Source organism: Musca vetustissima, unplaced genomic scaffold (genome assembly GCF_032173495.1).
Source record: "Musca vetustissima isolate MV318-11 ecotype Yass unplaced genomic scaffold, APGP_CSIRO_Mvet_v1 utg34302, whole genome shotgun sequence".
Taxonomy (NCBI): domain Eukaryota; kingdom Metazoa; phylum Arthropoda; class Insecta; order Diptera; family Muscidae; genus Musca; species Musca vetustissima.
In genome coordinates this window covers 59,428-131,516 of record NW_026873278.1, presented here as the reverse complement: position 1 = coordinate 131,516, position 72,089 = coordinate 59,428, and the positions used below count along the sequence as shown (strand labels likewise).

Here is a 72,089-nt window from a genome sequence, read left to right as displayed (position 1 = left end):
CCTTTAAAAACATGAAATGATCTCTTCACTCCATAAAATCATTTAAAAAAATATAAAATTTTATTTTTTTGTTTATGGTGACATCCGACAATTTGATGTTGTCATCAAATTTGAATTACCCAACATTGTCATCGTCATCATCATCGGCGGCGGCAGCAACATTATGTTGCAATACCACAACAGAATTGGGCCATCAACAGAACTTGCCACTCTGATGTCCATTTGGTGAGAATGCAAAAAAAAGGGGGAAAAATATGTTTTCCTCCGTGGCCAAATGTGGTGGCATGAAGGCTTAATATCATTATCATCACTAGCAGCAGCAGTAGCAGCTGGGCATTGATGGCTTGATATACTCCTCAATTCACACACACACACTCTCGCACACATCATTCACACACAACTCACTCATTTGACGTTTGTCATGAATGACTTCAATTATTGACTGTAAACAAAATATTTCAGTTTTCAGCAAATTTTGTTAAAATTTTTCCATTCGATTTTTATTTGGCCCTGACAGGGCTCATTGGGGGGTATTACATACCACATCGGGGCAAAAAGTGGCAATATTGTTGCAAAAACACGTAGTCAGACACACACATACACTCACTCACACACACACACTTGGGGAATATGGTCTCATATACAGCTAACTCATCACAATTCAATTACGGCTCCATTGTATCGGAATTGGCGTAGGGTAATAAACCAACTGAACAGACAGACAACAGCTCAGTGTCGACATCAGAGTGATGTTGCAAGGCCACACACATAAGAACAGACACACACATCCCCACCAATCAGCCATCGAACCAGCCAGTCAGCCAACAATCTATCGATGACAGCAACAGTCATCTGTGACCACCACCAGCACCACTGGGCGCACAAGGTTACCAATCAGCCATCCAGCCAGTGAGCCAGCCAGCCAGCCAATGTTGTTGCAACATGCGGTGTTAATGAAATAACAATTAATTTATGATAGTTTGTTTGTGTTGTTGTAATTTTTTAACACAATTTTGGGACATAAATTATACAACAATAATAATATTCTGAAATTTGAAATTCAATCTAGAGATTGGAGGGAAATAAATGTTTGGTATTGCAAAAATTTAATGATGACTGGAATTTTAACTGAGATAATGAAATATTTGTTGCAACATAATTAAATGGCGCCCAACATAAGGGGGAATTAATTACAAATATTTTATAAGGGTTACCACAAGGCGGGGATTTTTTAAGAACTAATTTCTAATCTCGACTAGCTTAGTCGATCTAGACATGTGTGTCCGTCCGTCCGTCTGCCCACTATAATTTGTAAACACGATACAGGCCATAGTTATGGACCAATCTTCACGAAATTTTGCATGTAGGATGGGTTCTGGCCCTATTGTTTTTGCGAAAGATCGCTTAATATTTAGGGGATGAAATGGACCAAAAACTTTATTTTTGTCGGTTTTTCTGGTCGCTCCAAAGGCCGCAATTATGACCCAAACACCTTGACTTTTGTGTGAAAAATTACAATATTTGTATTCTATATATGCCCCAATATTTGCACCTGAAGGTCCTAGACCCGAGAAGTTGATAGTATGTTCATATATTATTTAGTAACCCATTACCACACTAGAGGGCGGAAATATAGCGCAGAAAGGTTCAAGTTATGCTCACCGACAACGCCTATAATTTTCGGTGATGATCATAATTTTGGGATGTAGTAGACCGAAAACTTATTTTTTAGTGTTTTTTCGAGTCGACCTATAGGCCAAAAATGAAAGCCGAACATCACAACACAACCCACGGCGAAGGGAATCTGGACAAGTGATTAGACGGGCTGTACTGAATATTTGTAATATTTGTTGACCTCTAGTCGGTCAAGAAGCAAATATCGCGAAATATTGCCCAAGCTCAGAATATAGAACCACAGAAAGTTATAGTATCGTGGAATTTGTGTAGGGTATCATATGGTCGGCCCCGTCCCACTATACTGCTCCGCTCACTGGTTTAAGCTACACTTAGACTTGGATTTTTTAAAAAAAATATTTTTTGAAGTCACAATAAGGCGAGGATTTTTTTAAAAAAAATTTTTTGAAGGACCAAAAAGGCGAGGATTTTTTAAAAAAATATTTTTTGAAGTAACAACTTTTGTAGCTCCTTGAAAAATATTTTTAAAAAATCCAAGCCCACAGAAGGTATCTAAAAAATGCATAAATTCAGGGCGGTTCTCGGTAGCTGCCTTATTTGTATACCCTTAATTTTTCGCATTTTTGAATGGGAAGAAATTCGAATGGGATTAAATATGGCACAGCTCATTTATATGGCCCAAGGACGAACCCTATTGAAATTGGGAAAAATCGGTTCATATATATATATATAGCTCCCATATATATTTTCGTCCGATTTAAGGTAAATAGTGCACCAACGTCCCTTTTTATCCTTCGATTTGCACGAAATTTGGCATAGCGCACTAAATTAAGTCTAGAACGATGTGTGTTAAATTTTGCGAAAATCGGTTCAGATTTAGATATAGCTCCCATATATATTTTCGTCCGATTTTAGGTAAATGGCGCACTAAAGTCCCTGCAAATCGTTTGATTTGCACGAAATTTGGCATAACGTACTTAGACTAGAACGATCTGTGCTAAATTTTGTGAAAATCGGTTCAGATTTAGATATAGCTCCCATATATATTTTCGTCCGATTTTAGAAAAATGTTGCACCAAAGTCCCTATATATCTTTCGATTTTCACGAAATTTGGCATAGCTTACTGAATTATGTCTAGAATGATGTGTGCCGAGTTTCGCGAAAATCAGTTCAGATTTATATATAGCTCCCATATATATTTTCGTCCGGTTTAAGGTAAATGGTGCACCAAAGTCCCTACAAATCTTTCGATTTGCACGAAATTTGGCATGGCATACTGAATTTAGTATAGAAAGATGTGTGTTAAATTTTGTGAAAATCGATTCAGATTTAGATGTAGCTGCCATATATATTTTCATCCGATTTTAGGAAAATGGTGCACCAAAGACCCCATATATCCTTCGATTTGCACGAAATTTGGCATAGCGTTTTGAATAAAGTCTAGAACGATGTGTGTAAAATTTCGTAGAAATCGGCTCAGATTGAGATATAGCTCCCATATATATTTTCGTCCGATTTTAGGTAAATGGTGCACCAAAGTCCCTGCAAATCGTTTGATTTGCAAGAATTTTGGCATAGCTTACTGAATTATGTCTATAATGATGTGTGCTGAGTTTCGTGAAAATCGGTGCAGATTTAGATATAGCTCCCATATATAGCATAGCCCGATTTTAGGTAAATGGTGCACCAAAGTCCCCATATATCCTTCAATTTGCACGAAATTTGGCATTGCGTACTGAATGAAGCCTAGAACGATGTGTGTTATGTTTCGTGAATATCGGTTCAGATTTAGATATAGCTCCCATATACATTTTCGTCCGATTTTAGGTAAATGGTGCACCAAAGTCCCTATATATATATCTCGATTTGCACGAAAATTGGCAAAGCGTTTTGAATAAAGTCTAGAACGATGTGTGTCAAATTTCGTAGAAATCGGCTCAGATTGAAATGTAGCTTCCATATATATTTTCGTCCGATTTTAGGTAAATATTGCACCAACGTCATATTGTCGGCCCAGTCCGACTTAACTTAAAGTTTTGTTTTAAAAAAAGTGTCATTAATTAATGTGTACAACAACAGCAACAACATTGTCAGTCCCATGCTGTTACCCATATTTATTTTATTGTTGTTGTTGTTTATTATTCCTTTGCGGGGGGAACAAAAGAAGCTACTACCTTTGTCCTCTTTTTTATCTATCCTCCCGATGCAATGGAGAATAAAAAACCCGAACGAAAGCGTCATGAATTCTGGTGGCGGGTGCTGCATTCTGCTGCTTTGTGTCTGTCATAGAGGAGTTTTTTTGTTGTTGATGTTTTGTTTTTTACAACAAAACCAAAAAAAAAAAAACAAAAAACAACGAAAATCATGCTTAACAATTGAAATGGCATTTTCCTTTTATTTGGCTCCTTAGTGGCAGTATAAATAAGCAGCTAGCAAATGAGCTTTGGAACACAACAAGGGCACCAGCAACAACTGCAGACTCCTCCCACCTCCCCCCCCCCCCTCCTTATCCAGTCATTGTTTGTTTGTCTTTTTTTGTTTTGTTCTATAAAGAAAGTTTTCCAGAGATTGGATTTGACTGCAGTAGTCGTGGTAACCAGATGTGCTCTGGAATGCTGATGAAAGTTAAAAAAGGCATCCTCCCGCACCCTTCCTTTAGGGTGGGGGGGCTTGATTAAATTCAAAACTAAAACTAAACACCAACGTTGACGTGATGAATTATTGTTTGACGTTCATCGTGGTGGCGCCCAACTAAATGAATGCATACATAAATGAATGAATGCGGAATAAATAAACGAGGAGCAGCAGGATGAGGTGGAGGAGGGGGTAGCTGCATGAATAACTAACTACTAAAGGAACGCTATGCTGCTGAGGCTGCTGCAAAATATTATAAATAAATAAAGGCATTAAGTCCTTGAGAGAAGTGAATTTAATTGTTTGGATGAAACAGATGAAGGAACAACAAAAAATGTGGAAGCTAGGGCTATTGTCGGTCGGATAATGTTATGGGAAAAGCGACTTCTTTGAATGGGAAAACAATTGGCCATTGTTAAGCTTGGCTGGGGGGAAAAATGAGAGTAAAATCCTTAGCTAACAGGGCAAAGTTTTCAAAAGGATATCACCATCACATAGAGATATATGTGGGACAATAAACAAAAATATACTTTAATAAAAAGTAAAGCATACTTTTTGGGGTTAAAGATTAAAAACGAAGGACAAAGGATTTTTTAAAAAATATTTTTGGAAGTTACCATAAAGCGTGGTTTAAAAAAAAAATATTGTTTGAAATTACCCTTAGGCGTGGAGATTTTGACAAATATTTTCTCCATTTCCTAAAAAAAATTAAACCCTTTAAAAAAATATAACCTTTAAATAAATCCCACCACCTTGAAGTCATAAAAAACCAGTAAGGAAAGTAGTAAAGTCGGACTGGGCCGACACTATATGATACCCTTCACCACTTTGGGTATATTGTACATATGCATCCTTACAGTATCTTGAAGAGTTTTATGTGAGTTCCTGCCAATAGGCCTACCTCACAGTGGCTGAGCCACAGGTGGAAAAGCGCCCACCAGCGCTCCAGAACCGAAGTACTGTACCAATTGGAGAGCATGCAGAAGGCACACTCTCCCCCTTGGTGAGGGGCGAAACCACAACCCCCGCGATGCTCCCCAGGGGGCCACACCAACTGTCAGGCTGGATCTACCGATCCAGGGGCACCTGACACCCGCGGTACGGAAAACCTCCGCTCAGGCTCGAGACCGAAGCCTCTTCCAGTTTGACGCACGTCCGGGCTGGTATCCCAAAACAACAATATGCAACGACGACAACCGCAGGTGGCAAAGAAAAAACCTGGCCACAAGCAGTGACAAATACACAACACAAACAATTAACATGCTGTCCTCACGGACTGCACCAAGGGCCCCAACGGACCGCGGCATCGGACATCACAACACAAACAATGAACAAAACTGCCCTCACGGACAGCCTACACTACATCCACAGGACTAGTGAAGCACACGAAGTGGACACCACGAACCACCCACGATGCACATACAACCGCAGGCAGACCATACACCACCTACAACTGCCAACAGCCGCCGATCACCGCACCAAGACCAGCACCGCCACCCGGTGCACCTACCCACCACCACCCGGTGCAACCAAACCACCCAACTGCAAGGGGGCTATGTACGAGGACCACCTCCACTAAGTACTGTCCTTCTCCTAAATGCTTCACGAGCAAAACTACTTAAACAACTAAAGGTCCGATCGTCTTCAAGTGCCCTACTGAAATCCCACCCCGCCGCTCCATTCGATATACCCATACTTGCTAAATCTCTAATGTCATCATAGTAACAGCATTCCGTCAGTATATGCTTCCAGTCCTCGGTCATCCCGCACCCACATAAATCCGTCTGGGCAAGGCCTCTTTTATGGAGAAAAGCATTAAGAGAGCCATTCCCCGTCAGTAAGAAACCAGTACTTAAGCCGAAGCGAAAGTCTGGCCGGTCCACTACGAACGTTGCGTCACGAATAAATTCGTACGTCACCCTCCCTTTGTCACTGTTCGTCCACCTAGTCCTCCATCTATCAACAACACAGTCCCGAAGGATAGTGCTGTACCGCCTACTCTCCCCATCCACCAAATCAGAAGGCCTGAGCCAATCATCCTCATCCAACTGCAAACCACGCTTAAGCTTATACAAAATAGCCCTACATCTCACTTCAAGATCAAGCGGCGCGGCGCCAAGCAGCACTTGCAACGCCTCTGTTGAAACAGTGCGACACACTGGCAAGCACGCTAACATGACGACCCGCTGACACGAAAGGAGCTTTCTCTGCCCGAAGACAGAGGAGGCAGTTCTGTACCATATAGGTGCACCATAAGTTGCGCAAGCAACAAAAAGCCCACCATATATGATACGTACAGAGCGCCTACTCAAGCCCCATCCTTACAATTGGATGTCAATGTTCCCTCGAAGGAATATACTCATGCCTTTCCCGAAACTTACCGCTTATAATTCTACACTCAATTCAGTACGCTGTGCCAAATTTCGTGCAAATCGAAGATATATAGTGACTTTGGTGCACAATTTACATAAAATCGGACGAAAATATATATATGGCAACTATATCGAAATCTGAACCGATTTTCTCGAAACTTAGCACACATCATTCTAGACTCAATTCAGTATGCTATGCCAAATTTCGTGCAAATCGAAGTATATAAAGGGACTTTGGTGCACTATTTACCTTAAATCGGACGAAAATATATATGGGAGCTATATCGAAATCTGTACCGAGTATCTCGAAACTTAACACACATCACTTTAGACTTAATTTAGTACGCTAAGCCAAATTTCGTGCAAATCGGAAGATATATAGGGACTGTGGTGCACCATTTACCTTAAATCGGATGAAATTTCAATAGGGTTCGTCGTTAGGCCAAATAAGTGACTTGTGCCAAATTTCATCCAATTCGAATCAAAAATGCGACCAGTAGTTTGTTAACAATTTAACATGGACAGACAGACGGACGGACATGCATAACTCGATTTAAAAAAGCGATTCTCAAAAAAAAAGCATATTCTCAAAAGGTAACCATGTGTCTATTTCGTTTCCTTTTACCCTGTACCACCGAGTGGTGAAGGGTATAAAAAATCTATATTTTTTTTCCACGCCATCATCATTATTTTGTGAGATTGACTATAAAAAGAATTTCTTGATCCATAATCCGATACTCAAACACACACACACATCTATACTCACATAGCAACATATTTTCCTTTTATGTTAGCTTCGACACTCCTTGAGGAATGTGTTACAGGATAACAAGGTAAAAATCTATAGATTTGAAATGCTGGCAATGACAATGGATTGCTGAATGGCTGACAGGACTGCATGGCTCCTGATGCTGCCATGATTGTTGGAGTGCATCGAAGTAAAAGAAAAAAAAATCATGGACAACATTCTTCGTGTCAGAATGTTTTGAGATGTGCCACGCACACACACTCACCTATATTCCTAGATAATCAGGGTGGTGCACACTCCACCTGTCATAAATCTTGAAGCGGAATATTGAACTTGTATCATCTATCGCAGGTGGCAGTAAAGAGGGTTAAAGATTTTTTTCAGGTTGAAAAAAAAATTCTAAGACATCCTCGCATCTTTAAAAATTTTAAAGGACATTCAACAATTTTTAGAGGACATTTTCATGATATGTTCTGCACCCATGTTTTACAACTTATTACAATACTGAGGTCGTATTAAAATCATTATCATAATTCGAAGCTGAGGTTAGGCCTTAAAAGTTCATTTTTTTGCAGTGGATTCACCTTGAAAGCCCTACCATACCATCCGCCTCCTTTTCAGGAGAATAGAATCCCAAGAGAACAACAGCGACGTGAAGGAAAATTCCGCACAGCATAGCCTGCCATTGTTCTGTCCTTTTCCACCACACAATGGATGCAACTATGCATGTATCCTTCCTGGTCGTTACTGCAATTCTAGGTTTTTGGTTTGGTTTGGCATTGTTGAAATGTTTTGTGTCAGTCGTAGCGTCCGAACCTGCCGCACACGTTACTGAGAATTCTGTCGTCGTTTTTTTCTGCTGCTGCCATTGACAATGGTATTTGGAGCAAAAATCTACAATCCGAGAATATTTCTATGTGGCCCTACTTTTCCGTTACTTTCTTCTTTTCATTACTGAAATGGATTTCTTGTGTTCCACACACACCCCCATCGAGGGTACCACCATCAGCGCAGCAGGTGAGGGTTTGGCCATAGCAATGCATTTTTGTCATATCTTTCCCTTCAGGTTTACACATGGTTGACATCATTTACTATACTTTGTTGTTGTTGTTGTTTCGGAATCATAGCTAAATATTGTATAGAGCAGAGAGAGAGAGAGAGATATGAATTATTACATAGCTGAGGCATGTAAGAGGCCAAATTGCGGGAACCAGCCTGGACATGAAGGACTCAGAAAAGTGGAAAATATTGTGTTGGCATTTTTTCTTTGCTCTGCACACTTTGCAATTATGGGACAAATTTTATGATTGATATATGAATTTTTAAAGAATTAAATAAATAAGGATTCACACCAGGCGTATATTTTCAAAAAATATTTTTTGAAAAAATCCACGCCTATGGATAGCTTCAAAAAATATATTTTTTTTAATTCCAGGCGTAATGGTAATTTCAAATTGATCATGTTGTGATAGACGTAAGGCATTCATCCAGTGTATTAGACGTTCGATCGAGGAGCGAATATCGATTCGGACCATTACCGTGTGGCAGCCAAGGTTCGTACCCGTCTCAATGTAGCAGCAAAGGTGCGATCTAATATAACACGGAAACTCGACGTCGAAAAGCTGCAAACACAACAGGTAGCCGAGGCCTATTCCGCTCAACTTACCCATCAACATTTTGAAATACTTTTGGTATCAAATAGTAGCGGCGAAGAGGATACCCCAGAACCAATAATAGATGACGATAAAGAGTGTATGCCACCTAGACAAGATGAGGTCAGAATTGCAATCAATCGGCTGAAGAATAATAAAGCAGCAGGTGCCGATGGGTTACAAGCCGAACTATTAAAGACTGGTGAACAGATGCTGGTAAGGAGCATGCACCAGCTGATTAGTACAATTTGGCTAGAAGAATGCATGCCCAATGATTGGAACCTCAGCATCCTGTGTCCCGTGCAAAAAAAATCAGACAAGCGTTATGTGTCAACTATAGAGGAATAAGCCACCTTTGAACAAATTAAGAAGGAGTCTGCCAAAGTGGGTCTGGCAATAAACGGCGAGAAGACAAAGCTGATGGTATCAACGCGCAAGACGTCCAGATATAGATATAGCCATAGATAGATTTAGATATAGCTCCCATATATATTTTTGTTCGATTTCAGGTAAATGGTGTACCAAATTAACTATATGTCTTTCGATTTGCACGAAAGTTGGCGCAGTGTACGGAATTGAGCCTAGAATAATGTGTGCTAAGTTTCGTGAAAATCGATTCAGATTTAGATATAGCTCCCATATATACTTTCGCCCGATTTCAGGTAAATGGTGTACCAAAGTCCCTATATATCTTTCGATGTGCACGAAATTTGGCACAGCGTAATGAATAAGGTCTAGAACGATGTATGTTAAATTTCGTGAAAATCGGTTCAGATTTAGATATAGCTCTCATATATATTTTCGTCCGATGTTATGTAAAAATGTTTCAACAAAGTAACTATATATCTTTCGATTTGCACGAAATTTGGCACAGCGTACGGAATTGAGCCTGGAACGATGTGTGTTAAGTTTCGTGAAAATCGGTTGAGATTTAGATATAGCTCCCATATATAGCTTCGCCCGATTTTAGGTAAATGGTGCACCAATGTGCCTATATATCCCTCGATTTGCACGAATTTTGGTATAGCGTACTGAATAAAGTCTAGAATGACTTGTGCTGAGTTTCGCGAAAATTCGTTCAGATTTAGATATAGCTCCCATATATAATTTCGCCCGATTTCAGGTAAATGGTGTACCAAGTCCCTATATATCTTTCGATTTGCACGAAATTTGGCACAGCCTAATAAATTAGGTCTAGAATGATGTGTGTTAAGTTTCTTGAAAATCGGTTCAGATTTAGATATAGCTCCCATATATATTTTCGTCCGATTTCAGGTAAATGGTGTACCAAAGTCCCTATATATCTTTCGATTTACACGAAGTTTGGCACAGGGTACTTAATTAGGTCGAACATGATGTGTGCTAAATTTCGTGAAAATCGGTTCAGATTTAGATATAGCTCCCATATATATTTTCGCCCGATTTCAGGTAAATGGTCTACCAAAGTCCCTATATATATTTCGATTTGCACGAAATTTGGCATAGCGTGCTGAATAAAGTCTGGAATGATGTGTGCCAAGTTTCGTGAAAATCGGTTCAGATTTAGATATAGCTCTCATATATATTTTCGTCCGATTTTATGTAAATGGTGCACCAAAGTCCCTATATATTTTTCGATTTGCACGAAATTTTGCATGGGGTACTGAATTAGGTCCAGAATGATGTGCGCCAAGTTTCAAGTTTAGATATAGCTCCCATATATATTTTCGTCCGATTTTACGTAAATAATGCACTAAAGTCCCCAAAAATAATCCGATTTGCAATACATTTGGCATGGCGTAATAAATTATGCCAGGAATGATGTGTGCTAAGTTTCGTGAAAATCGGTTCGGATTTATATATAGCTCCCATATATATTTTCGTCCGATTTAATGTAAATGGTGCACTAAAGTCCCTATATATGTTACGATTTGCACGAAATTTGGCATAGGGCACTGAAAAAGGTCGAGAATGATGTGTGCTAAGTTCCGTGAAAATCGGTTCAGATTTAATTAAAGCTCCCATATATATTTTCGTCCTATTTAATATAAATTGTACTGAAATTAGTATTCCTTCGAAAAGGCGACGTCTGTTAGGATACATATGTAGAATATACCCAAAAGTGGTGAAGGGTATAATATAGTCGGCCCAGTCCGTCTTTACTACTTTCCTTGCTGTTTTTTTATTTATGTATGTAGCATATCTTAAGGCTCATAATTTTTATTTTTTTTTATTTCTTTTAATTTGTTTGTAATGATTTTCAAAACATATTTGCAATTTCAAAAAAAAAAAAATTAATGACAATGATAAGCAGAAGGTTTCTACGGTAACGCTACTTCGCCGTTTTTATGACTTCAACATTTGTTTTTAATTAAAAATGTGAGTGTGTGAGTGTCGGTATGTGCATATCAGCTCATAACCATTAACATAGTTTTTCTTTGCCGTTGTCACAAAGAGGGTGTCATATTTTTAAAGACCTCCCCCTCTTTCTCCACCTCCCTTGATGTTGTTTTAATCTTCTGAGTCGTGTTGGAGGTAGTCTACCCATAAACAATAACCCATAATTTTTGTGGGGGCTCCAGAGCTTAGAATTGTCCTCGACGAAAACCTCTGCAAATGTTTGGCTATCCAATAGATTTTTGTTGCATGGCTTGGCTTGGCTTGGCTTAAGAGTTAATTTTGAGAATGGGAAAAAATAGTTTCAAAATGTTTTTGTTTGGCTACGTTTCCTAGCCAATTGCCAAATGTTTGGCCATAAACCACTTATGTTATGCCTTCCCTTCCCCCACCACCTACCGCATATTTTCTCAAAACTTTTTAAAGTTTATTGCCAATTTCGCTTTTGTTTTCAAGAGAGTACGTTTTTTTCTCCCATAGCTGTGTGGTGGCACCAAAGGAACAAAAAGGAAGTCCCCGTCTCTATTATTGCCTTAAGCCATCTGATGGCATAGAATCCCAATTTTCGTTGAAATGTTTTCATGCAACAAAAAAACTGAAAATCAACTGTGCATTAAAAACTTTTCCTTTTTTCGCTTCCTACCTCTCCTCCTTGATGAGTTTCAGATGCACTTTTCCGCTTAATTAATTCAACAGAACTCAGAACATACATTGTTCGGTAATCACTTGAGTGGATGTGTGTGTGTGCGTAATATTTTTTTTTTGCCGAGGTTCCTTTTACTCCTTTGTGAGGTTCCTTTTGCCACAAGCCAAGCCGAAGCTCTGGCATATATCCTCCTCCACTACCACACAAAAAAACTATCTTTATTTTCTCAAGTGTTAACTAAGGCAAATTAGATTTGAAAAAGTTTTCAAAACGTAGAGGAAAATTTACTGGGTAACCACTTTCCTCCAGTATTTTTTTCTTGGCTACATTTTTCCTTTTCCCCTCTTCTTCTCCTATCCAATTATTCTTAGCAGAATCCCATTAAAGTCAACCTCATAAATTAACATAATCATTATTATTATTATTATCCTGACATCATGACAAAAACAACAACAATTGTTTTGTATCCAATTTGTCAAAAATGTATTGCATACCTTGAGGCTGATGGCCATTATTTTCATGTAATTCTTCTTCTCAATTTTTTTATGTTTTATTAAACTGACCTTAATGATGCCAGCCATATACCTTCAATCTGTCCTGCTATACTTCTCTTCGTTTATTCAGCACCAATATTTGTCGTCGTATTACCAAACAGCTAGGCCATTATTCAATTAGTATGGTCGTTGGTGCATACATTTAGGCGCCCATTATAAACTTTTTCTCTAGACAATACGTTTTTTTGTTTTTATTTAATTTTTTTTTCGTCTCTAAGGAAGGAGGCTGAACGCCAAGCAAATCAATGGCCCATAAAATAAATCAAAGTCTTAGAAATAAATTCAATTGTTGCCTCGGACAGATGGGACATTTAAAAAACCAGTAAGGAAAGTAGTAAAGTTGGACGGAGCCGACTTCACCACTTTGGGCATATTCAACACATGAATCCTAACATAGGTCGAATTTTTAAAGGACTTAACGCACGTCATTCTAAACCTAATTCAGTACCCTATGTCAAATTTCGTGTAAATCGAAAGATATTTAGGGACTTTGGTACCCCATTTACCCTAAATCGGACGAAACTATATATGGGAGCTATATCTAAATCTAAACCGTTTTTCACGAAACTTAGCACACATCATTCTGGACCTAATTCAGTACCCCATGCCAAATTTCGTGCAAATCGAAAAATATATAGGGAAAGTCCCTATATATTTTTCGTTGCGCCAATTACATAAAATCGGACGAAACTATATATGGGAGCTATATCTATATCTGAACCGATTTTCACGAAAATTAGCACACATCATTATCGACCTCTTTCAGTGCCCTATGCCAAATTTCGTGCAAATCGAAGGATATATAGGGACTTTGGTGCTTCATTTACCTTAAATCGGACGAAAATATATATGGGAGCTATATCTTAATCTGACCCGATTTTTTCGAAACTTGACGAACATTATTCAATACTCAATTCAGTACCCCATGCCAAATTTCATGTAAATCGAAAGACATATACGGACTTTGGTGCCCCATTTACCTTAAATCGGACGAAAATATATATGGGAGCTATATCTTAATCTGACCCGATTTTTTCGAAACTTGACGCACACTATTCAATACTCAATTCAGTACCCTATGCCAAATTTCGTGCAAATCGAAAGATATATAGGGACTTTGGTGCCCCATTTACCTTAAATCGGACGAATATATATATATATATATGGGAGCTATATCTAAATCTGAACCGATTTTTCCCAATTTCAATAGGGTTCGTCCTTGGGCCAAATAAGTGACCTGTGCCAAATTTCATCCAAATCGTATCATAAATGCGACCTATACCTTGTTCACAGACATTCATGGACGGACAAACGGACGGACGGACATGCGTAAATCGACTCAGAAAGTGATTCTATGCATATTCTCAAAAGGAACCATGTGTCTATCTCGTTTCCTTTTGCCTGTTACAAACATATGCACAAAGACATAATACCCTGTACCACAGTGTGGTGAAGGGTATAAAAACTACTAAAAACACGTCGACACATTCCACCTATTCATCGACTATAAAGTCGCATTCGACTCGAGCTCTATCCGTTCAGAGGTGTTTGAAGTCATGTCTGCGTTCGGCATTACTTGCAAAATTAATTCGGATATGCAGTATAACTTTAACAGGCACAAGATCAGCAGTTAAAGTCGGAAAGGACCTCTCGAAGCCCTTCAATACCGAACGAGGATTCAGACAAGGTGATAGTTTGTCGTGTGAACTTTTTAATATCCTGCTGGAAAAGGTCATACGAGAGGCAAAAGTGAACCGAAATGGCACTCTGTACACCAAACAACACATGCTACTCGCCTACGCCGATGACATCGACATAATGGGTCGAAAACTGAGAGCGGTAACAGCCACATTTGAATAAATTGAGAAGGAGTCTGCCAAAGTAAACGTCGAGAACACCAAGCTGATGGTATCAACGCGCAATACGTCCAATAGACTAGGCCCAACTGTGGAACTTGAGAACTACAGCTTCGAGGTAGTCAAAGATTTTATATACCTTGGTACCGCCATAAATAAAACGAATGACATCAGATTGGAAAATTTGAAGAAGGATTGTGTTGGCCAACAGATGCTACTACGGTCTGAGCAAACAACTCAAAAGTAAGGCCACCTCCCGCCAGACCAAACTCACACTCTACAAGACGCTGATACTACCCGCCGTGATGTTATATGAATCTGAAGCATGGGTACTTGCGCAGGCAGTTGAGGCAGCTCTTGTGGTGTTTGAGAGAAAAATTCTCCGAAAGATCTATGGACCTGCGATCTGCGTTGACGGTGAATATCGCCGTCGAATGAACCATGAGCTGTACCAACTATTCTCGGACATCGACATTGTTAGACGTATTGAGCTGCAGCGACTACGTTGGCTAGGTCATGTTGTGAGAATGGATGAAGATGTCCCAGTCCAAAAGGCATATAAAAAAGCGAACCAGCTGATGGTTCAGGCAGAAGGGGAAGGCCACATATACGATGGAATCTGCAAAAGTGAGTAAGTAATGTTGACTTCAAAAAATATTTTTTTAAAAAAATCCATGCCTTTTGGTCGCTCCAATGTTTTATACCCTACGCAAATATGTTGTCAGGGTATTATAGCATTGTGCAGCCCCATAAGTTTGTAACGCAGCGAAATATTGGTCCTAGACCCACCTTAAAGTATACCGATCGTCATATCTCGACTAGCTGTCGATCCGTCTGTCCATTAGTAATTTGTAAACACGATACAGGCCACAGTTATGGACCAATCTTCACGAAATTTTGCATGTAGGATGGGTTCTGGCCAATGAAGACCCCTATTGTTTTTCGTAAAGATCGGTTAATATTTTGGGGATGAAATGGACCAAATACTTAATTTTTGTCCATTTTTCTGGTCGCTACAGAGGCCGCAATTATGGCTCGAACATCACAAAATTTTACATGGAGAACGTGATCGGGCTAAAGAATAAGCATGCCTGTTTTGAAAAAGATTGGTCAATATTTAGCGGGTCAAATGGACCCTGACTTTTGTGTGAAAAATTACAAAATTTGTATTCTATGAAGTATATATATACCCCTGAACATTATAGACCGGAGAAGTTCATAGTGTATCCAAGAGGAGTGGTTGACCTTTAAATTTATACCAATTATATTGTCGTATGTACTCGGATGCGGGACTTACACTTAAATATTTACAGGTGCTTGCGTATTCATATACTATCTAGTAACCCATTACAACACTAGAGGACGGAAAATTATTTAGTAACCCATTACCACACTAGAGGACGGAAAATGCGCTGAGGTTCCCATGAGGTTCAAGTCATGATCACCGACAATGCCTATAATTTTCGGTGATGATCAGATAGTAATTTTTGGATGATGTGGACCGAAAACTTATTTTTTGGTGTTTTCTCGAGTCCTTCTATAGACCACAATTAAAAGCCAACATCACAACCCACGGTGAAGGGAATCTGGACAAGTAATTAGAAGGAATGTACAGAATATTAGTAATATTCGGAAAATATGTCAGTGTAAGGAAGAGGTGCTATTGACCTCTAATCGGGCAAGAGGGTGCAAATATCACGAAATATTGCCCAGGCTCAGAATAAAAATCCGCAGAATGCTAGAGTTTCGTGGTAGTTGTGTAGGGTATCGTATGGTCGGCGCCGTCCGAGTATACTGCCCCGCTCACTGGTTTTAAATTTCACTACTTTTTTATTTTCCCTCCTCTTGTCCGAATTAAGTCTACCATTATTTCCATAATAGATTTGAAGTGAAATGTAAATAATACTTGGCTTCAATTAAAAATATAAATTTTTACTGGCAGCTGCCATTCAGCAGTAGCAGCATCAGCAACCGGTAGACTAGCTTTAAACAATGCCAGAATCATCGTAATTCATAGCATAGTTTTAGGCAATATATTAAAATATTTTACAGTGACATAGTTATTTAGTGGAGTGTAGAATTATTTATTTGAATAGGGGGAATTGGGGAGGCTGGGAAATTTCGTTTTGAAAAATATGAATGGAATGAATATTCATTCAAAAAAATTAAAAATATTGAATAGAATTACATTACAAATATTAAATAATCGGAATTTGTCCAATTTGGAGTTTTGCCAAAAATAATTTAATCCTCTTAGCGAATTATTTACACAATTAATATTAAATGTAATGGGACTTAGATAAAATTTAATTGGAATATTAAATTTCATTTCTAACGAACTCAAAAGAAAACAAGTGAAAAAGCGTTGAATGCCCTCCACCATAGTTATACTGACAGATACATGCAATGAAAATGGGGACTACCCCTGGGGGGGACTACCCCTAAAAAGGGTTGAATTTTAATAATTTTTGGTGGGGAGATTTGTTACCATATACGACTACAAAATACCAAATTTCAGCGAATTCGGTTGAAAGACGCGCTCAAGAACTTCAAAGTATCGAAAATTGGGCGTATCCTTATATGGGGGGCTACCCGAAAAAATTGACCAATATTTATAATTTTTTGTGGAGAGATTTGCTACTCAGTAAGAAATCAAATTTCTAAATTACAGCCGATTCGGTGAAAAAATTCGGTCAAAACTCCCCAAAAACTGGAAATTGGAAGGTACCCTAATATGGGGGCTAACAGAAAAAGTGGACCTATATTTATAATTTTTAGTGGGGAAATTTGTTACCGAATATGAACCCAATATACCAAATTTCAGCGAATTCGGTTGAAAGACGCGCTCAAGAACCTCAAAGTATCGAAAATTGGGCGTATCCTTATATGGGGGGCTACCCGAAAAAATTGACCAATATTTATAATTTTTTGTGGAGAGATTTGCTACTCAGTAAGAAATCAAATTTCTAAATTACAGCCGATTCGGTGAAAAAATTCGGTCAAAACTCCCCAAAAACTGGAAATTGGAAGGTACCCTAATATGGGGGCTAACAGAAAAAGTGGACCTATATTTATAATTTTTAGTGGGGAAATTTGTTACCGAATATGAACCCAATATACCAAATTTCAGCGAATTCGGTTGAAAAACGCGCTCAAGAACCTCAAAGTATCGAAAATTGGGCGTATCCTTATATGGGGGGCTACCCGAAAAAATTGACCTATATTTATAATTTTTTGTGCAGAGATTTGCTACTCAGTAAGAACTCAAATCACCAAATTACAGCCGATTCGGTGAAAAAATTCGGTCAAAACTCCCCAAAAACTGGAAATTGGGAGGTACCCTTATATGGTGGCTACCAGAAAAAGTGGACCTATATTTATAATTTTTAGTGGGGAAATTTGTTACCGAATATGAACCCAATATACCAAATTTCAGCGAATTCGGTTGAAAACCGCGCTCAAGAACCCTAAAATACCGCAAAATTGGGCAGTACCCTTATATGGGGGATAGCCGAAAAAATTGACCTATATTTATAATTTTTAGTATAGAGATTTGCTACCCAATAAGAACTCAAAGTACCGAATTTCAGCGAATTCGGTTGAAAAATGCGATCAAACCCCTCCAAAATACCGCAAAATTGGGGGTACCCTTATATGAGGGCTATCCGTAAATATGGGCCCATATTTATAATTTTTAGTGGAGAGATTGGCTACCCAATAAGAACTCAAAGTACCGAATTTCAGCAAATTCAGTTGAAAAACGCGCTCAAGAACCTCAAAATACCGAAAATTATGGGGGTACCCTTATATGGGAACTATGCCTAAACGTGGACCCATAAAACCCTTCTTCGAACTTGATATGCCTGCAGACAAAAGACGATTCTATGCAAAATTTTGGCGATCTATGTCAATTCATTTAGACGCTAGAGTGATTACAACAGACAGACGGACGGACATGGCTATATCGTCATAGAATTTTACGCTAATCAAGAATATATATACTTTATAGGGTCGGAAATTATTATTTCGATGTGTTACAAACGTAAAAACAAAATTAATATACCCTCCATACTATGGTGGAGGTTATGAAAAATTACAGAGGGGACAAAAATTACTTTTCCAGATATCTAATTAGCTTCGGGACAACCTGCAGAACTCTACGAAATTAAATTTCTATTTTTATCTATTTTCCATTAATTGCCATAATAACAAGGAAAAATAATTTTCCATTTGAATAAAACAGTCAATTAGGTACTTAGCTCCTAAAAGTATGCACCAAACATGAAAAATCTCCCTCCTTCTAAAATGACAGCAAGTATCAACCAGTAATTAAACTAATTATCTAATAATTTCCCAAAAAAAACCCACCGACCGACACACACACACTTCGAGTACCCATTCACCATAATTTCCACTTAATTTTTCGCATTTTCCTAATGATCCGCCTTAAAGTATGCTAATTATTATTATGTGAGTCATAATGGGTTGTATGGCGGAATAACATAAACTTTCTATTTTTTTTTTTAATTATGGCATGGAATTCTTGACAACTATGCACGCATAACAGGCAGGACGACAACAACTACGGCGAAAATAAAATTTGCATATTCACACACACTCGCAACAGCCTTAAAGTAGGCCACACAAAATGTACTCGATGTCGATGATGATGTTGTTGTTGCAGTGAAAGGAGGCACCACTTCACGATCTGCAGCGAACAACAAAAAAAGAGAACATGAAAATGTTTGCCAACTAATACAGTGGAAGGAAGTAACAAACATGAAATAAATTGCCACCAATTACCATAAAACGCCAAAAAGTATGCCAAACATTTCTGCACACAACCCAACCCAATCAATGGCTGGCTGTGCCTTTCCCAATTCAATGTCCTTTGTATTTGGCCATTCAGAAATGGCATAACATTACTGGCAAATAATAATATTCATTCATAATCATCATTCATTCATTCGCCCTCTCTCATAACCAATATTCTAATGACCCCAAAAAGTATGCAATGGAGTAGGAACAAAATTTGCTTTTTGGCACAGCCCAAAAACTAAATGTAAAATAGGTTTAACATTCTCTTACTACTGTCCCCCTATTCCCATTATTGACAAAAACCCAATAATTGCCTTCACAAAATTTAATTGCTATTACATTTGCCTCCTAAATGTATGCTCTAGTTTTTATGGTTTTTATGTAAATAGGCAGTAGCAGCATCATCGCCATCATCAGATTGACCCATTTTGAATGCGGGCCAAAAAATATGATTTAATTTGAGAATCAATGGCAGGAAACCGTGTTATGCAAATTATCATGAGAAGGGGAGGGGGAACAAAATAGGGGAGGATGATTCAAAACGTTTTGTCATTTAGGAAATTGCCTCATAACTACGAAAAATATGAAGAACTTCGCTTTTATGCCTCTTTATTGAGATGAAAGAAGCACCAAGACTGGACTTCGGCATGTTAAAACCAATCAGAGCCGTTGCTTGGAATCTATCATCCCCTACGCCTAGTGATAACTTCAAAAAATATTTTTTTAAAAAATCCACACCTATTGTACGCCCTGAAAATATTTTTTTTAAAATCCACACCTATTGTACGTCCTGAAAAATATTTTTTTTTTTAAATCCACGCCTATTGTACGTCTGGAAAAATATTTTTTAAAAAATCCACACCTATTGTACGTCCTGAAAAATATTTTTTAAAAAATCCACGCCTATTGTACGTCCTGAAAAATATTTTTTAAAAAATCCACACCTATTGTACGTCCTGAAAAATATTTTTTTTAAAATCCACGCCTATTGTACGTCTGGAAAAATATTTTTTAAAAAATCCACGCCTATTGTACGTCTGGAAAAATATTTTTTAAAAAACCCACGCCTATGGTACGTCCTGAAAAATATTTTTTTAAAAAATCCACGCCTATTGTACGTCCTGAAAAATATTTTTTAAAAAATCCACGCCTATTGTACGTCCTGAAAAATATTTTGTAAAAAGTCCACGCCTTGTGTGGATACTTAAAACATATTTTAAAAAGATTTTGCCTTGTTGTTTTCTTTGAAAAATATTTCTTTATCGGCCCCTAAAAGTATGCTTCATTTTATTCTTGTATGTTATATAAAATCTGTTGCTTTATGCCTCCCCTTATCGTAAACATGGCAATTAATACATTCGTAAAACATTTATCGAAGCTTTATTTGCGATCTGCTGCCATGATATAAATATCTGGAAAACAATTCGTTGGTAATTTTCTTTATCATCCCCAAAAGTATGCTTCGATTTAATGTAGTAACCTTTCTTTTGAAAGCTCCTCAAAGTATACACTATAATAAAATTGGCAAATAATTTCGTTAACAGCAAAAAAGGGGGAGAGAATGAGGGGGGAAAAGATGTTGAAAGAGGTGATGAGAGGGTAAAAGAGAAGGGGGGCTCTTGGACGACATCCATTTATATTTAATTTTGCATTGATCCTTATTAAGTCTTACTCCTTGATTTCTTAATTGCTACAACAACGATATTAACAACAACAATGAAATTTACAACAACTCGCAAGTTCACAACAACACTATGGAGTTGTTGCCATGGTGTTATAATTATAATTACAACAAAATGGCCTCCTCGCACAAACACACACACACACATAAAAAGGATAAAAGGCAAAGGGAGGAGGTGGTGAGGTGGAGGACCAAGCCGAGCATTACTTTGTAGTACACCAAGTGAAGTGATGGATGAATGGATGGGATGGACCATCTACGATTTTAACAATCCATTGAACATTGTCCGGCAGCCAAAGTAAGTGGTGTCCTCTACATGGACGACCATCATGGCGATAAGGACGTAAAGGACGATGACGACGATGGTGATCCGCTGGTGATTGCTTCTTATTACAATTTTGTTGCCATTAATGTTGGAAGTTACACACACAGTACATTTATTACCAGTTTGATTGCAATATGCGAAAGATAAACCCTGGCAGGATGGCAGGACATCAAAAGGACCCTCATGAATAACAACGAAAGGAAAGGAAAAAAATTGTTTGTAACATTAAATTTGTATCTCGGGCTCTGGGATATTGCCATGACTCCCATACGGTGAAGTAGAGGACAAAACTTCGTGGATACTTCGACGGGGTTAGGGGTCAGAAAAAAGGGAGGACAAATTACAACAACACCAACTACCAACCAACGGACCACCATCATGTTGTTCTCATGTTCTCGCAAGCCAGGAGCCATAGATAAGCGCTATCAAGCATGCGAATATAGTGAGTGAATTGTGTGGCGGAACCCCATGCAATGACCTAGCGACCATCATGTGACGAACGGAGGTAGGCAGCCACGGCAGGCAGTGCCGCAGTCCGGCAGTAAACGTTTCATTTACTTTCTCTGTTATCTTCTCTCTGTCAGGACAGAACACTCATAATTTCTACCGTGTTTTTTCTTCATCATTCGCAATTCAAACTTCATTGCTCATCCTTTGCCAGAGAATAACTCCTTCCATTGCCTCATGGCGGGATAGTTAGTTGTTGCAGAAAATAATTAACCACACAGCGTAACTGCTGCTGCCACTGGTTCGTGAAGGAGTCCTCCCATTGGACATTTGCGTGCGAACAACATCGTTGTTCACAATGTAAAAACGCGGCAGGAGAAGTTCAGGTCAATTTAAAAATCATATATAGTGGATATATGGAGGAGGACTTGCTTATCTAAATGCAATTGACTGTGGCGACAACAAACAAAAGGGTGATTTATGGTGGAAGGGTGGGGGCATAAAAGAGGAGATCAACGAAAGATCACCGAAAATAGCGGTTGGTTACAAAAAGGTTACGAAAATAATCTTTAGATGCCTTCAAAATAATCTTTAAAAAATCCACGCCTCTGGTAGATGCCTTCAAAATAATCTTTAAAAAACCCACGCCCCTGGCAGATGCCTTCAAAATAATCTTTAAAAAATCCACGCCTCTGGTAGATGCCTTCAAAATAATCTTTAAAAAACCCACGCCCCTGGCAGATGCCTTCAAAATAATCTTTAAAAAATCCACGCCTCTGGTAGATGCCTTCAAAATAATCTTTAAAAAATCCACGCCTCTGGTAGATGGCTTGAAAATAATCTTTAAAAAATCCACGCCTCTGGTAGATGCCTTCAAAATAATCTTTAAAAAATCCACGCCTCTGGTAGATGGCTTGAAAATAATCTTTAAAAAATCCACGCCTCTGGTAGATAGCTTAAAATAAGTTATATTCCCAGTTAGCTATTAGAAAAAAAATTTTTGAAATGACCTTCAAGCTATCTAATTATAATTTTTAAATTACTACCTGTCTCTTTACCCCTCCCTATCCCTTAGTCTTCGTTTTTTGTGGTTCTCCTTTTGCCATTTAACCTTGTCTCGTTCGTTCTGCTTCATTTTGGATGTGGTTAGTTTTTTGGTTCTCCTTTTTAAGCCCATATTGTTAACTCATTGTGGTTAGGCAAAGTTTCTTCTTTTCGTTCGGACCACTTCTATTCCACCATCCAGACATTGCCAATTATCATGCGGCAAGTTTTGAAGGTCCTCTGCCAAAATAGAACGACAACAGCAACAACCTAAAAACTATTTCTAGTTTAAATTAAACTTTTGTAGAGTTTCGCTTTTTTCCTGTGTGTGTGTTTATTTAGAGGAACTAACCGCACACAGACATAGTTTTGGCCCGGGAGGCATTTAGAGGAAGTTTACAGAAGGGTGGCAAAAAAACGAATCCTTGCTTCAACTTCATTTATATCCTGCAAGCGAACCAGGGCGAAAAAGATAAACACAACGAACTTCAGTTATCTGTGATGCCTGGCTATCAGATGGCGATTCCGCAGAGAGCGATGTTGGGAATGAAGGGTTTCTGGGCTTACTATCCTCCCCTCCTTCCTCCTACCATCCTCGAACCTGACCACAATTCAAAATAAAAAAAAAAAACTTTCAGAGATTTATTACTCCCTTGAAATTTGAACACAAATATTCAAATAAAAATTCTTGGTGGTATCCTCGAGGAGCCTTTGAACGTTTAGAATACCTCCCTCCCCCCCTGCCCGCCTAGCAGGCTGCAGGAAACTGCACTTTTCCTCGAATGATAAATAAAACCCAACTCGAATTTGATATGCTGAGTGCAACTAATGTTGATCTAAATGATGGCAATGGTTGGTTATGTTCCTCCGCTGGATGGATAAATGGTTAGTTGGACAGATGGATGGTTGGCAGGATGAATGGCTGGACAGATGGCTGGTTGGATAGCTGACTAGGATAATGGTATGCTTGCTGTCTGTCTTGTACATGATTGTTGCTTAGTTGTGGAGTTGGCATTTTTTTTTTTCTCTTCCCAACATCACGAAGTAGTCTTCTCTTGAAAATCATCTGTAAGCTGACACTGACGATGACAACGAATCGTCCTGCCTGCCACTGCCAAGGAAACAAAAATTGCCCAGGCCAACGTTAAAATGTTGTGCAGAGGGATATATAATTCATTTTTATGTTGAGGAAAAAAAATCATGTTTTCTATTTGAGGAGGACCTCCTTCGAGAGCGGTCTTCCTCCGAAAGACGGAGGGTGGTGTAACTAAGGATATGTTGCCATTGGCTTCGCACAAGCACTACAATTGTAAATGTTCTCTATTCCTTAATGTATTGTCAAAAAACTATGAATGACCATTGGGAATGATGGATGGATGAATAGATGCATCCTTTTTTAAATTTGGATTTTTTGAAAAATATTTTTTGAAGTTACCACTAAGGCGTGGACTTTAAAAAAATGTTTTTGAAGGAGCGGATTTTTTTTTTTTGCAAAATCCCCAAGGTATCGACATTCGGTAGGTAACTTTAAATGGTGGCTATAAGAAAAAACGGACCGATATTTATAATTTTTGGTAAGACGAGTTGACACCCAATGAAAACCCAAAATACCAAATTGTAGCCAATTTGGTTGAAAAACGCGCTCAAGATCCCCAAAATACCGGAAATTGGGAGCTAACCTTGTATGGGGCTACTCATAAAAGTAGACCAATATTCATAATTTTTGGTGGGGAGATTTGATACCCAATAAGAATCCAAAATACCAAATTGTAGCCCATTTGGTTGAAAAACATGCTCAAGATCACCAAAATATCGAAAATTGGGAGGTACCCTTGTATGGGAGCTACCCTTAAACATAGGCCAATAGTGATATTTTTTGGCAGGGGGATTTTTTATTGATTGCGAACTCAAAATATAAAATTGTAGCCAATTCGGTTGAAAAATGTGTTCAAAATCCCTCATACATCGAAATTTGGAAGGTACCCTTAAACGGGACCTATACGAAAATATGGTCCAATATTTATAATTTTTGGTAGGAAGATTTGCCACCTAATGAGAACCCAAAATGTAAAATTTTAGCCAATTCGGTAGAAAAATGTGTCCAAAATCACCCATATATCGAAATTTGGAAGGTACCCTTAAACGGGACCTATACGAAAATATGGTCCAATATTTATAATTTTTGGTAGGAAGCTTTGCCACCTAATGAGAACCCAAAATACCAAATTACAGTCAATTCGGGTGAGAAGCGTGCCCAAACTCCCGACATATCGACATTTCGAAAGTTTCCTTATATGGGGGCTACCCTGAAACATGTACCAATATATATAATTTTTTGTAGGAAGATTGGCCACCTAAGGAAAACCCAAAATATTAAATTACAGCTAATTTGTTTGAAAAACGGACCAAAAAGTCGCCAAAATATCGAATATTGCGGGTTCGATTATATGGAAGCTATACGAAAATATGGACCGATATTAATCATTTTTGGTTGGGAGATTTTTAACCCCTGGGGGACTCAATATATCAAGTTATAGCCAATTCACTTGAAAAATGTTCCCTAAAATATCCAATATATCAAAATTCGAGGGGTTACCTTATGTGGGGACTTCCCTTAAATTTGGACCAATATTAACAATTTTTTGTAGGAAGATTTTCTACCCAATGCGAACCCCAAATATCAAATTATAGACAAGTATGTTAATAAACATGCCTAAAAACGGCAAAATATCTAATAGTAGGGGGTGCTGTTATATGAGAGCTACCCTGAAACTTGGGCCTATATTAATAATTTTTGGTAGGGAAATTTCCTACCCAATGAGAACCCAAAATATAAAATTGTAGCCAAATCCGTGGAGAAATGTACCAAAAATCCCCAAAATATCGAGATTTCGAGGGGGTACCCTTATAAGGGGGCTGTACGAAAACATAGACCGATATTTATACATTTTGGTAGGAAGACTTGCCACCTAACGAAAACCCAAAATACCAAATTCCAGACAATTCGATGGAAAAATCTGCTCAAGCTCCCCAAAATATCGCAATAGTGGAGTACCCTTATATGGGGACTTCCCTTAAAATTGGGTCGACAATAGTAATTTTTGGTAGGATGATGTTTCTCCCAAAGAGAACTTAACGTACCAAATTCCAGTCAATTTGGTTGAAAAACATGCCCAAGCTCCCCAAAATACCGAATATCGATAGAGGGGGTTATCGTAAAACGTGGACCAATATTTATAATTTTTAGTCAGAAGATTTCCTACCTCAGGAAAATCCAAAATACCAAATTACAGCCAAATCGCATAAAAAACGTACCACAAATACCGAAATTCGGGGTTTCGGTTGTATGGGAACTACCCGGAATCTTGGACCTATATTAATAAGTTTTGGTAGGGAGATTTAATACCTCATGATAATGCATAATACCAAATTACAGAAAATTCGCTTGTAAAACGAGCCCAAGCTCCCCAAAATATCGAACATTAGAGGGTTCGGTTATATGGGAGCTACCTTAAAAAGTGGACCAATATTAATAACTTTTGCTAGGGAGATTTGCCACCTAATAATAACCCATCATACCAAATTACAGCCAATTTGGTTGAAAATCCTGCCCAAGCTCCCCAAAATACCGAAATTCGGAAGGTATCCTTAATGAGACCTACCCTTATAATTAGACCAATATTACTAATTTTTGGTAGGGAGATTTGCTACCCAATGAGAACCCACCATACCAAATTACAGTCAATTTCGATGAAAAATGTACCCAAGCTCCTTAAAATACCGAATATCGAGAGAGGGGGCTACCCTAAAACATGGACCAATATTGATCATTTTTGGTAGGAAGATTTTCTACCCCAGGAGAACCCAAAATACCAAATTACAGACAATTAGCTTGAAAATCATGCCCAAAATACCGAAAATACCGAGGTACCCTATAGGGAGCCTATACCAAAACATTGACCGATTTAAGCCATTTTCAATACCAAACCTCCTAGGAGTAGTAGCAATGTGTGTGCCAAATTTCTCAGCTCTATCTTAGATAATTGCCAATCACTTAGCACTGCATTTTCCCCTTTCAGGGGTTCCGACTGCCAACAATGTCGGAACAGTCGATTTCCCACCACTGACATTATTTACACTTCATAAATTTTGACAATTCCCTCCCTTCCCTTTTTAGAATATACTATTTTTTTCTTCACTTACCAATTGCCATTGCCGTTTCTTGAGCATCGCCGGTCACCATTTTCACCCTCACGCCGCTCTGCATCAGCAACTCTATCGATTCTCGAACCAATGGCCTTGGCGGATCGGTGATGCCCACCAAGCCACAATACACCAAATCTTGTAGATTTTTGCCTTTGGCCAATGCCAAAACTCGCAATCCTTTACGACCAATTTCATAGGCTTCCGCTAAAAATTCCGCTTCGTTTTGCTTCGTCAACGGCATTGTTTGTGAGCCAAATTTATATTTCGTACATTGAGGCAGGAGCATATCGAGAGCACCCTTGGCAAAGTAAATTTCTTCCTTGTTGTTGTTGTATTTGTGTATACACTTGACGGCCATCATTTTTTGTTCCGACGAGAAGGGATATTCCTGGATGCGTACATAATTTTCCGCTGTGGCATACATGCCATTTTTCATTGCGGCCGCAATGAGAGCGCCCTCTGTGGGTTGTCCCAGGAGGGTACCATTTTGTATGTAGGCATTATTGCATACCGCTCCGATCTCCAGGAGGTTGGTAATATTCGCCTTGGCCATTTCCACATTGTTACAATTGCGTATGTGTATCTCACCCTGATCATTGTATCCGGCTCCCGTAACATCTGCCATATAACCATCGGAGGTGATGATCACGGTGACGGTCATTTCATTTTTCGTCAGGGTTCCAGTTTTATCGGAGCAGATGACATTGACACAACCCAATGTCTCGACGGTGGGCAGCTTCTTGACAATGGCATTACGTTTTGCCATGCGCATGACACCCAAGGCCAGGGTGACAGTCACCACAATGGGTAAACCTTCCGGTATGGCAGCCACAGCCAAAGAGACAGAGATATTAAACATCTCCGTGAGAGGTTTACCCTGCAACCAGCCGAGCAGCATAATGACTCCAATAATCAGGAATGAATAAAAACTCAATTGGGCACCCAAAATATCCATAGATTTCTGCAACGGTGTCTTGGGGGCCTCTTCGGCCTGCATCATTTTGAAGACCTCACCAAATTCACTGCGCTCCCCAGTGCTCACGACAATACCCTTGCCATTGCCACAGCGGACCAAGGTCCCCATAAAGGCAATATTTTTCATATTTGTATGATCCTTATTGCCCATATTGTTTAGCAGCATATCGGTACATTTGCGCGAGGGTTCTGTCTCTCCCGTAAAACTTGACTCATCAATGGACAAATCAATTGCCTCAAATAGCCTCACATCGGCTGGGACCCGATCACCCACATTCAAATGGACAATATCACCCGGCACAAGTTCACGTGCTAAAAATGTCTCCAATCGGGATTCCCGTAAGCAGTGGCATTCTGGCGGTACCAATTTCTTTAACTCCTCTAAACTTTTCTCCGAACGATACTCCTGTATAAATGCCACGGTGACCACAATAATTATAGCTATCGTAATACTAACAGCATCATCGTATTGTTTCATTACCACCGATACCAGGGCGGAGCCGAGCAACAGCAGGATGAGTGGATTTTTAAATTGTTCTATATATTTTTTCCATGTCGGATCTTCTTCGATAACATTTAGCTCATTTTGTCCAATGATTTTTGCACGATATTTTGCCTCGGTCCATTTGAGGCCGGTGCGGACATCGACTTGTAAACGGCCGGCGACCTCAGAGGCACTAAATGTTGATGATTCCGCTGTGGTGAGTAACATTTCGGGGGTTAATGTTGAACCCGTCTGGAAGGAGAGGGGAAAATAAAAAGAGAGGGGGAAGATTAGAATGTTGTTGTCCTTCAGATCTGAAAGTTTTATAAACATATTTCAATTATTTAAAATGTTATGGTAATTTGAAAAAAAATTGGGAAAATTTGTAAGCCCCGGTATTTTTAATGCATTTCCTTATTTTCCCAAAAACTCAAATATTTTATTTGAACATGGGCACACAATTCACATTCAATTTAAAGCTAGTGTACTCCCCTTTCAAAATCAATTCAAATCTCTAAACTATGCCCCATAGTTCTAAAGTTATGGCCTCTAGAATATGTTACGCAAAAAATACGAAGTATCGGAAAATTCTAAGTCTTGAGGTTATTTTTCCGATATCTCAGATATTTTTCCAGACACTTCCTAATAATTTAGTATTGGATTTCAAGATAAGTTATTCTTCTTTGAAAATCAATTTAAATCTTTTAAATATTTCCTATGGTTCCGAAGTTATGACCTCTAGAACATGTAACACAAAAAATACCACATATCAGATAATTCTAAGTCTTGTGATATTTTTCCGATATCTCAGATATTTTAGAAGACACCTTCTAATTTTTAGTACCGGATTTCAAGATAAGTTATTCATCTTTCAAAATCAATTTAAAGTTCTGAAATATTTCCCATAGTTCCGAAGTTATCACCCCTCGAACATGTTACGCAAAAAAAACCAAGTATCGGAAAATTTGAAGTCCCGATATATTTTTCCGATATCTCAGATATTTTCCCAGACACCTCCTTATTTTGAGTATTGGATTTCAAGATAAGTTATTCATCTTTCAAAATCAATTTAAATTTCTGAAATATTTCCCATAGTTCCGAAGTTATCACCCCTAGAACATGTTACGCAAAATGAATACCAAACGAAAGATAATTCTAAGTCTTGAGCTTATTTTTCCGATATCTCAGATATTTTCCTAGACACCTTCTAATTTTTAGTATTGAATTTCAAGATAAGCTATTCTTCTTTTATAATCAGTTTAAACCTCTGAAAGATTCCCCATAGTTCCGAAGATATGGTCCCTAGAACATGTGTGCGCAAAAAAATACCAAGTATCGGAAAATTCTGTCTTGAGATTATTTTTCCGAAATCTCAGATATTTTTCCAGACACCTTTTTAGTAGTGGATTCCAAGATAAGTTCTTCCTCTTTCAAAATCAATATAAATCTTGAAAATAGTCTCCATAGTTCCGACGGTATGGCCCCTAGAACATGTTAAGCAAAAAATATCACATATCAGATAATTCTAAGTCTTGGGCTTATTTGTCCGATATCTCAGATATTTTTCCAGACACCTTCTAACTTTTATTATTGGATTTGAAGATAAGTTATTCTTTTTTCAAAATCAATTTAAATCTCTGAAATATTCCCCATAGTTTCGAAGTTATCACCCCTAGAACATGTTACGCAAAAAAAAATATCAAACGATAGATAATTTTAAATCTTAAGCTTATTTTTCCGATATCTCAGATATTTTCCCAGATACATTCTAATTTTTAGTACTGGATTTGAAGATAAGTTATTCTTCTTTCAAAATCAATTTAAATCTCTGAAATATTCACCATAGTTCCGAAGTTATGACCCCTAGAACACGTTACGCATAAAAATACCAAATAACAGAGAATTCTAAGTCATGTGATAATTTTCCGATATCTCAGATATTTTCCTAGATACATACTAATTTTTAGTATTTGATTTCAAGATTAGCTATTCTTCTTTCAAAATCAATTTAAATCTTTTAAATATTCCCCATAGTTCCGAAGTTATGGTCCCTAGAACACGTGTGCGCAAAAAATACCAAGTATCGGAAAATTCTGTCTTGAGCTTATTTTTCCGATATCACAGATATTTTTCCAGACACCTTCTAATTTTTAGTATTGGATTTGAAGATAAGTTATTTGTTATTCAAAATCAATTTAAATCTTTCAAATATATCCGATGATTCCAAAGTTATGACCTATAAAGCATGTTACGCAAAAAGAACCAAGTATCAGAAAAATCTAAGTCTTGTGATAATTTTCCGATATCTCAGATATTTTCCTAGACACATCCAGATTTTTAGTACTTGATTTTAAGATTAGTTAATCCTCTTTCAAAATCAATTTAAATCTTTTAAATATTCCTCATAGTTCCGAAGTTATAACACCTAGGACATGTTACGCAAAACTATACCAGATATTTGGTATTTTTTGCGTAACATCTTCTAGAGGCCATAACTTCAGAACTATGGGTGATATTTTGATGATTTAAATTGGTTTTGAAAGAGGAATAACTTTTCTTAAAATCCAGTACTAAAAATTAGGAGGTGTCTGGGAAAATATCTGAGATATCGAAAAAAAACTCACGACTTAGAATTATCTGTCGTTTGGTATTTTTGCGTAATATGTTCTAGGGGTGATAACTTCGGAACTATACGGAATATTTTGATGATTTAAAGTGGTTTTGAAAGATGAGTTACTAATATTGAAATTCAATATTAAAAATTAGGATATGTCTACGAAAATATTCGAGATATCGGAAAAATAAACTCAATACTTATCTTAATATTATCTGTCGTTTGGTATTTTTGCGTAACATTTTCTAGGGACCATAACTTGAGAACTATGGAGAATATTTGGATAATTTAAATTGATATTAAAAGAGGAATAACTTATCTTGAAATTCAGTACTAAAAATTTAGGAGGCGTCTGGGAAAATATCTGAGATATCGTAAAAATTATCACCATACTTAGAATTTTCCGATACATGGTATTTTTTGCGTAACATCTTCTAGGGGTCATAACTTCGCAACTATGGGAATATTTTGATGATTTAATATTATTTTGAAAGAGAAATACCTTATCTTGATATCCAGTACTAAAAATTAGGATGTGTCTTGAAAAAAGATGTGAGATATCGGAAAAATAAACTCAAGACTTAGAATTTTCTGACATTTGGGAATTTTTTGCGTAACATCTTCTAGAGGCTATAACTTCAGAACTATGGGTGATATTTTGATGATTTAAATTGATTTTGAAAGAGGAATCAAGTACTAAAAATTAAGAGGTGTCTGGGAAAATATCTGAGATATCGGAAAAATAAACTCACGACTTAGAATTATCTGTCGTTTGGTATTTTTGCGTAATATGTTCTAGGGGTGATAACTTCGGAACTATACGGAATATTTTGATGATTTAAAGTGATTTTGAAAGAGGAGTAACTAGTCTTGAAATGTTATATAAAATATATGTACGTGTCTAAGAAAATATTATAGATATCGGAAACATTTCACAAGACTTAGAATTTTCTGACATTTGGTATTTTTTTTTTTGCGTAACATATTGTAGAGGCCATAACTTCAGAACTATGGGGAATATTTTGATAAGTTAAATTGATTTTGAAAGAGTAATAACTTATCTTTAAATAGAGTACTAAAATTAAGAGGTGTCTGGAAAAACATCTGAGATATCGGAAAAATAAACTCAAGACTTAGAATTATCTGTCGTTTGGTATTTTTGCGTAATATGTTCTAGGGGCCATAACTTCAGAACTATGGGAAACATTTTGATGATTTAAATAGATATTGAAAGAGAAATAACTTATCTTGAAATCCAGTACTAAAAATTAGGATGTGTCTTGAAAAATATGTGAGATATCGGAAAAATAAACTCAAGACTTAGAATTTTCTGAGATTTGTGTATTTTTTTTTTGCGTAACATCTTCTAAGGGCTATAACTTCAGAACAGTGGGGAATATTTTGAAGATTTAAATTGATTTTTAAAGGGGAATAACTTATCATGAAATCCAGTACTAAAAATTAGGAGGTGTCCGGGAAAATATCTGAGATATCCGAAAAATAAACTAAAGACTTCGAATTATATGTCGTAGTTTATTTTTGCGTAATATGTTCTAGGGGATAACTTCGGAACTATAAGGAATATTTTGATGATTTAAAGTGATTTTGAAAGAGGAGTAACTAATATTTAAATTCAATATTAAAAATTGATGTGTCTACGACAATATTCGAGATATCGGAAAAAATTTCACAAGGCATAGAATTTTCTGACATTTGGGAATTTTTTTGCGTACCATCTTCTAGGGCCCATAACTTCAGAACTATGGGAAATATTTTGATAATTTAAATAGATATTGAAAGAGGAATAACTGTTCTTGAAATCCAGTACTAAAAATTAGGATCTGTCTACGAAAATATCTGAGATATTGGAAGTTATCACAAGACTTGGAATTTTCTGACATTTGGTATTTTGTTGCGTAACATTTTCTAGGGGCCATAACTTCAGAACTATGGAGAATATTTTGATAATTTAAATTGATTTTGAAAGAGGAATAACTTATCTTGAAATGATGTACTAAAACTTTGGAGGTTTCTGGGAAAATATCTGAGATATCGTAAAAATAATCATCATACTTAGAATTTTCCGATAGTTGGTATTTTTTGCGCACACGTGTTCTAGGGGTCATAACATCGGAACTATAGGGAATATTTTAAATATTTAAACTAATTTTGAAAGAAGAATAACTTGTCTTGACATCCAATACTAAAAAATTTGGGCATATTTGAGCACATGTGGCCATTTTACGATATCTCAGGCATTTGCTAAGATATAGCCCCATAACTTATATGTATTTGAAGTTCAGAATTTCACCATGAAGACTGGGGCCAGCTTTTATAATATGACGTTCGATTGTAGAATTGTGGTCCCATAAACATTTCGGAAAAGCATCTATTAGAAATCACAAAAACATTTCTTTCTTTTGTGTATATCTCCGAAATTTTATGAGTTATGTTATTGAGATTAATGGTTGACTCGAAGTCTAAGTGGTCCTGATTTAAAATTCTGGAGAATCTTAAGAATATTCCAAGGAGTTTTAAGGAGTTTAGGGCTCCTAGAACACGAGGTTCTCTAAAGTCACCAAACAAAAACATTTCTTCCTTTTGCGTATATCTTCGAAAATTTATAAGTTACGTTATTGAGATTAATAGATGACTCAAAACTTAAGTGGTCCCGATTTCAAATCTTGGAGAATCTTTCGAATATTCCAAGGGGTTTAAAGGAGTTTATGGGTCCTAGAACATGAGGTTTTCTTAAATCACTAATTCCAGGATGTTTTGTGGAAGTGTTTTATTTACTTTGGAGTTTGTCATAGATCTCGAAAGAAAAATCTGAAGCCTCTACCTGACAAAAATTTCCACTCTACCCCAATGCCGCCATTTAAAAAAAAGTTCTCAGACTTTTAAAAACTTCTCTTTTCAAATTTCTCCCCCAAAAAATTGTCCTTGACTGTAATTTTAAAATTGGCAAAACATATTTCAACGGCCTGACAAAAACGGAACAAAACAACAACAGAAAAAACTATTACCGTCAGGAAATAAAATGTTTCTGTAAATGACAGCAATATGAAGTTTGTCGAAGAGGAGGGAGAGAACGAAAAGGACCCCACACACTCTGTGGAGAGACAAACAGCACATTGTAATGACAATTGAAAATTAGCCGGCAAGAAGGCAACCAGAATACAATGATGGCCATCAAAAGTCGCCAGGAGAAGAACCAAAGAAGAACCCAACTAGCCGGCCAGGCATTCGACCAACCAACCATCCGACCGAACTGACAGCCAGCCAGCTATTTCAGTTAAACTGTCAACACCATACCACGTTTTTATGTTCCTCAATGATTACTGTTCAAAATTAAACTAGCACCCACACACGCCAATTTTTCTTCTCCTTCTCTCTCCTCTTGGTCTATCCCACCATTCATTATCTGCTTGGCAATAATACTTTGGTGCTATTCACCACCGTATGTCTGTCTGTCTGACTGATGAGCTGACAAACCGGCCATTAGTTGGGGGTAATTACAACATGTTTTGACCATACCCCGAACATTTTTTTTCGGCAGGTCCTTTGCTTCCTTTCTTCTTTTCAATAACATTGCAAATAATGATGATGATTATTCACTGCTTTCACAGAGCCAGAGGGGGAGACAGAAAGAGAGGGGAGCGAGAGCGGAGAAAAGAAGTAGAGTGTAGCTCCTTTTCTTATATCCTTTTATTGTAATTTTTCTTCCTTATCTCATTTCATTTACAAAGTTTTTTAGTTAGCACACTACACATTGTAACTCCTGTTGCTGCTGCTTAATGTTCGGTAAAATTACCATCAAGTCCAGTTGACTCCTCGCCTCCTCGCCTCTTCGACCTGGTCCTGGGTGATAGAATTAATTAAATTCAGGACCACAGACAACAGTAGCAGATAGTTTTTTTTATTTCGTAGGATATCGCAAGTAGAAAGGATTTTTTTGTAGTTTTCCTTAGTTTCTCCGAAGGTTGAGAGGGCCCTTCGGGCTTCGTATGTTAGATTAACTAAATTTTATATATTAAAATTAGTATTTAGTTTGAGTTTAATTAAGACACAACAACAAGACAGGTGGTTTTGATGATATAAACTTCGAAGGTAAAGGAGGAAGGTCTTAAATTTAAACATACAAAAAATACTTCTGCATTTGGGCGCCATACTCAAATTTTGAAAATTTATTTTTCCCCTTTAAATTTTATACACACCCCAACAGGGATAACATACGAAGTTCCTCAGATATCACAAAATGTGCGTGATACCGAAATTTGCGTGAATGATATTTATAGCCCCCATACAAAGGTCCAGCATCATATTCGGAAATATGGACTTATATTAAAAATGTTCTATAAAGATTTTTGTAATCACCCTAGGCCTCGGAATTCCGAACTACAGCCACCTTGTAATGCTAAAATACAGTAGCTTCGTTTGTAAAATGCGGCTATAGGACCATCAAAATACCTATAAACAGGCTGAACCTTTATATGTTAGCTATATCCGAACTTCGATCGATTTGTGTAATTTTTGGTACAAAGAATTGACACCCAATTCAATTGCAAAAATGCGCCTGAAATCCTCAATATTCCGAAATTTTGGGAAATCCTTACATGTGAGACCTACCTCGAAACATGGACCAATTTTAATAATTTTTGATGGGAAGATTTTCCTCCCTAAGAGAACCCAAAATACTGAATTAGAGACAATTTGCTTCAAAAACGTGCCTCGAATCGTCAAAATTCGAAAATCGGAGGATATCCTTATATGGGACTTACACCTAATACTGGACCGATTTTCATAATTTTCGGTAGAATGATTTGTAACCTAACGAGAACCCATAATACTAGATTACAAACAGTTTGTTTGAAAAACGTGCCTGATATTCACAAAATTCGAAAATCAGAGGGTATCTTTATATGGGACCTATACCTTAATTTGTGCCAATTTTGATAATTCTTCCTACCAAAGATTCTCCACCCTAAGCGAATCCAAAATACAAAATTACAGATAATTTGGTTGAAAAACGTTGCACATATTCACAAAATTCGAAAATCGGAGGGTACCTTTATAGTGAACAATACCTAAAATTGGGTCGATTTTTTTTTTTTAAATTTTTGGTAGAAAGATTTTCCATGATATGCGAACCCAAAATACCAAATTACAGCCAAATCGGTTTACAGACATATTGTTTGAAAAACGTGCCACATATCCACAAAATTCGAAAATCGGAGGGTACCTTTATGTGGGACCTATACCTAAAATTGGGTCAATTTTGATAATTTTTGGTAGGAAGATTTTCCATCCTAAGCGAACACAAAATACCAAATTACAGATAATTTGCATCAAAATTGTCCCTCAAATCGTCTAAAATCGAAAATCTGAAGGTAATGTTATATGGGACCTATTCCTAAAAGTGTGCCGATTTTCATAATTTTTTGTATGGAGATTTTCTACCCTAAGCGAACCCAAAATACCAAATTATAGACAATTTGCTTGAAAAACATGCCTCATATTGTCAAAATTCGAAAATCGGAGGGTACCGTTATATGGAGCCTATACCTAAAATTAGCCAGCATTTGATAATTTTTGGTAGGAAGATTTTCCAAACTAATAGAACTTAAAATACCAAATTACAGACAATTTGCTTGCAAAACATGCCCATTATCATCAAAATATCGAAAATCGGAGGGTAGTGTTATATGGAGGCTATACCTAAAAGTGGACCGATATGACTCATTTTTGGTAGTGTGCTTTTCTGGCCAATAAGAATCCATAATATCAAATTACAGCCAATTCGGTTAAAAAATGTGTCTGAAGTCCTCTATATACCGATAATCGGAGGACGCGTTATATGTGACCTATACATCAAATTGGACAAATGTTGATTATTTTTGGTAGAAAGAATTGCTATCGAACGAGAACCCAAAATATCAAATTACAGGTAAATCGGTTGAAAAACGAGTCTGATATCCTCAAAATATCGAAAATCGAAGGATACCCTTACCTAAAAGTGGACAGATAAGGATAGTTTTTGGTAGAGAGAGAACCCAAATGATTGAGAACCCAAAATATTAAATTACAGCTAATTCGATTGAAAAATGTGTGAAAATGTGAAATCCTCAAAATATCGAAAATCGGAGTTTGATGTTATATGGGTCCTATACCTAAAAGTGGGACGATTTTTCATAATTTTTGGTAGAAAAATTTGACACCTAATGAGAACCCAAATTATCAATTATGAGCTGAAATTGGTGAAAAACATGTCCAAATCCTGAAAATATCGAAAATCGGAGGGTAATGTTATATGAGGGGCCTATACTTAAAAGTGGTTCGATTTTTATAATTTTCGGTAGGAAGATTTACCATCCTAAGAGAACCCAAAATAGCAAATTACAACCAATTTAATTGAATAGTCGTGACCAAAATCCTCAAAATAGGGAAAATCGGTGGTATCCTTATATAGGGCCTATACCAAAACGTGGTCCCAAATTGATAATTTTTGGTAGGGAGATTTTCTGCTCAATGAGAACCCAAAATACCAAATTACAGGCAATTCGATTGAGAAAACCTAGACAAACTCTCGAAAATACGGAAAAATCAAGGGGTGCGGATAAGGGAGGCTATCCCGAATCTTCGGCCAATATTGTTAATTTTGTGGTAGGGACATTTTCTACCCAATGAGAAACCCCTCATATCAAATTACAGCCAATTCAGATAAAAATTGAACAACGGTTTTTTGTAAATTATTTACGATGCTCCCTGTTATCATGTTATCAAAACTAAACATGATCAAAATTAAAAATTACAACAACAGCAACAAAACTTCAATAAATTACAGCTGATGGCGAAAATGTGTTTTTCCAATTATTTGTTGAATGTAACTTTTCAAGTGTTGCACAAAGAGAGAAATAAAATTTCCTATGATAACAACAACAACATGAAATTGAAAACCAAAAAAATACAACAACAACAACAAATGACATCTAGTAGGCAGGCAGTAATAACTAGTAGAGCAGAACCAAAACCTCTTAGATAACCAAAGAAACTGAAAATGACACCAAAAAACGGCAACAAAAAAACAGAGTAGGTAGATAAGGGTACAGGCAAGGGGTGAGGTGAGGTTCCGCTCACCTCTGTTATAAGAACTCAAGGTGATTGTCTAGGTTTCTAGTTAATTTGTTTTTGCTGTCGGTTTTTTTTTTTCAATACCTTCAAATATTTCAAACCACAATCTGCGGAACATTGATATTGATTTTCTGTTTAGAAACTGTGATAAACATTGCCCCCTGCTTGATAGGGTGTTCTCCGCGACCGATATGCAGTCAATCACGTTGCTGTTGTGATTGACAAGTGTTTAGATAGTTAATTATTGTTCAAAGGCAAAATTGAAATATTGTGGGGTAAATGTTTTCCAAAAAAATAAATAATTATTTAACAATTAGAAAGAAAACACGTGTTTCCAAAAGAACAAAAATTCGAAGGTTCGAAACTGTTATACAGGTCTATATGACGAAGAAATTTTTTTTTTGATATTTATTTTTTTATGTTTTCATTATGAAATGAATAAAAATGAAAATTTCGAAATTTTTTAAACTGTTATACTCAGATATAAAAGTGTTATACTGTTACATTGTAACTGTTATATAGCTTAAATCGTAATAAAAATTAGTTTTATCCTTAAAAAATATAAAATTTAAATATTTTCAATATTCAGAAACAATTATCGAAACTGTTATACTCCTTTGTTTGAACAAGAATAAAAAAAAACACAAAAATTTGAAGGGGTATAACTGTTATAAAGGTCTATATGATGAATAAAAAATTTTGATATTTATTTTTCATGTTTTCATTATAAAATTAATAAAACTGAAAATTTCGAAATTTTTTAAACTGTTATATTCAGATATAAAAGTGTTATACTGTTATATTGTAACTGTTATACACCTTAAATTAGTTTATAGATAGAAAAAACAAATTTAAATATTTTTGAAATTTTTAGAACCATTTTTCGAAACTGTTATACTCACGAATTGTGCCCAAAAATAATTTTTTTAGGCCGAACTTTCAGCCGATTTGGCTCAAATTTAATTTTATAAAATGAATAAAACTGAAAATTTCGAAATTTTTTAAACTGTTATACTCAAATATAGAAGTGTTATTCTGTTATATTGTAACTGTTATACAACCGAAATCGTAATAAAAATTAGTTTTTTTTTCGATAAAAAATATAATTTAAATATTTTTAATATTCAGAAACAATTATCGAAACTGTTATACTCCTTTGTTTGAACAAGAATAAAAAAACACAAAAATTGGAAGGGGTATAACTGTTATAAAGGTCTACATTATGAATAAAAAAAATTATATTTATTTTTTATGTTTTCATTATAAAATGAATAAAACTAAAAATTTCGAAATTTTTTAAACTGTTATACTCAAATATATAACTGTTATACTATTATATTGTAACTGTTATACAACCGAAATCGTAATAAAAATTAGTTTTTTTCGATAGAAAAAAAACTAATTTAAATATTTTTGAATTTTTTAGAACCATTTTTCGAAACTGTTATACTCACGAATTGTGCCCAAAAAAATTTTTTTTTGGCCGAACTTTCAACCGAATTGGCTCAAATTTAATTTTATAAAATGAATAAAAATGAAAATTTCAAAAATTTTCTAACTGTTATACTCAAATATAGAAGTGTTATACTGTTATATTGTAACTGTTATACACCTTAAATCGTAACAAAAATTAGTTTTATCGATAAAAATATATAATTCAAATATATTTTAATATTCAGAAACAATTATCGAAACTGTTATACTCCTTTGTTTGAACAAGAATAAAAAAAACACAAAAATTTGATGGGGTATAACTGTTATAAAGGTCTACATGATGAATAAAAAAAATGTTGATATTTATTTTTTATGTTTTCATTATAAAATGAATAAAAATAGAAATTTCGAAATTTTATAAACTGTTATACTCAAATATAAAAGTGTTATACTGTTATATTGTAACTGTTATATACCTTAAATCGTAATAAAAATTAGTTTTATCCTTAAAAAATATAATTTAAATATGTTTAATATTCTGAAACAATTATCGAAACTGTTATACTCCTTTGTTTGCACATGAATAAAAAAAAACACAAAAATTTGAAGGGGTATAACTGTTATAAAGGTCTACATGATGAATAAAAAAATTTTTGATATATATTTTTTGTTTTTATTATAAAATTAATAAAAATAGAAATTTCGAAATTTTTTAAACTGTTATACTCAAATATAAAAGTGTTATACTGTTATATTGTAACTGTTATACAACCGAAATCGTAATAAAAATTAGTTTATCGACAGAAAAAAAAACTAATTTAAATATTTTTGAAATTTTTAGAACCATTTTTCGAAACTGTTATACTCACGAATTGTACCCAAACATAATTTTTTTGGGCCGAACTTTCAACCGAATTGGCTCAAATTTAATTTTATAAAATGAATAAAAATGGAAATTTCGAAATTTTTTAAACTGTTATACTCAAATATAAAAGTGTTATACTGTTATATTGTAACTGTTATACACCTTAAATCGTATTAAAAATTAGTTTTATCCTTAAAAAAGTATAATTTAAATATTTTTAATATTCAGAAACAATTATCGAAACTGTTATACTCCTTTCTTTCAACAAGAATAAAAAAACACAAAAATTGGAAGGGATATAACTGTTATAAAGGTCTACATGATGAATAAAAAAAATTTTGATATCTATTTTTTGTTTTTATCATAAAATGAATAAAACTGAAAATTTCGAAATTTTTTAAACTGTTATACTCAGATATAAAAGTGTTATACTGTTATATTGTAACTGTTATACGCCTTAAATCGTAATAAAAATTAGTTTTATCGATACAAATATATAATTCAAATATTTTTTTAATATTCTGAAACAAATTTCGAAACTGTTATACTCCTTTATTTGACCAAACATAAGTGTTTTGGGCAAAATTTTCAACTGGATTGCCTCACATTTGATATTTTAGGTTCTCATTGGGTCGTAAATATTTCTAACAAAAATGATCAACATTGGTCCACCTTTAGTTATAGTCCCCATATAGCGTTCCGCCCAAAATTTCAATATTTTGGTGACCTCTTTTTCAATCGAATTGACTGTAATTTCATATTTTGGGTTCTCATTGGCTGTAAAATGATCCTAGCAAAAATTGTAAACATAGGTCCATTTTCAAGGTTAGTTCCCATATAACGTACTTTCCGATTTTCGATTTTTAAGGATTTTGGCCAAGTTTTCCAACCGAAATATTAGTAATTTTGTAGTTTGAGTTCTCACTGGGTAGCAAATCTCCCTACCAAAAATAATCAATATCGCTCGAAGTTTCAGGATGGCATCCATGTAACGATACCTTCCGATTTTCGATTTTTATGGATATTGGCTAAGTTTTCCAACCAAATTTCGTATAATTTGCTTATTTTAGTTCTCATTGGGCAGTAAATCTCCCAAACAAAAAATATCGATATTGGTCCACTTTTTAGGGTAGCCTTCATATAGAGGTGCCCTGAATTTTTTGTATTTTCGGGAATTTGGGCAAATTTTTCAATCAAATTGGATGCAATTTGGTATGTTGGGTTCTCATTGGGTAAAAAATCTGACAACCAAAAATTATTGATATTGGTTCACTTTTAAGGGTAGCTCCCATATAACAATACCTTCCGATTTTTGATTTTTAAGGATTTTGGCCAAGTTTTTAAACCGAAATGATTGTAATTTGGTACTTTGGATTTTCATGAGGTAGTAAATCTTCCTACCAAAAATTATTAATATCGGTTCACATTTTGGTATAGCCCCCTTATGACGGCACCCCAAATTTTCGTTATTTTGAACAAGTTCTTCAACCGAATTGGCTAAAATTTGATATCTTAGGTTATCATTGTGTAGAAAATCTCCCTACCAAAAATTATCAATATTGGTCCACTTTTCTAGGATAGTCCCCGTATAACAATACCTTCCGATTTTCGATTTTTAAGGATTTTGATCAAGTTTTTCAACCGAAATGGCTGTAATTTGGTACTTTGGATTTTCATGAGGTAGCAAACCTTCCTACCAAAAATGATTAATATCGGTTCACATTTTGGTATAGCCCTCATATAATGGTACTCCGAATTTTCGTTATTTTTGGGGATTTTGAACAAGTTCTTCAACCGAATTGGCTAATAAAATTTGATAGGTTGGATTCTCATTGGCTGCAAAATCTTCCTACCAAAAATTATCAATATTGGTCCACTTTTCTAGGATAACCCCCATATAACAATACCTTCCGATTTTCGATTTTTAAGGATTTTGTCCATGTTTTTAAACCGAAATGGCTGTAATTTGGTACTTTGGATTTTGATGAGGTAGCAAACCTTCCTACCAAAAATTATCAATATCGATCCACGTTTTGGTATAGCCCCATACCACGGTACTCCAAATTTCCGATATTTTGAGAATATCAGACACGTTTTTCAACAGAATTGACTGTAATTTGATATTTTTTGGATTCTCATTGGGTAGCAAAAATTCCTGCCAAAATAATCAATATCGGCACACGTTGTGGTATAGCTCCCATATAAAGTTAACCCGAATTTTCTGTATTTTGAGGATGTTCGGCACGCTTATTTACCCAATTGATTGTAACTTGGTAGAATGGGTTCTCATTGGGTAGCAAATCTTTCACACATAAATTATTTATATTTTTGCAAGTTTCGATATAGCCACCATATAATGATACCTTCCGATTTTCTATTTTTGAGACTTTTAACCATTTTTTCCAAACGAATTGAATATAATTTGGCATTTTGGGTTCTTATAGGGTCTAACATCTTCCCACAAAAAATCATCAATACCGATAAACATTTTAGGATAGTCCCCTTACAACGATACCTTCCGATTTTCGATATTTGAAGATTAGGGCCATGTTTTCGCACCGAATTTGCTTAAATTTGATATTATGGGTTCTCATTGGGTATAATATCTTCCTACCAAAAGTTATCAATATTAGCCTATTAATTGGGGTAGCCCCCTTGAAACGTTACCCTCCGATTTTTGCTATTTTGTGGATTTCAGACACGTTTTTCAAACGAATTGAGTGGAATTTAATATTTTGGGTTCTCATTAGGTGTAAAATTTTTCTATCAAAAATTATCAATATCGGCGTACGTTTTGGAGTGGTCCCCATATAACAACACCACGAATTTTCGATATTTTGAGGATTTTAAAAAATTTTTCCAATTGAATTGGCTCAACATTAAAATTTTGGGTTTTTATTGGGTCTAATATCTTCCAATTAAATTTTAATAATATCGGTCGAAGTTTTAGGGTAGCCCCCACATAACGTTACCTTCCGATTTTCGATTTTTAAGGATTTTGGCTAAGTATTCGCATCAAATTGTCTAAAATTTGATATTTTGGGTTCTCCTTAGGTCTAATATCTTCCCACCAAAAATTATCAATATCAACCCACATTGTGGTATAGCCCCCATATAAGGGTAACCCGAATTTTCCTAATTTTGGAGATTTTGAAGAGGTGTTTTCAACCGAATTGGATAAAATTTGATATTTTGGGTTCTCGTTGAATCTAATTTCTTCCCACCAAAAATTATCAATATAGGTCATAGATTTAGGATAGTCCCCATATAACGGTACCTTCCGATTTTCGATTTTTTACGGATTTTGTCTAAGTTTTTGTATCGAATTTTGTCAAATTTGATATTTTGGGTTCTCCTTAGGTCTAATATCTTCCCACCAAAAATTATCAATATGGGTCCATATGTTGGTATAGTCCCCATATAAGGGTAACCCGAATTTTCAGTATTTTGGGGATTTTGAAGGGGAGTTTTCCACCGAATTGGCTCAAATTGGATATTTTGGGTTCTCATTGGGTCTAATATCTTCCCACCAAAAATTATTAATATCGGTCGAATATTTTGGATAGTCCCCATATAACGATACCTTCCGATTTTCAATTTTTAAGGATTTTGGCTAAGTTTTTGCATCGAATTTGGGTTCAAATTTGATATTTTGGGTTCTCCATAGGTCTACTATCTTCCCACCAAAAATTATTAACATCGGTTGACATTTTGGTATAGCCCTCATATAAGGGTAATCCGAATTTTCCTAATTTTGGAGATTTTGAAGAGGGGTTTTCACCGAATTGGCTAAAATTGGATATTTTGGGTTCTCATTGGGTCTAATATCTTCCCATCAAAAATTATCAATATCGGTCGAAGATTTATGATAGTCCCCATATAACGATGCCTTCCGATTTTCGATTTTTAAGGATTTTGGCTAAGTTTTTGCATCGAATTTGGGTTCAAATATGATATTTTGGGTTCTCCTTAGGTCTACTATCTTCCCACATTTGACATTTTGGTATAGCCCTCATATAAGGGTAACCCGAATTTTCCTAATTTTGGAGATTTTGAAGAGGGTTTTTCAACCGAATTGGCTAAAATTGGATATTTTGGGTTCTCATTGGGTCTATTATCTTCCCATTAAATATTATTAATATCGGTCAAAGTTTTAGAATAGCCCCCATATAACGATACCTTCAGATTTTCGATAGATGTTTTTATAAAATACTTTTTTAACACCTCCTCGGGGATTTTCGTTAATTTTTTTCAGTTTCCATAGGACTTTAAAAAAATATATTTTTTTCAACCACTTGAGTACCACACATTTTTGCCTAGAATTGCTGGCAAAAACAGAGGTGAATAACCTTCAATCTCCCCCTTCTCCCACTCAGAAAATTTTCAAAAATTCTCAAATTTCATTAAAATTTTATTTCGTTATGTTTTCTTAAAATCGATGAATATTTACATATCAATCAATGTAAACAACACTTGATAAAATATATTACAACAAATACAGCAATACAACAACATAAACACATAACTGGTGTTTCCTGTTCACGTTGTTGTTGGAACTGCTGCTGCTGCTGTCACTGGCAAAGACCTGAAGACCTATTTACACAGCTGGCGGTATTCAGTCAAGTGTTGTTATCATTTTGGGAGAAAAAATAGAGGGAAGTGGAGATGGTGGAGGGTGGGGAATGGGGAAGGGGAAATATTATACAATAAAATTCAATTTGAAGTCAATGAATCGAAATCAATTAATTTAAAATAAATGTAAAATATTTTGAAATAAACCTCAAGTCGAACGATTTTGAAAAAAAAAATTTTAACGTGGATTTTTTTTATGGGAAATTTGCCTAAAGTCACCCTATAAATTTTCAGAAAATCGGAAAAATTTCCATATTCGAAACAATTTTTGCCTATATGGTTCACATATTCTGAAAGTACACTCTTAGACCTTTCGTTTAAGCAAGAGAAAAAGTTGAGCGGTTTTTGTTCGGATTTGGTGCAAAGAATCTTGGGGTCTTAACCCCATATTTCGCTGAGAGTCATATTTTGCCAAGGATGGGACTTTTTAACAGAAAAATAATTCCAGAGAGGGAACTCTTCAAAAATTTTCGGAAAAGCTTTTCTAAGGGTTAGTAAAACTCTTGGGGTTCTTTAAAGACTAGAAGAACAGCGAGAAGGCCATCAAGACATGGAGGGTCTCTGAAGTCGAGTCAACGAAGCCATACGAGAGCTCTAAGAAAGTTCTCTGTTGCAGAAGACCGCCTGAAGGGTCCTCCAAGATCCACAAACATGCAAAAGATCTTTGGAGAGGTCATCGTAGTTCTGGAGGGCCTCTTAAGTTCATCGAAGACTTTTAAAGTTGTCCTTTGAATTCTGGTGACAACCGAAAGGTCCTCTAAGATCAAGACCGTCTGAAGAGTCCTCTTAAGATCCAGAAACATGCAGAAGATCTTCGGAGAGGTCATCGTAGTTCTGGAGGGTCTCTGGAGTTCATCGAAGTCTCTTAGAAAGTTATTTAATATATAGAAGACTTTTAATGTTGTGCTTTGAGTTCCAAGTGACCACCGAAAGGTCATCTAAGATCCAGAAAGCCTAAAAGATCTTGAAAAAGATCATACAATGTTTAGGATACCTCATTCGTATGTTTCTCGAAGGCCTAAAAGACCTTAGATATGGATTCCTAAGACCCAAAAGACCAATGAGAAGGTCCTAAAATGAGGTCTGATAAGCATCTGAGGTATATAACACACCCTTGGAGAGGAGTATACGAGAAAATTCTCTAAGGCATATAAGGCCTTCGTTAAGCCCTCTAAGGAAAAAGCGAGAGAGAGAGAACTTCTAAAAGGGTTCTATAGGGCATATAGAGCGAAGATCCCCGTAAGGTCAGACATAGAAACTAAAAAACAAATATATATTTTTCTAAGGCCACTAAAGAAGAAAATCCCACAAACAAAAAATTAATATTTTTCTAAGTCCACCAGAGTAGACTTTTTATGCCCTCCACCATAGTATGGAGGGTATATTAATTTTGTCATTCCGTTTGTAACTCATCGAAATTTTCATTTCCAACCCTATAAACTGCAGCAAAAGCTAAACTTGGGTACCAAAGACCACCATCAAGAAATCCGTGGTACGATCAGGAGTGTCGTAATGCTACTGATATGAAAAACGCAGCGTATAGGGCAACCCTGCGAACAGTAGCAACACGTTTTGTGATGGAGAACTATCATGAGAAAAGGAGAGAGTAGAAACGTATATTCAGAAAAAAGAAGAAAGAACAAGAAAAACGTGAGCGTGAACAAATCGAGATGTACCGGAGTCAGAATGAAGTCCGAAAATTCTACCAACGGGTAAAACACCAAACCGAAGCCTTTGGTGCAGGCACATCTCTACAGGAGATAATGAAGGAAATCTGGTGACAGATACAGACAGCGTGCTGAGGATCTGGTAGGAACACTTTGAAAAACTTCGGTAGATGACGGTATAGAGTGTATGCCACCTAGCCAAGATGAAGTCAGAATAGCAATCAATCGGCTGAAGAATAATCATGCAGCAGTTGCCGAGGGGTTACAAGCCGAACTATTCAAGACTGGTGGACAGATGCTGGTAAGGAGCATGCAGCAGCTGATTAGTACAATTTGGCTAGAGGAATGCATGCCCAATGATTGGAACCTCAGCATCCTGTGTCCCGTGCACAAAAAAGGAGACAAGACGATGTGTGTAACTATAGAGGAATAAGTTTCCTTCCCATCGCATATAAACTGCCATCCAGCGTTGGCTTCAGACCTGACAAATCAAGCATTGACCAGATTTTAACTCTGCGCCAAATCCTGGAAAAACCCACGAAAAACACATCGACACATTTCACCTATTCGTCGACTATAAAGCCGCATTCGGCTCGAGCTCTATCCGTTCATAGGTGTCTAAAGTCACGTCTGCGTTGGGCATTCCTGCAAAATTAATTCGGCTATGCAGGATAACATTAACAGGCACAAGATCAGCAGTTTAAGTCGGAAAGGACCTCTCGGAGCCTTTCAAATACCGAACGAGGATTCAGACAAGGTGATAGTTTGTCGTGTGACCTTTTTAACATCCTGCTAGAAAAGGTCATACAAGATGCAAATGTGAACAGAAATGACACTCTGTACACCAAACAACACATGTTACTCGCCTACGCCGATGACATCGACATGATGGGTCGAACATTGAGAGCGGTAACAGCCACCTTTGAACAAATTGAGAAGTAGTCTGCCAAAGTGGGTCTGGCAGTAAACGGTGGTATCAAGCTGGTGGTATCAAGACGTCCAGTAGACTCGGACCAACTATGGAACTTGAGAACTACAGCTTCGAAGTAGTCAAAGATTGTATATAACTTGGTACCGCCATAAATAAAACTAATGACGTTAGTTTTGACCGATGCTACTGTGGTCTGAGCAAACAACTCAAAAGCAAGGCCACCTCCCACCAGGCTAAACTCACACTCTACAAGACGCTGATACTACCTGTGATGTTATATGGATCTGAAACATGGGTACTTGCGTAAGCAGATGAGGCAGCTCTTGGTGTGTTTTAGAAAAAAAAATCTCCGAAAGATCTATAGGCTGATCTGCGTTGATGGTGAATATCGATCGCCGTCGAATGAACCATGAGTTGTACCAGCTATTCCCGGACATCGGCATTGTTAGACGTATTGAGCTGCAGCGACTACGTTGGCTACGTCATGTTGCAAGAATGGATGATGAAGATGCCCCAGCCCAGTAGGCATATAAAAGCGAACCAGCTGATGGTTCACACAGAAGGGGAAGGCCACGAATTAGATGTAAAGATCAAGTCGAAGACAACATCGCCCAAAAAGGGTCTTTCAAATTGGAAAAAATGCGCAAAAGACCGACACGCCTAGAAATCTTTTTTAAGCTCGTCCTATGGAACGAAAGCTCTGTCAAAAGCCAGCTAAGTAAGGAAGTAATTCAGTTATTTATTAATTCTGTATAGGAAATATGTTGCTACAGTCTCTTAAATGTATTTTAAAGGAAGATCACGAATTCGCACAACTCTTCAGCACGGCGTACATTAATCAACTCCCTCCATACAAGTAGTAGCTTTGCCAGATCTCCACAATACCTGTTTGTGGCTCGTGGCTAAATCGATGCGATGCCCCCTTACTCAATTTTCATCAGAGTAAAAATTTTTAATGTAGACCCTTGACGGTAGGGGATTCTCAACACTGTCACTGTCGAATAGTTTCTTGTATTGCCACTAGGGGACCTTCTGATCGTTACGTTTAAACTTTGAATACATTTTAATGAACATTAAAAATTTGAGGTCAAAAAAATAATTTTTTTCCAGTGCCATCAATTTTTTTTCTAAAACTGTCAGCGATAGTTAAAAAAAATATTTTTTTAAAACCAACAGAGAGGGGTGTTTAAAAAATATTCGTTTTCAATAATTATCAGAGATGGGACTTTTTAAAAGAATTTTTTCCAAGGCCGTCATAGATGGGACTAATTAAAAATAATTTTTCAGAACGACCAAAGATGGGACTTTTGTAAAAAAAAATATTATTTCGAAGACCACCAGAGATGGGATTTGTTAAAGCAATATTTTATTCTCAAGGATCACCAGAGAAGGGATTTTTTTATTGAAGATTTCTTCAATAATATTTTACTTCAAAACAAATAAAAATAATTTTGATATACTCACATCCTTATCATCATATATCATTAGAGCGGTTGTTGATGGCGTTTTCCCGTTCATGATGATGGTTGGTCAGGTTTATTTGGTTCACCGTTATTTATTTAAAACTTAACTTAGATTAAATATTTAAAAGTAAAAATGTTGATAAAAAACTAAGAACTGTCACTATCTGCATTCGAAACACAAGAAAAAAAACATAGATTATTCACCAAAATATTTTGAAACGTAACATAATATTGACTTAAAAGCGGTACGATAAACGTTATTATGACGTAGTTTATGTAGATCGGAACACTTGTATATTTTGTAGACACGGCGACGGCCAGGTGATAATTGTTATCAAAAAAAAATGGAGCAAATTTTTCATTCGCGATACTGGGTCAAACCCTCACCGTCCACTATCCAAGAAAGCGTAAACGTAAACTTTTTAGTTCAGTGGTTTTCCAGGTTTTGTCATTTGCTTATCGATTTTGAATGGAATGGCAACGCCAACGGCAGCACATTTTTTACGTCACGTTACATTACGAGTGTTCGGCCGATAAGCCGCATTCCATCAGCCCATCATTGTCTCGTATCACTTAAAAGCCGATGACAGCTATTAGATGATGGTGGGGGACTGGCTACGCGATTTTGATTGCAACGGCTTTTGTTTGCCTTATTGAATGATTGGCCGACTAATCAACCGAACAACAATTCAGTCGTGTTCAATTGTGTTTGAAATATTAAATTAGTAAAATTATTTATTTTTTTCTATAAATTATAATTTTCCCGATTTCCGATACTCTTCTGCTTCCTCCCAAATGCAAGCTTATTGGTCTTGCCATTCAAAACTGTCACGCAAACATTATCATCATCCGATCTCTTTGAAATTTCTCTTTATTGAAATTTTATTTCGTACTTAAATTGTGGGGAATTATATGGCCCCATCGATAATTTGTTTGATATTTATAACAAAAAATTATTTTTTATTATAATTTATTGTGTTATTGTTATTGTGGTTAATTCTATTTAAAAAAAAATGATTTATCAATTTAAATTTAAAAAAAATATTGTGTATTGGCCGCTTCGATTTTTTGCACGAAAGAATTGCCAAAATTAGACCAACAATGTTTACCAAAGACGTCAGTCAGTCCTTAAAACCCTTTCACTTGAAATTTTTAAAATAAACTTCCAACCCAATCGCACTCCAGCATCTATTAATAATGCCATATTAAATTAATTAATAATTAAATGCATTTTCATGCAAAAAATATCATGTTTTATTTAGATTTCTTCAAAAAAACCACAACAATTTAACCAGCAGCTGTTATTGCCTGCCAAAACCATTCACTTGTGTTCCCTTTCTCTCTCTTACACACAAACTCACTCTCTATAATACTGTTTTGTTCCTGTAATGACGTCATTCATCATCACAGCAAATCTCTGCTAAGAACATGCATGCATGCTCTGCCGCTGCTAACCGGTACATAACAGAGAAACAAACATGTTCAAATAAACAAAGCAACAACAACAACGACGTCGCCAATAAAGGACTATCTCTCCCTCGCACACAAATTAAGGGAATTTCATTTGTGTTCTCTTCTAATGTTCTCCCACTGTGTCTCGCACACACTCAGGCAGGCATGCACTCAATGTTTACCAAAGACGTCAGTCAGTCCTTAAAACCGGGCCCTTTCACTTTAAATATTTAAAATAAACTCCCAACCCAATCACACTCCAGCATCTATTAATAATGTCATGTTTAATCAATTAATAATTAAATGCATGCATTTTCATGCAAAAAATATCATGTTTTATTTAGATTTCTTTAAAAAAAACCACGACAATTTAACCAGCAGCTGTAACTGCCATTGCTACCATTCACTTGCGTTCCCTTTCTCTCTCTCACACACACATTCAATCTCTATAATACTATTTTGTTCCTGTAATGACGTAATTCATCATCACACCAAATCTCTGCTAAGACCAAAGACGCCAGTCAGGCCTTCAAACTGGCACTTTCACTTGAAATTTTTAAAAGAAACTTCTAATCTATTAATAATTCCATATTAAATTTATTAATGATTAAATGCATGCATTTTCATGCAAAATCCCGATGTTTTTATTTAGATTTCTTAAAAAACCACAACAATTTAACCAGCAGCTGTTACTGCCTGCCAAAACCATTCACTTGCATTCCCATTCCCTCTCTTACACACACTCACTCACTATAATAGTGTTTTGTTCCTGTAATGACGTCATTGGTCATAAAACAAATCTCTGCTAAGAACATGCATGCATGCTCTGCCTCTGCTAACCGGCACTTAACAGAGAAACAAAAAATTGCAAAGTGTGGTTTTATATTTGTCGGGATGGGGATCGGTGTTGAGAGTTTCTCTCTCTCTCAGTGGTAAATTGTGAATTGTGTTGGAAAACATTACCACAGGTAGGAACAAAAAAGTACGAAAAGGTACCTAAAATTCTACTTCAAATGATAATAAATTATAATTATGGAGAAATATTGGCCAATATTTATACCAGTTAGTTGCATAAATAACATATGATATAATTTAAGCGTAAATGTATTCACGAATAATAAAAAAATTAAATTTTTGTTTTGGTACGTTTATGTCAATTCGTACCTTTTGTGAACAAAAAGTACGTCTGCTACAAAATTAAAAATAGCGCAACTCTAATTACTCTCTCAAGAGAGAGAAACTCTCAACACCGATCCCGATCCCGACAAATATAAAACCACGCAAATAAACAAGAATTCTTGTTCTTCACTGCCGCCTTCGTCATTGTTCGTTCACCAACAATGCGACAGCGAAGGGCTCGTTCTCTCTCTCGCACACATTATGGAGATTTCATATGTGTTCTCTTCTAATGTTCTCCCTCTGCACTCAGCCAGGCATACACCTAATCAAGCAAAGTAAACGATTACTGTATTCAATGCAGTGTATTACAAGGCAACAACAACAAAAACACGAAATAAAAGAAAAACAACAACTATTCATGCTGTGAGAGAACGATCACACAGGGTTGCCTTCATGTGTGTTTTTAAAGCAAAAACATGGAAAGAGACAATAGTGGAATATTTTGGTGAATATTTAGAAATGGGTAAAAACAATTATAATCAGGCAACTGCTAAAATTTAGCAAAAATTACCACTAAATATTTGTTTTGTAGTTTTAAAGAGGGTATATTTATTTTTTTTATTATGATATTAAAACTTCCATAAAGGCCGATTTTTTTAAAAATATTTTTAAAGACCAAACGAACCATGCAAAAATCCAGGAAAAACCCACAAAAAACCTATCCGTAAATTAATTCGGCTATGCGGGAATACTTTAAATGGCACAAGATCAGCAGTTAAAGTCGGAAAGGATCTATCGGAGCCCTTTAATACCGAACGAGAATTCAATCAAGGTGACAGTTTGTCGTGTGACCTTTTTAACATCCTGCTGGGAAAGGTCATACGAGAGGCAAAGGTAAACAGAAATGGTACTCTGTACACCAAACAACACATGTTACTCGCCTACGCCGATGACATTGACATAATGGGTCGAACATTGAGAGCTGTGACAGCCACCATTGAACAAATTGAGAAGGAGTCTGCCAAAGTGGGTCTGGCAGTAAAACGACGAGAAGACCAAGCTGATGGTATCAACGCGCAAGACGTCCAGTAGACTCGGACCAACTGTAGAACATGAGAACCACAGCTTCGAGGTAGTCAAAGATTTTATATACCTTGGTACCGCCGCCATAAATAAAACTAATGACATCAGTTTTGAAATTCGAAGAAGGATAGTGTTGGCCAACAGATGTTACTATGGTCTGAGTAAGCAACTCAATAGCAAGGCCACCTCCCGGCAGACCAAACACACACTCTACAAGACGCTAATACTTCCCGTGCTGTTACAGTATTTTTCGGTTAATTGAACCTACGGTTAATTGGTTTCCACGCTTAATTGAACCACATGATGGGTCAAAAATATTTCATTTCATAGTAAGCGAGTTCGGATAATTGGTTCCTCGGTTAATTGAACAAAAATTTGTGCAAATTTTGATGTGCAATTAACCGAAAAATACTGTATATGGATCTGAAGCATGGGTACTTACGCAAGCAGATGAGGCAGCTCTTGGAGTGTTTGGAAGAAAAATTCTTGTAAAGATCAATGGGCCGATCTGCGTTGACGGACGGAATATTAGACTAACATAACTATCTTAGAATGTCGGAGCAGCAAAGTGAGCACGGATATAGTCAAGCCCACGACAATAAAGAAGCATCTATATGGAGGCACATAAGCTAAAATTCCATCGGATTAAACAAGCCTTCCATCCACTTCCTCGCAAAATGCGAAAAATATTTAGGATCCTAGAAGAGCAGACAAATGACAAACCTGTTAAGCTTTTACAAAGCGAAAGCTACGCCAACCCTAAGTCATACAGGACTGCTACGAGAATCCATCCGGTTACAAGCACTGTGCATCAGAAAGAGGAGATGGCAGCAACAACCGCTGTGATTGGCCCAAATTTCGTCGGGTAACTGAAAACAAAAACTTGCTGGATGCGGAAAAAAAAGTAGGCCATGGCTCATCCTGCTGCATGCAGGGTACCTTATCGATCTGGACTGTTGCTACTTTAGCGTGGACTATTTTTATGCCACTATTTGATACCTCGAAAATCATAAAAGCGCTGAGAATGCCTATGTGTACAATCAAACCAGGAGGAGTGAGTTTGTGAGTTTCACCCTCTAGCCAGCTGGAGTCGTTAAAATTCATCAAATTCTGTCGGTGAGCCGGAGCTTCAGAGGCAGACAAGAAGTCACGAGTGGGAGCTTCAAAGAAAGAATTTCTATGAATTAGGAAACACCTGAAGGTTAAGAGGTTTCGAGGTTGCGCTCGTCTTCTTGATACTACAGCAAACGTTACAGCCATCGGGCGTTGGATTTTAGTAGCAGACCCCAGATTTAGAATTGGTACTGGTTTTTTTTTTGTATCTAGTCTGCATAGATTGCCTATTGTAATTTACATATTGCCTTAGTGACTATTAAAAGGCATGGGAATATATAAGTTGTAATCAGGATCCTTAGCACTATATTTGGTAAAAATAAATCCAAACGAACCACCGAACCCTAATCTGCACTTACTCCATTTCCCACAAAAGATTTCTTCTTCAAAACACTTGGCAACCCCCATAAATTTGTTTCCCTAAAAAAGTACCAACAAACGAAAAAAAAATACACAGCCCTCAGTCAATCAGCCAAAAATTCACTCGTTATTCGCACACTGTAACCCTACCAAAGAGAAAACACACAAGCAATCACACATGAACGCACACACACACTCATCAATATGTCAACAAAAACAACAACAACAAATTCGGCGTTTATTTCGATTGTCTTGCGAGGTTCGTTGATTTTTTTGTTTATTTGTTTTCACCAAAAAGTAACAGCAGAACGAATAGCAGCAGCGGTGGCTGCTGCGGAGGCGAAGGCGGCAGCGAATTGTTGAAGCACCCAACAACACAAACTGTGTAAATAGAACATAAGTAACACGTTGATTATTTACATCAGAACGACAGCGATGTGGATGATGACGATGATTATATGGCAGTTAAGAACAGCAAGGGATTGGGGGAGAGCAAGAACGGGAGCTTGCAACAAACAAAACGAAAACGTGGCGTTGAAATAGTTTGGGGGGAACAACCAAACACAATCAAGACTTTTTGTTTTTGCAAAAAAAAAAAAAAACATGAATAATTTTGTTGAATTTGGAGACGGATCACTGGATTTTTTCTTTCTAGTTTTCTTTTTTTATTATATGTTTCCACTTTATTAAACACTTTCACTTTGTTGTTATTGTTGTTATCTGCACTAATTTCTTTTTCATTGCTAATTGAATTTCTTCGTTTTTATTCGATGCGATGATGATTTCTAGAAAAAATGAAACAAAAACAAAACACTTTTGGACGCACCACCATTTCATGTTGAGAAAAAAAACAACAACGACACACACAACAAATCAATTCATTCACCGACGGCGCGACCAATCAAGACGAAGACGACAACAGTCTTGTTGATACGAACGTTACAGAAATTGAACTGTTGTGTCTTCTGTTTGAGTGCTGTTGTCTGTGCCGTCTATGGCCGAGATCTCTTTACGAACGATCTCCACAAGTGGCACAGCAGCAGCAGCAACAACGACAACACACATATACACAAACAACAATGGCAAACTCTGACAAGCATAAACAATGATCGCGTGAGTTATGCTAACCAGAGCTACATGAATAGTAATAACAACAACAACGACTGTAATAACGACGACGGCAACAGCAGCGGCAGCAGTAACTCGGGCAGAGAGAGGCGACAAAGCAAAACAAAGGCATGCCTTTGTTTGGCATGCATGTTCAGTACTCAGTGGGGATAACTCTGAGAGCCAATCAAACACAATAATGGGGAAAGAGACTGAGACTATGGGGAGAGAGGAATAAATACACATTGTTGTGGTTTCTCAGGCAAATAAATGCCTGGGAAACCGACCAAAAATGAAGAATTTAAATATTTTGGTAGTTAATACATGAAAAAATAATAAAAAATATATTTTTCCACGTTTACAATAGGCGTGGATTTTGTAAAAAATATATTTTTTTTATTTTTAAAAAATCCGCGCATATTGCAGCTCCTATTTAAGGTCCCCAAAAAAATTTTTGGTCCAAAAAAAATAATTTTTGCCTAATGGTAATCCTATAAGAGACCGCATAGCATTCTAGTTTACTCTCTCTCTCCCTCTCTGCGGTAAACATAAAATCCGCAATTATTATTACACTGCTCTCTGTATTTCTTTGTACTTACCCCAGCAGCAGCACGAACGAACTTGAATTAATTGAAATTATTACTAATCGTTTGGTTCTCTATATGTTTTTTTTTGTTTTTATTGTTGTCAAGTTGTCGAGAATTGATGAGGGACGGACTTTAGTATTCAAAACACGTCACACTTTTGTTGTTGATTTATTTTTTTATTTTAATTTTTTTTTCAATTCTAATTTTGCATTTTTAATTTTTTTTCTTTTCATTTATTTTTTGCACTGGTAAACACCAACACATTTTTAAATTACTTGTGGATTTTTTACATGATTTTGGGAATTTCCAGTTGTCAAGTCGATGTTGTCGCGTGACCGATAATATCGAAGGGGCCTTTTGTGTCAAAAATGGATGGGTGATTTTTTTATAAATATTTTTTATTTATTTTTTTTAATAATTTATTTAATTAATTTTATTCCGTAACTAAATCTTTACACCCCTACCTCGCTCGAGTCTGAACGTCTGAAATCACCCGGCCGTCATCTCTAACTGAATGTTAAAATATTGGGGGTTTGCGGTGAGTGATTTACCCCATTGTCATGATCTCTGTTTTGCAAAGTAGATTAAAAACAGCAACAACAACAACGTGCAATTCTGCTGATAACAACAAATCATATTTGAATTATTATTCTAATTAAAAGAGAGGCGGCTATTGCGGTATTTTGGAGAGAGAAAGACAAAAATACTTTCTCCTGAAAAGTTTGAAAAAGAAATTCAATAGAGAGAGCACAAGCAGAGGCATACAGTCATGACCATAATTATGGAAACTATATTAAAAACCAGTAAGGAAAGTTAAAAAATCGGACGGGGCCGAATATATGATACCCTTCACCACTTTGGGTACATACAAGAGATATTAATAATATTTTCCTCAATTGCATTCGCTATTCGCAATTTTGCTCAATCGGACAAATAATTCACAAAAAAATCTGGCGAAGCTATATATGGGAGCTATATTTAAATCCGAACCGATTTTAATGAAACTTCGCAGACATCAGTCTGGACATGATTCAGTACTCTATGCAAAATGTTGTCCCAATCGGGCAGATATTGGGAGTTTGGTGCATCATTTACATAAAATCGGACGAAACTTTATATGGGAGCTATATCTAAATTTGAACCATGGTCCAAATAAGTGAACTGTGCCACATTTCATCCAAATCGGATTATAAATGCGACCTGTACATTGTTCACAAAAATGCATGGGCGGACAGACGGACATGCGTAAATCGACTCAGAAAGTGATTCTATGCATATTCTTAAAAGGAACCATGAGTCTATCTCGATTCCTTTTGCCTCTTACAAACATATGTTTACTTACTTACTGGCTTGTGACAGAACTTACGTTCCATAAGCCGAACTTAAAAAAGATTTCCAGGCGCGTCGGTCTTTTGCGCAGTTTTTCCCATTTGAAAGACCATATTCGGCAATGTTGTCTTCAACTTGATCTTTCAATTTTACTCGTGGCCTTCCCCTTCTGCGCGAACCATCAGCTGGTTCACTTTTATATGCCTTCTGGGCTGGATCATCTTCATCCATTCTCACAACATAACCTAGCCAACGTAGTCGCTGCAGCTCAATACGTCTAACAATGTCGATGTCCGAGAATAGCTGGTACAACTCATGATTCATTTGACGGCGATATTCACCCTCAACGCAGATCGACCCATAGATCTTTCGTAGAATTTTTCTCTCAAACACACCAAGAGCTGCCTCATCTGCTTGTGCAAGTACCCATGCTTCAGATCCGTATAACAGTGTGAGTTTGGTCTGGCGGGAGGTGGCCTTGCTTCTGAGTTGTTTGCTCGGACTATAGTAGCATCGGTTGGTCATCACTATCCTTCTACCTCGAAGCTGTAGTTCTCAAGTTCCACAGTTCGTTCGAGTCTACTGGACTTCTTGCGCTTTGATACCATCAGCTTGGTCTTCTCGCCGTTTACTGCCAGACCCACTTTGGCAGACTCCTTCTCAATTTGTTCAAAGGTGGCTGTTACCGCACGCAATGTTCGACCCATTATATCAATGTCATCGGCGTAGGCGAGTAACATGTCTTGTTTGGTGTACAGAGTGCCATTTCTGTTCACATTTGCGTCTCGTATGACCTTTTCCAGCAGGATGGTTAAAAGGTCACACGACAAACTATCACCTGAATCCTCTGTTGGGTATTAAAGGGCACCGAGAGGTCTTTTCCGACTTTAAATCCTGAAAGTTATCCTGCATAGCCGTATTAATTTTGCAGGAATGCCAAACGCAGACATGGCTTTAAACACCTCTGAACGGATAGAGCTCGAGTCGAATGCGGCTTTATAGTCGACGAATAGGTGATATGTGTCGATGTATTGTTCATGGGTCTTTTCCAGGATTTGGCGCAGAGTGAAAATCAGGTCAATGGTGGATTTGCCAGGTCTGAAGCCACATTGGTATGGTCCAATAATGTCATTGACCATTGGCTTCAGTCGTTCACACAGTACGCTGGATAGCACTTTCTATGCGATGGAAATGAGACTTATTCCTCTATAGTTGGCACATATCGTCTTGTCTCCTTTTTCGTGCACAGGACACAGGATGCTGAGATTCCCGTCATTGGGCATGCATTCCTCTAGCCAAATTGTACTAATCAGCTGGTGCATGCTCCTTACCAGCATCTGACCACCAGCCTTGAATAGTTCGGCTTGTAACCCATCGGCACCTGCTGCTTTTTTAATTCTTCAGCCGATTGATTGTTATTCTGACTTCATCTTGGCTAGATGGTATAAACTCTATATCGTCATCTATTATTGGTTCTGGGGTATCTTCTTTATCGCTACTATTTGATACCAGACATTTTTCAAAATGCTCCTTTCAGATCCTCAGTTCGCTGTCTGTATCTGTCACCAGGTTTCTATCATTATCTCTACAGGAGGATGTGTCTGCACCAAAGCCTTCGGTTTGGTGTTTTACTCGTTGGTAGAATTTTCGGACTTCATTCTGACTCCTTTACATCTCGATTTGCCCACGCTCACGTTTTTCTTGCACAAAGACATAATACCCTGTACCACAGTGTAGTGAAGGGTATAAATAAACATTTTTAAGGCATCCCTTAGAGGTGTGGATTTTTTAAACATTTTTTAAGGCATCGACAATTTAAAGACCTCCTGCTGGCGTAAATTTGTCCCTAATCCAAAATAGCACTTAAAAATCTTTATATGATCCGAAACATTGCAACACTTTTTTTTTATTTGTCCTTGAGCACCTTCCAGATGTACTACCTAAGGATGCAGTTTATCCTTCGTGTTTCGGGTCATGATGCATTATTCAAAACATCACCTCCCTTAAACGAACAAAAAAACATTACTCAGAAGAAAAATTGTATTGAAAATGGCAGGACATGGAGAAGTAGGTGTTGCAGTGCATGATGCTACACCTAATATGCCACTTCGTATGTCCTTACAAGAAGCTGCAGTACTACTGTTGGTGTTGTTGTGTGGATAATTTATGCCATAAATTAAATTAAATTAAAAGTGTCGTCCAATATTGCATCGAAAATGGGAACATTATTCTAAAGGGCTTGGGAGGGGTGTAGGAAAAATAAGAGAACTATTAAAAATGCTCAAGCTAAGATAAGAGCTAAAAGCTTTACAAAAGCTTAACAGGGTACTTTAGTTTTTTTGAGAATTCCAAAAAACGACACAATTTATGGGAAGGCTGTTGAATATTCAAAACGGCAAATTGGGGCTAAAAAAAATTGGTAAAATAAATGTGAAGATGAGGTAGGTCAATGAAAATATATTTTAAAAAAATCCACGCCTTTAGTAGGCAACTTAAAATAATTTTTAAAAATTCCACGCCTTTGGTAGACACCTTAAAATAATTTCTAAAAAAAATCCATGTCCATTGAAGCTTCATGAAAACAAGTTTGAAAAATCTTTTGAACTTTCCTGACTTATACCACTTTCAAAATCGACCCATTTTAAATTCTTCTTCATTTGATTTTTATTCCTCTACTAGCATATGACCGCAACTTCGTTAGCGAAACAGAAAACTGAATATGTCAGAAAAAAACAATCCACACATTAATATCGGCCATTAATTAAATTTGAGTACCATTTAGTACCAAATTTCATGATTCGAGCTCCAAAGCCAAATTTTCCATTTAGCACACATTATTTACATAAAGGATTCTAACTCTATCGGTTCACCCACAATTCAAATTTTACCAAATTTAGTACACAGCAGTACTTATTTCTGAAACCTCCTTCCTACCTTAAACCTACACTCCCACACTGATCCTAAATTCAAGTTCCAGGATTCCCACAATTTCCACAATTCAAATTGTACCAAATTTAGTACACAGTATTACGAATTTCCAAAACCTCCTTCCTACCTTAAACCTACACTCCCACAGTGATCCTAAATCAAGTTTCAGGATTCCGACTCTATTGGTTCACCCACAATTTAAATTGTACCAAATTTAGTACACAGTAGTACGAATTTCCAAAACTTCCTACATACCCCTATCTTACACCCCCTCACTGATCCTAAATTCAAATTTCAGGATTCCCTCTCTATTGGTTCACCCACAATTCAAATTGTACCAAATTTAGTACAGAGAAGTACCAGTTTCCAAAAACTCTTAATTACCCCAGGCATAAACCCCACAGTAATCCTAATTCCATGTTTCAGGATTCCAACTCTATGGGTTCACCCACAATTCAAATTGCACCAAATTTAGTACATAGTAGTACGAATTTCCAAAACATCCTACATACCCCTATCCTACACCTCCACAGTGATCATAAATCAAAATTTCATAATTTCATCGTTTAACCCACAATTTAAATTGTACCAAATTTAGTACACAGTAGTACGAATTTCCAAAACTTCCTACATACCCCGACACTGATCCAAAATTCAAATTTCAGGATTCCCTCTCTATTGGTTCACCCACAATTCAAATTGTACCAAATTTAGTACACAGTATTACCAGTTTCCAGAACCTCAGTAATCCTAATTCCAAGTTTCAGGATTCCAACTCTATCGGTTCACCCACAATTCAAATTGTACCAAATTTAGTACATAGTAGTACGAATTTCCAAATCTTCCTACATACCCCTATCCTAGACCTCCACAGTGATCCTAAATCAAAATTTCATGATTTCATCGTTTCACCCACAATTTAAATTGTACCAAATTTAGTACACATTAGTAAGAATTTCTAAAACATCCTATATAGTTCAATCTTACACCTCCACAGTGATCCAGACTCCAATTTTCATGATTCTAGCTCTACCTAAAATTCCAATTGTACCAAATTTAGTACCATTTAGTATCCATAAGTACTAATTTGTTAAACTGAATCCTGACCCTAATCCTACATCTCTACAATGATCCTAACTCCAAATTTCATTGTTTCAGCTCTATCGGTACTCCCAAATCCAAATTGTACCGATTATAATACGATTTAGTACTATTCGTACACATAAGTAACATTTTTTTTTCAAAACTACGTACATATCCTTATCCTATACACCGACGGTAATGATACATTCAATTTTCAGGATTCCAGCTCGATTTGTACCTTCAAATCAAATTTGTACCAAATATGGTACCATATCGTACTTTTCGTACATATGAGTACATACTTCCTAAGCCAGCTCCATAAATAGACTATACATCTCAACCCTAATTCGCATTCCAAATTTCAAGTTTTTAGCTCTATCCATTCACATGCTAAGAAATTGTACCAAATTTAGTACTTTCCAGTACTTTTTGGATACTTATAGTTGGAATTTCCAAAAAAAAAACCTATGCTACAACTATTCTACACTCCATCAGTGACCCTTAATCCAAATTTCAGAGTTTTAGCTCTACTGGTTCGCCAAATACAAGTGGTATCACATTTAGTACTTTTCGTACCGTTCTATTACGAATTTCCAAAAACCCAGCCTTATCTGACACCTTTGGACCAAGAGTGAGTATAGATGATCCTGACTTATACCACTTTCAAAATCAACCCATTTCCAATTCTTCTTAGTTTTATTCTTATTGATGCATGGTCCATTAGTTGTTGTTGCTGTTGTTCTTTAACACCTTCAGGATAGTTGCTGTCATCGTTTTTTTTTGGTCGATATTCCCTCAGGACAAAAGAAAGCATTTAAGTTTCATGTTACCATCCATCCGGTTTTACACCTCCACTTCACCTTTTTTTGTGGTGGGGCAACACCTCCTGCAGCCACAACAACAGGTAGATAAATGGCAGATATTACTTTTCTTAATAGAGAGGGACAGGCTGGAGGTGGGTGTAGAAGGCCGGGAGAGAGATATATGTAGAGCTATTCAATAAATATGCATTCACGTTTGTCCTTCCGAACAAAAGCTTTTGCACAAATTATGGTTCTAAAAGACAAATTTATGGCCATCTCATGTTTGGGCGCCATTTAGCAAGTGTGGTGGTTAGTCCCAGAAGTGGTTAATAAATTTTATTTTGAAATTTTGTGACTCTGGATTGCAACACGATTTTAAATAATTGAAAATATTTAAAAAAAAAATTCACGCCTTGTGCGGATGCTTAAAAAAAGCCCCAACAATATTGTTTTAAAAAAATCCACGCCTTATTAAGCAGCCAAAAAAAAATCATTTTTTAAAAATTAACACCCTGTTGGGTGACCAACCCTCTCAAATCTAGATGACTCCGTCATCAGAAATTGCAGGGTATCTGACGAATGTTCTTTTTCGGTTCATTTAAAGATTTTCTTCGATGTCTCTTTTGACGGAGGAGGTAAACAACAGCCTTATCGGAATCCAAGGAGAACAAACTGGGAGAAATTCACGGAGCTAACGAACTCCCAGCTGACTCTTAATACAAACATAGGAACAGCTGAGGAAGTTAATGGGGTCGTGAACAATCTAACGGACGTTCTTCTTAGATGCCATAGCGAAATTCTGTCCGCTCACATACCCTGGGAAAAAATCTCAGCCAGTGTGGTGGAACAGGGAACTTGGTGAGCTCAGAAAAGCGACCAGACGACTGTATAACAGGGTGCATAAATCAAAACTCGATATTGATTGGACCTCCTACAGAGCTAGTTTCAACAAATAGAAGAGTGAGATCAAACACGCAAAGAAAATGTCTCTTTCTGTGAGTCGATAGAAGGAGTCAACGACGCTGCTAGGTATCTGATGAAAGTTCCTTTTCGGATCATTTATAGATTTTCTTCGAGGTTTTTTTTTTGACGGAGGTAAACAACAGCCTTATCGGAATCCAATGAGAACATACTGGCAGAAATTCAAGGAGCTAACGAACTCCCAGCTGACTCTTAATACAAACATAGGAACAGCTGAGGAAGTTAATGGGGTCGTGAACAATCTAACGGACGTTCTTCTTAGATGCCATAGCGAAATTCTGTCCGCTTACATACCCTGGGAAAAAATCTCAGCCAGTGTGGTGGAACAATGAACTTTGTGAGCTCAGAAAAGCGACCAGCGACGACTGTACAACAGGGCGCATAAATCTAAACTCGATATTGATTGGACCTCCTACAGATCTGATTTCAACAAATACAAGAGTGAGATCAAACGCGCAAAGAAAAAGAGTCTTGGATAGATTTCTGTGATTCGATAGAAGGAGTCAACGATGCTGCTAGGTATCTGATGAAAGTTCCTTTTCGGATCATTTAAAGATTTTCTTCGAGGTTTTTTTTTTTTTTTTTTTTGACGGAGGTAAACAACAGCCTTATCGGAATCCAAGGAGAACATACTGGCAGAAATTCAAGGAGCTAACGAACTCCCAGCTGACTCTTAATACAAACATAGGAACATCTGAGGAACTTAATGGAACCGTGAACAATCTAATGGACATTCTTCATAGATGCCATAAGGAATCCTGTCCGCTTACATACCCTGGGAAAAATCTCAGCCAGTGTGGTGGAACAAGGAACTTGGTGAGCTCAAACAAAGCGACCAGACGACTGTACAACAGGGCGCATAAATATAAACTCGATATTAATTGGAACTCCTACAGAGCTAGTTTCAACAAATACAAGAGTGAGATAAAACGATCAAAGTAAAAGTCTTGGATAAATTTCTGTAAGTCGATAGGAGTCAACGACTCTGCTAGGTTTCGAAGACTACTATCCAAGGATCCGAAGTCCATTGGAAGTATCAAGAAGCTGGATGGAGCGTGGAGGGACTCAGGTTCTGAGACTCTTAATCTCCTAGCTGAGATTACTAGCTGAGACCCTGCGTTGACGAGGAGTAGACGGAGACAATTGAGCACTTCCTGTGTCACTGGCTTACAGGCGGCACAAAATAGTGGGTGCCCATTTTCTACGGAGTCTTAGCTTCTTCTCAACAACCGATCCCGCTCTAATCTGCAAAGAAAAAGTCTTGGATAAATTTCTGTGAGTCGATAGAAGGACGACGCTGCTAGGTTTCGAAGACTACTATCCAAGGATCCGAAGTCCATCGGAAGTATCAAGAAGCAGGATGGAGCGAGGAGGGACTCAGGTCCTAAGACTCTTAATCTCCTAGCTGAGATTACTGTAGACTCTGCGTTGTGTCACTGCCCAGCCCTGGCTTACAGGCGGCACATACTAGTGTTTGCCCATTTTCTACCAAGTCTTAGCTTCTTCTCAACAACTGAACCTGCTCTAATCTACAGCATATTTAGAAACCTAAACAGGTTAGGAAAGTACAACCTTGACACGTAACACATATTCTGTCTGATTCCTATAGCCATCGACCTTATTCAAATCTTCTCATCTCCCTTTATTTCCCCCAATCTTCTCTCCCCTACAGATCTTTCCTTATCTCTTTTCTTCTCGTGGATGATCACAAGGGACCCAGAGGTCTAGGTGACCAAAAAAATATATATATTTTTTTTGAAAAATCCGAATACATTTCTTTAAAATTTATCAAAGACGATCACAAAACATTTGTATCTGACATCTGGTGGTTAGTCCCAGAAGTGGTTAATAAATTTTATTTTGAAATTTTGTGACTCTGGATTGCAACACGATTTTAAATAATTGAAAATATTTAAAAAAAAATTCACGCCTTGTGCGGATGCTTAAAAAAAGCCCCAACAATATTGTTTTAAAAAAATCCACGCCTTATTAAGCAGCCAAAAAAAAATCATTTTTTAAAAATTAACACCCTGTTGGGTGACCAACCCTCTCAAATCTAGATGACTCCGTCATCAGAAATTGCAGGGTATCTGACGAATGTTCTTTTTCGGTTCATTTAAAGATTTTCTTCGATGTCTCTTTTGACGGAGGAGGTAAACAACAGCCTTATCGGAATCCAAGGAGAACAAACTGGGAGAAATTCACGGAGCTAACGAACTCCCAGCTGACTCTTAATACAAACATAGGAACAGCTGAGGAAGTTAATGGGGTCGTGAACAATCTAACGGACGTTCTTCTTAGATGCCATAGCGAAATTCTGTCCGCTCACATACCCTGGGAAAAAATCTCAGCCAGTGTGGTGGAACAGGGAACTTGGTGAGCTCAGAAAAGCGACCAGACGACTGTATAACAGGGTGCATAAATCAAAACTCGATATTGATTGGACCTCCTACAGAGCTAGTTTCAACAAATAGAAGAGTGAGATCAAACACGCAAAGAAAATGTCTCTTTCTGTGAGTCGATAGAAGGAGTCAACGACGCTGCTAGGTATCTGATGAAAGTTCCTTTTCGGATCATTTATAGATTTTCTTCGAGGTTTTTTTTTTGACGGAGGTAAACAACAGCCTTATCGGAATCCAATGAGAACATACTGGCAGAAATTCAAGGAGCTAACGAACTCCCAGCTGACTCTTAATACAAACATAGGAACAGCTGAGGAAGTTAATGGGGTCGTGAACAATCTAACGGACGTTCTTCTTAGATGCCATAGCGAAATTCTGTCCGCTTACATACCCTGGGAAAAAATCTCAGCCAGTGTGGTGGAACAATGAACTTTGTGAGCTCAGAAAAGCGACCAGCGACGACTGTACAACAGGGCGCATAAATCTAAACTCGATATTGATTGGACCTCCTACAGATCTGATTTCAACAAATACAAGAGTGAGATCAAACGCGCAAAGAAAAAGAGTCTTGGATAGATTTCTGTGATTCGATAGAAGGAGTCAACGATGCTGCTAGGTATCTGATGAAAGTTCCTTTTCGGATCATTTAAAGATTTTCTTCGAGGTTTTTTTTTTTTTTTTTTTTTTTGACGGAGGTAAACAACAGCCTTATCGGAATCCAAGGAGAACATACTGGCAGAAATTCAAGGAGCTAACGAACTCCCAGCTGACTCTTAATACAAACATAGGAACATCTGAGGAACTTAATGGAACCGTGAACAATCTAATGGACATTCTTCATAGATGCCATAAGGAATCCTGTCCGCTTACATACCCTGGGAAAAATCTCAGCCAGTGTGGTGGAACAAGGAACTTGGTGAGCTCAAACAAAGCGACCAGACGACTGTACAACAGGGCGCATAAATATAAACTCGATATTAATTGGAACTCCTACAGAGCTAGTTTCAACAAATACAAGAGTGAGATAAAACGATCAAAGTAAAAGTCTTGGATAAATTTCTGTAAGTCGATAGGAGTCAACGACTCTGCTAGGTTTCGAAGACTACTATCCAAGGATCCGAAGTCCATTGGAAGTATCAAGAAGCAGGATGGAGCGTGGAGGGACTCAGGTTCTGAGACTCTTAATCTCCTAGCTGAGATTACTAGCTGAGACCCTGCGTTGACGAGGAGTAGACGGAGACAATTGAGCACTTCCTGTGTCACTGGCTTACAGGCGGCACAAAATAGTGGGTGCCCATTTTCTACGGAGTCTTAGCTTCTTCTCAACAACCGATCCCGCTCTAATCTGCAAAGAAAAAGTCTTGGATAAATTTCTGTGAGTCGATAGAAGGACGACGCTGCTAGGTTTCGAAGACTACTATCCAAGGATCCGAAGTCCATCGGAAGTATCAAGAAGCAGGATGGAGCGAGGAGGGACTCAGGTCCTAAGACTCTTAATCTCCTAGCTGAGATTACTGTAGACTCTGCGTTGTGTCACTGCCCAGCCCTGGCTTACAGGCGGCACATACTAGTGTTTGCCCATTTTCTACCAAGTCTTAGCTTCTTCTCAACAACTGAACCTGCTCTAATCTACAGCATATTTAGAAACCTAAACAGGTTAGGAAAGTACAACCTTGACACGTAACACATATTCTGTCTGATTCCTATAGCCATCGACCTTATTCAAATCTTCTCATCTCCCTTTATTTCCCCCAATCTTCTCTCCCCTACAGATCTTTCCTTATCTCTTTTCTTCTCGTGGATGATCACAAGGGACCCAGAGGTCTAGGTGACCAAAAAAATATATATATTTTTTTTGAAAAATCCGAATACATTTCTTTAAAATTTATCAAAGACGATCACAAAACATTTGTATCTGACAGGCCCGATTGCCATTCATAACATAGATCCATTCGATCATGTATTTCCCTTTGGGCATGGGGAAAATTTGGAAAGTCTCATCATCAAAGGTCATGTTGCGGACAATAATGTCATCCTGAAAAATGTTTTTTTTTCAATTTAAAAAAATGTTAAAAAAAATTTTCAAACTAGAACCCACCTCATAGGGACACGAATGATTCATGTTCGTAAATTTTGAAAATTTATCATAATATGTGGACCAGAAATTCCCACGCAATGTCTTACTGCGAATGTTGCAAAAATCGATGACATCGTTGTAGAGAAACGGTTGGACTTTCTTGCCAATTTTGCGATACAGCTTGGCATTTATCTGCAGGAGGGAAACAAGAGTATTTTTTAGAGATTTTTTCTGAGGGTAAAATCGGTTTATCTCCCCTTCATCTCCTTACCACAATACTGTTGATCCTCTTTAAAAGCTGGACATGAATATTGATAACGGGTTCACTGGAATTTTTTCTCTCCACCCCACAGACTTTAATATTTACGAGGTTCGAATCGATGACCTTACACTCAGTTTTGGTTAAATTTATTGGTCGGAATTTTGCCATTTCTATGGGTCGTAGGAAAAATTGCAGCTCAATTAAAATTAAATAACAAAAATGGAATTTTTTCATAGCCGTGTTTTTTGGTGACTGACTGGATGAAATCGATTTGTTGAGGTGTGGGAATTGAAATAAAGCTTTTTTTCCGAACTAAAACAAAAGATCTGAGATTATTTTGAAATAATAATAATGACCCAGATCTGTGTGCAATTATGTTATTAATCATGTGGCGGAAAATTACGCAATTTTATAAAAAAAAATTGAAAAAAAATACTTTTCAAGTGAAACCATAGGGTGGACTTTTTAAAAATTATTTTGAGGTATCTAGCATAGGCGTGATCTACCAGAAGCGTGGATTTTTAAAAAAAAATTGTTTTTAGGCATATACAATCACCCGTTGGGGTGGCGTAGGGGATGATAGATACCACGCAACGGCTCTGATTGGCTTTAACATGGCAAAGTCCGGGCTTATCTTGGCCCCTCTTTCATCTCAATTGTGCACACTGACCTCCTCGCGGTGCCTCCTGGGAAGCTATTTCATCATCACCCGTAGAAATAGTGAGCTAATATGTGCCGCGAGTACACCCATAAGAACTATAAAAAAATGGGTTGATACGTCGGGTTAGTTGCCCACATTCGGAAAACCGAACCTACAATGAAAAAGCAAAGAAAAAGAAAACCAAACCCACCTAATGTTGACGACCCCCGCAAACATATAAAGGACCACGATCTGCGAATCTACACTTTGAATGTGCGCACCTTGTACAGAATAGGGGTAGTTTTCGCATTGGCGGATGTACTCAAGAAGTACAAAGCCGATATTATTGCCTTACTGGAAATGCGATGGAAAGAGGGACGGGCGTAAGTAAATCCGACAATTACGCACTGTATTATAGCTGCCATGAAACGAGGCATGAATTTGGCTGCGGATTTATGGTTAAAATGAGAATAAAAAGCCTCGTCTACAGATTCACTCCAGTAGATGTGCGAATTGCTATAGTCCGTATAAAATCGAAGTTCTTCTACATCAGTCTCATTTGCGCCCATGCTCTGACCGAAGACAAAGATGAGCAGACCAAAGACATATTTTATGAGCGCCTAGAAACAGCATATGATCGCTGCCCTGGGCATGACATTCAAATTCAGCTAGGAGATTTTAATGAAAAAATCGGAAGGGAAAATATCTTTGGCCCCACCGTCGGAAAATTCAGCCTTCATGAAGAAATATCCGACAATGGCATGAGGTTGATTGACTTCGTGGCAGCAAAAAATATAGTAATTAGCAGTATCAGGTTCAAGCATCTCGATATACGCAAGGCCACCTGGAATTCTTCTGATCAAGCAACGAGAAATCAAATTGATCATGTTGTGATAGACGAAAGACATTCATCCAGTGTATTATACGTTCGATCGATCCGAGGAGCGAATATTGATTCGGATCACTACCTTGTAGCAGCCATGGTTCGCACTCGTCTTAATGTTGCAGCAAAGGTGCGATCTAAGACAACCCGGAAATTAGACGTCGAAAAGCTGCAAACACAACAGGTAGCCGAGGCCTACTCCGCTCAACGTACCCGCCTGCTTGACGAAAGCACTTCTTGTCCTGATAATAATATAGATGCACAGGGGCAGAGAATTGCCCACTTCCTACAAACTGCAGCAAAAGCAACTCTTGGGTACCAAAGACCACCATTAAGAAATCCGTGGTACGATCAGCAGTGTCGTAATGCTACTGATGTGAAAAACGCAGCGTATAGGTCAACCCTGCGGACAGTAGCAACACGTAATGTGATGGAGAATTATCGTGAGAAAAAGAGAGAGGAGAAACGTGTTTTCAGAAAAGAAGAAGGAAGAACAAGAAAAACGTGAGCGTGAGCACATCAAGATGTTCTGGAGTTAGAATGAAGTCCGAAAATTCTACCAACGGGTAAAACACCAAACCGAAGGTTTTGGTGCAGGCACATCCTCCCGTAGAGATGAAGAAGGAAACCTGGTGACAGATACAGGCAGCGTGCTCTGGAAGGAGCATTTTGAAAAGCTTCTGGTATCAAATAGTGGTGGTGAAAAGGATACCCCAGAACCAATAAGAGATGACGGTATAGAGTGTATACCACCTAGCCAAGATGAGGTCATAAAAGCAATTAATCCGCTCAAGAACAATAAAGCAGCAGGAGCCGACGGGTTATCAGCCGAACTATTCAAGACTGGTGGTCAGATGCTGGTCAGACCATCACCAGCTGATTAGTACAATTTGGCTAGAGGAATGCATGCCCAATGATTGGAACCTCAGCATCCTGTGTCTCGTGCACAAAAAAGGAGACAAGACGATATGTGCTAACTATAGAGGAATTAGATTTTTCCCATCGTGCCAACTATAGAGGAATAAGTCTCCTTCCCATCGCATATAAAGTGCTATCCAGTGTGTTGTGTGAACGACTGAATCCAATTGTCAATGACATTATTGGACCATACCAATGCGGACCTGGCAAATCCACCAGATTTTCACTCTGCGCCAAATCCTGGAAAAGACCCACGAAAAACACATCGACACACACCACCTATTCGTCGACTATAAAGCCGCATTCGACTCGAGCTCTATCCGTTCAGAGATGTTTAAAGTCATGTCTACGTTCTGCATTGCTGCAAAATTAATTCGGCTATGCAGGATAACTTTAAGTGGCACAAAGTCAGCAGTTAAATTTGGAAAGGACCTATCGGAGCCCTTTAATACCGAACGAGGATTCAGGCAAGGTGACAGTTTGTTGTGTAACATTTTTAACATCCTGCTGGAAAAGGTCATACGAGAGGCAAAAGTGAACAGAAATGGCTATATGTACACCAAACAACACATATTACTCGCCTACGCCGCCGATGACATCGATATAATGGGTCGAACATTGCGTACGGTAAACAGCCACCTTTGACCAGATTTGAGAAAGAGTCTGCCAAAGTGGGTCTGGCTGTAAACGGCAAGAAGACCAAGCTGATGGTATCAACGTGCAAGATGTCCAGTAGACTCGGACCAACTGTGGAACTTGAAAACTACAGCTTTGATGTTGTCAAAGATTCTATATACCTTGGTACTGCCATAAATAAAACGAATGACATCAGTTTTGAAATTCGGAGAAGGATAGTGTTGGCCAACAGATTCTACTATGTTTTAAGTAAACAATTTAGAAACAAGGCCACCTCCCGCCAGATCAAACTCGCACTTTACAAGACGCTGATACTACCCGTCTCTTCCATCCTTATCTGTTGCAGGAAACTTATCTTTACTATTTAAAATTAAATTTTCCATTACCATACATCGAATGGCTTCTTCCACAAACGAACTGCTCTGAACGATAAGAAAATGTGCAATCTACGTATTTCATTATAAAGTTGTAGATTTTTTGCCATGCATGTCCTTTTACACTTGAGTGCATTTCAAACAAAAATCGAGCTCTCTCTTCCTTCCTCTCTCTCTGCTTCGTTTGTGGTAACATTAGCTGGATGGCCAGCTAACCAGCTAAAAAACATCATCTTCAAAACTTCATCCACATGATTGTCGTTTCAATCATCATCAGCATCCTCATCGTCATTATCACCAATACCCCTTCTAAGGATGCTGGGCCATTACTACTGGCCACTAACAATGTTTTTGTTTGATATCCTGTTTTTCCTTTTTTCTTATTTTGTGCCAACAAAAAGTGTTGAAATACCATTTCACTTCAAATGGAGTTTTTTTTCGATTTTTTCAATTCTTTTTTTTCAGATATTTTTTTCATTTGTTTTTTTTTGCTTTTTGTAAAAAGTGTGTTAAATGAACTGCAAAAAGTTACAATTGTATTTAAAAAAGTCTGGCATGTCTAACGAGTGCAATATCCTAGCCTCTTCTCTATGTCTCCCTCTCTTTTTTTTCTGTGTGCTATCCTCTATACCCTCAGCTGATTTCTTATTTATAATCCCTGGGACAATATTTGATTTCCTTTTTTTTTGCAATTGCCAAAATGCATTTAGAACTTCTTTAAATTGAATTTCGGAGAAAAAATTATTGGAATGCAGTTTTGT

General features: G+C 37.1%; 2 protein-coding genes across 2 annotated transcripts; both read right to left on the bottom strand.

Annotated features, from left to right (window-relative positions):
* Window positions 1–26,984: 26,984 nt before the first annotated feature.
* On the bottom strand, window positions 26,985–49,240 carry LOC133323799 (calcium-transporting ATPase type 2C member 1-like). Its single transcript, XM_061532702.1, has 2 exons — window positions 49,193–49,240; window positions 26,985–28,706 (listed from the first exon to the last, which is right to left on the bottom strand). Exons 1-2 carry the CDS (start codon window positions 49,211–49,213, stop codon window positions 26,985–26,987), a joined length of 1,743 nt encoding a protein of 580 aa, XP_061388686.1. The 5' UTR covers window positions 49,214–49,240.
* An 18,186-nt stretch (window positions 49,241–67,426) lies between these two features.
* On the bottom strand, window positions 67,427–68,045 carry LOC133323787 (uncharacterized). The gene is made up of 3 exons (XM_061532691.1): window positions 67,887–68,045; window positions 67,637–67,807; window positions 67,427–67,573 (listed from the first exon to the last, which is right to left on the bottom strand). The coding sequence occupies exons 1-3, from the start codon at window positions 68,043–68,045 to the stop codon at window positions 67,427–67,429; spliced, it is 477 nt and encodes a 158-aa protein (XP_061388675.1).
* Between the last annotated feature and the right edge of the window lie 4,044 nt (window positions 68,046–72,089).

Excerpts from the sequence above, each read along its gene's own strand:
- LOC133323799 (XM_061532702.1), bottom strand. The coding sequence starts at position 49,213 with ATGATATATGATGATAAGGAT. Across the intron at positions 28,707-49,192 it reads TGATATATGATGATAAGGAT|ACGGGTTCAACATTAACCCC; the intron begins GTGAGTATATCA and ends CTCTCCTTCCAG.
- LOC133323787 (XM_061532691.1), bottom strand. The coding sequence starts at position 68,045 with ATGGCAAAATTCCGACCAATAAATTTAACCAAAACTGAGTGTAAGGTC. Across the intron at positions 67,808-67,886 it reads AGAGGATCAACAGTATTGTG|ATAAATGCCAAGCTGTATCG; the intron begins GTAAGGAGATGA and ends TCCCTCCTGCAG. Across the intron at positions 67,574-67,636 it reads ATCATTCGTGTCCCTATGAG|GATGACATTATTGTCCGCAA; the intron begins GTGGGTTCTAGT and ends AACATTTTTCAG.